Source organism: Triturus cristatus, chromosome 3_1 (genome assembly GCF_964204655.1).
Source record: "Triturus cristatus chromosome 3_1, aTriCri1.1, whole genome shotgun sequence".
NCBI lineage: Eukaryota > Metazoa > Chordata > Amphibia > Caudata > Salamandridae > Triturus > Triturus cristatus.
Window position 1 is genome coordinate 661,460,508 of NC_140583.1, and position 72,089 is coordinate 661,532,596.

Sequence of the window (72,089 nt, forward strand, 5' to 3'; positions counted from 1 at the left end):
TTTCATCAGGACCTCAAAGCTACTGCAAGGAAAAAACAACAACGTGACAAAGGATATAGGGCACCCTCAGCTTGATTGTAGAGTGCAAATCTCCTCAAAAGTACAAACAACACCTGGATAACAAAAGAAAGGGAGACAGTGTAAAAATTGTATTGGAACTCATATGCTCAGTCATGACTAATATGAAAATTATAAACTTGAAGCATGGTCCAACTCACCCGTACAAACTGGGTGGTAGGAGGACCTCCACCTGGCAACCGCTCAGGAAGGAACACCGCTCTAAAAGAAAAAATGTAAGGCTGCTGAGGGGACTTACATAACAAGAGCAAGTGTGGAAAAAGTGGGAAGATCTGCTGAAAAACAAGGGAGAACTGCCAGAGGCAGAGTCTGCACAAGGAACTGACCTCGGGAAGGTCATCGTGAAAATTAAAACGTGGCTAAATGCAGGGCAGATAGACAGAATGAGTGGAATAATGCAAGTCCGTTCAGTGGCGAACCAAAGTGGAGGTAAAAAAGGCACCGCTCGAGGGTAGACGCTTTCAGAATCAGGCGATCAAGTGAAACCCAGCGAGCGAAAAAAGCCTACCTATCCGTCGGGGAACCGGGCTGGAATGAGCCTGCAGCCGGAGGTCCCGTGTGGTTGGACGGGGCCGAAAGAAAAAAGAAACTGCCGGCGGATGGATGGCCAATCGCGCGGCAGGTACTGTGTGCATGCAATGGTGGGAGCCAATGCGAAGCGCTGTCTCAACCGGCTGGCGGTAACCAGGGAGATGGGAATGACAGGGCAAGGATGACGCTGTCAAAATCTCGCTGGCTCGAGCGTCATGATGAGTCAGGGGGATGACGCGGGAGCATGAAAGAATGCGGAAGCCGCCGTCAGACTAGAAGGAAGGCTGTCAAGGCACATGTTGCTCTTGAATGTGCGAAGCATCATGGAGAGTTAGGGCAGATGTGTAAAACACCTAATTCCACGAGGGTGGTGGAGGTCCGGGGGTGGCCCGGTAAGAGAACAAAATATACAAGTGTATATAGACAACGGCCAGAGGTGATAGGGCCAATGTGTACAGCGGGTAGGCATGGCAGTGATGTGGTGCGGGCTGAATCAAAAGTGCCCATCACAAAAATGTGACACATGACTCAATAGGGACAGGCTGAGTGTGTTCATAACGATAGCCAAGGGATATCGTCGTTCAGACCCCGAACATGTGTTTGTAGTTTATACACCCACCTCTGTTCCCGTTTGAAAAGAAAAGCGGAGCTGTCTGTAAGGTGTGGTGGTATGTGGGGTTTGTCTATGACAGTCCAATGTAAGTCATCGGGAGCATGTTTAACCTCCAAAAAGTGGTTTGTAAGTTTGGTGGAGGAGCGGCCACACCGTATCGTGCTCTTGTGTTCCAAGATACGGGTTTTGATGCGGCGGGTGGTCATGCCAATATATCTCAGCTCACAAGGGCAGGTGATCAAATAAATCAGATGAGAGCTATTGCAGTTCGTGTGGCTCCTCAGAGTCCAAGGTCGGCCAGTGCCAATGTCAATTTCCTTGGTCACGGAGGTAAGACTGCATGCAGCACAAGAACCGCAGGGGTAATGGCCCACAACTGGAGGCAGACCCCACAGGGTGGGTTGGGTGCATCTCTGGTTGGTACGTGGGCGGGTATGTACCAATTGGTCCCTGATATTGCTGCTGCGTTTAAACGCAAAGAGGGGTTTAGGTAGAACACCCTCACCTATATTGAGAATCTTCCAATTGGTTAGAATGATTTTCTTCAATTTATTGGAAAATTGGCAATAGGTGTGAACACAAGTGAGTCTGTTTCCGGATGACTTCGGAATCTTGGATTCTAACAGAGCCTCTCGGTTATTGTTAGCTGCTCGTTTGGAAGCCATGCGGATAAGATGTTTAGGATAGTCTCTGGCCTTTAATTGTTTGGAGAGATTGTTGGCGTGTTCCTTGTATTTGTAAATAGAGGAACAGTTTCGTTTTAGGCGCAGGAATTGGCCAAAGGGCAGATTATCACGCAGAGCTCGTGGGTGAAAGCTATCATATTTTAAAAGAGCATTCACTGCCATGGGTTTTCTGTATAGCTCAGTGCCCAAACGCCCTTCTGTGGGGGTGAGAGGCTCTGTTAGAATCCAAGATTCCGAAGTCATCCGGAAACAGACTCACTTGTGTTCACACCTATTGCCAATTTTCCAATAAATTGAAGAAAATCATTCTAACCAATTGGAAGATTCTCAATATAGGTGAGGGTGTTCTACCTAAACCCCTCTTTGCGTTTAAACGCAGCAGCAATATCAGGGACCAATTGGTACATACCCGCCCACGTACCAACCAGAGATGCACCCAACCCACCCTGTGGGGTCTGCCTCCAGTTGTGGGCCATTACCCCTGCGGTTCTTGTGCTGCATGCAGTCTTACCTCCGTGACCAAGGAAATTGACATTGGCACTGGCCGACCTTGGACTCTGAGGAGCCACACGAACTGCAATAGCTCTCATCTGATTTATTTGATCACCTGCCCTTGTGAGCTGAGATATATTGGCATGACCACCCGCCGCATCAAAACCCGTATCTTGGAACACAAGAGCACGATACGGTGTGGCCGCTCCTCCACCAAACTTACAAACCACTTTTTGGAGGTTAAACATGCTCCCGATGACTTACATTGGACTGTCATAGACAAACCCCACATACCACCACACCTTACAGACAGCTCCGCTTTTCTTTTCAAACGGGAACAGAGGTGGGTGTATAAACTACAAACACATGTTCGGGGTCTGAACGACGATATCCCTTGGCTATCGTTATGAACACACTCAGCCTGTCCCTATTGAGTCATGTGTCACATTTTTGTGATGGGCACTTTTGATTCAGCCCGCACCACATCACTGCCATGCCTACCCGCTGTACACATTGGCCCTATCACCTCTGGCCGTTGTCTATATACACTTGTATATTTTGTTCTCTTACCGGGCCACCCCCGGACCTCCACCACCCTCGTGGAATTAGGTGTTTTACACATCTGCCCTAACTCTCCATGATGCTTCGCACATTCAAGAGCAACATGTGCCTTGACAGCCTTCCTTCTAGTCTGACGGCGGCTTCCGCATTCTTTCATGCTCCCGCGTCATCCCCCTGACTCATCATGACGCTCGAGCCAGCGAGATTTTGACAGCGTCATCCTTGCCCTGTCATTCCCATCTCCCTGGTTACCGCCAGCCGGTTGAGACAGCGCTTCGCATTGGCTCCCACCATTGCATGCACACAGTACCTGCCGCGCGATTGGCCATCCATCCGCCGGCAGTTTCTTTTTTCTTTCGGCCCCGTCCAACCACACGGGACCTCCGGCTGCAGGCTCATTCCAGCCCGGTTCCCCGACGGATAGGTAGGCTTTTTTCGCTCGCTGGGTTTCACTTGATCGCCTGATTCTGAAAGCGTCTACCCTCGAGCGGTGCCTTTTTTACCTCCACTTTGGTTCGCCACTGAACGGACTTGCATTATTCCACTCATTCTGTCTATCTGCCCTGCATTTAGCCACGTTTTAATTTTCACGATGACCTTCCCGAGGTCAGTTCCTTGTGCAGACTCTGCCTCTGGCAGTTCTCCCTTGTTTTTCAGCAGATCTTCCCACTTTTTCCACACTTGCTCTTGTTATGTAAGTCCCCTCAGCAGCCTTACATTTTTTCTTTTAGAGCGGTGTTCCTTCCTGAGCGGTTGCCAGGTGGAGGTCCTCCTACCACCCAGTTTGTACGGGTGAGTTGGACCATGCTTCAAGTTTATAATTTTCATATTAGTCATGACTGAGCATATGAGTTCCAATACAATTTTTACACTGTCTCCCTTTCTTTTGTTATCCAGGTGTTGTTTGTACTTTTGAGGAGATTTGCACTCTACAATCAAGCTGAGGGTGCCCTATATCCTTTGTCACGTTGTTGTTTTTTCCTTGCAGTAGCTTTGAGGTCCTGATGAAAGCCTAGCCTAGATAGGCGCTATGGCTGAAACATGTCGACCACATTCCCTCACGTTGCCTCATTGATCAAACCAGATTAGTGTTGCCCCTACTCTTTTTTAATCTAATATCGGTACGGCATTGTTTCACAGAAGTCCTCTGGCCGTCCCGTCATTAGTTTTAATACACTTCCCTTGTTTTTTCACTACTATCAGCACTGCGATCCCCACTCACTTCAGGCTCATTTGTGGATTTATTCCTCTTTCCTAGTGCATAATACCCATAGAACAAAGCACTCACGTCTCATACAAGGGCGCTGCCGCCCCTTGAGATCTTGAGATTTTCTTTGGGATGAAAATCCCATGTGATGGGGTTAGTTACCCACGGTGATTGGATGACCATGGTCTTGGAGCTTTCTCCACTACGTACATTAGGTTTTACCTCCTCACCATACACACCACCTTTCTCTCTTTACTATTAGACCCCAGGGTTTCTTTTGTGTTATATGTACTTGTATGGGGGAATTAATCCTGTGCGGTCTCTAAACTTGCTCCCTCGGACCCTCCGGTGCCCAACCGTTTTGTATTAGGTCAAATGAAAAAGTACCCTTGACGGAGCAAGCGTCGAAGTCTCGATGCGTCGATTCCAATACACGCAGACGGGCCGATGGGCCATCGTCGAGCCTCACAGCCTGGTCCTTCAATGCCATTAAACCCCTTACGATGCAGGCACTGCGTCATCGTCGAGTCGCCAGAGATGTCCTCGAAGGGGTGATGCATCGTGGTCGAGCCTCGCAGGGATGTCTTTGGATCGGCGTTGCGTCGGTGTCGAACCGTGCAGTCGGGACCCCCATCTCATCAAGCCACGCAGGGATGTTCTCGGATCATCATTGTGTTGGTGTCGGAGGGCACTGCATCAGTCCCGATCACCACAAACTCATTACTGTGTCACTTTTTCAGGGAAATAGCTGCAGAACCCACTTCCAAGGCCCAGGACTGGATTGGCACCTCTTGGCAGGGCAGGACTCAGAGTAGAAAGAGCCCAGCAGCTGAAGTAGAGTTAAAGGAAGTCTTTGATGGCCCTGAGACTTCAAAGCAGGAGGCATGGAAAAAAGCCCTTGGAGAAATTTGGGTTCAAGGATGTAGAGGGTATGTCCATTCCTTCTCACTCCCAGGCAAGAATCAGCAGGCAGCAGACCAACACAGCAAAGCAGGTAGCAAAGTGGCAGTTCCTCCTACAGCACAATAATCAGCAGGCACCAGACCAACACAGCAAAGTAGTTATAAAAGTGTCAGTATCTCCCGCAGCACAGCAGCTCTTCTTCCTGGCAGAATGTTCTTGGTTCCCACAGTGTTCTCATTTCATGGTGTCAGAGGTCCAGTACTTATATCTAATTTTTCCTTTGAAGTAGGGAGACTTCAAAGAGGTGCTTTGAAGTGCACAAAGCCCTGCCTTTCCTGCCCTCGCCCCAGACTCACTACAGGGAGGTATGGAACCCTTTGTGTGAGGACAGGCACAGCCCTATCCAGGTGCAAGTGTCAGCTCCTCCCTCTCATTCTGCCTCAGGATGACTAATCAACATGCAGATGGTGGCACAGTCACACCTACTGTGCCTTTGTGTGTGGGTGTCTAGAGGGAATGCATCTGTCAACAATCCCAGACGTGTATTCCATGGACATGCAGAAGGCACCAAATTGTATAAGTAAGAAAATGCCAACCTTCTAATGGTGGCATTATCAGAACTGTCATTTAAAAACCAAATGCACTATAAGTTATGTTTTTATATAGGGAGTCCAGAGACACCAAATTTGATTTTCCCATCTTGTCCAAATGGCAAACTACACTTATGAAATGACAGTCCACGTGTTCACCTTTGGGAGAAATAGGCCTAGCAATAGTGAAAAAACTAATTTAAGAGTAGTTCACTACCCAGACATGTAAAACTCAAAGTACATGTCCAACATTTTTAATAAATGGCACCCTGCCCTTGGGGCTGCCTAGGGCCTACCACAGAGGTGACTTAAATATATAAAAAAGGAACGTTTGAGCCTGGCAAGAGGGTCAACTTGTCTCGTCGAAATGGCAGTTTAAATTGCACACAAAGGTTCTGCAGTGGCAGGCCTGAGTCGTGTTTAAAGTGCTGCTTAAGTGGGTGGCAAAATCAGTGCTGCAGGCCTACGAGTAACATTTATTGTAGTAGCCCTGGGCACTTTACTAGGAGATTACAAGTAAATTAAATATACCAATTGTAGATAAGCCAATGTTTACACATTTTCAGGAGAGAGCACACACACTTTAGCACTGGTTGGCAGTGGTAAAGTGCCCAGAGTCTTAAAGCCAGCAAAAATGAATTCAGCAAAAAGGGGAGGAGGAAGGCAAAAGGCTTGTGGGTGACCCTGCAGAAAGGGCCATTTCCAACACAGGTCCATCTGGGGCAAAGTGAAGAGGAAACTTTGCTCCCCACTACAGCAAAAAATGGTGAATGGAATTCCACCAAGCAAAGCTTGAAATTAGAACTTTGTGTGAGGCAGGTTTCAAAGTGTTAAATTATAGAGGTATCTTAACTATTAATTCATCATCCTCTGATGAATTCATGAATCTGTAAAGACTCCAAAATTCAATTTAAAAAATAAAAGTACATTATTGGATGAGGAAGCTTTAGCACCTGGCATCTGTTGCGGATTTGTAACTCTGACGCTAAATCTGCACACTGATTGGCTGTTACAGGAAAAATGTTGTTGTGGCTGCCATTGCCCAATATGGTTCTCCAAGCAACACATTAAGAAAATGTAGAAATAAGAATAGGTAAATAAATAAATAAGAACAACAAGAGAGCGAGGAAAAGAAAAGAAAAACTTGTCCTCTTCCCCAGAACAATATGATCAAACAAAATGGACAAGTTTCATGCCTCAAAGCAGACTTTTTCGCTGAGATTGTTGAAAACAACGTGAAAGGAAGGAGAGCACAACTGCTGTATAAGAAACCCCTCACCCACCTACCTAGTAGGTGGCATGCTTCATCATCGGGGCCCAACTGGATTGTCTAGCACAATCCAGTTGTGCTACAACGCCTGAGATACAGCGGAGCAGGGTTATGAGCAGTGAGTGAAGTGCTATATGTGAAGTGATTAAGAGTTAAAAAAGTCTCTGGGAAATGCCCTATGAAAAAACTTTAATTAAAAGGGTCCCAGGACTAATGTAAAAAAAGGTAGGGGGGATATAAAAAGGAATGTTATTTTCCTTGTATCCCTAGAAACTAAGGTCAACTAGTTTCAGCCTTCAACATAGTTCTAGAGGCTTTCGTCAGGACCAGCCAAAATTGAAGAAAAAATAATTTTGGTGAATGGCCGTAAAAATAATATATAGGCCAAGTGTAAGTATCAGCACACACCCTAAAGTGTGCTGTGAGTGTTGTGATGAGGTACTCACAGTAACTCCGTTTTTGGTTACCTGCAAATGAAGAATTAATTTAGAAATGTGGAACAGTTGTGAATCATGCATATATACTAGATGCATGCTCCTTACGACTAGAAGACTAGTGATTTTGAACTAGACTGATTTGGTGAGAGTGCATGGACACTAAAGAGGCTTGCGTGGCTACAATGTGCCCCACGAGATCCGTGCGTGAGCAATTGTTGTAATATTGGGGCACATGGTGCACATATTCGTTATCCATTATTTGCGTGCCTATAGCGCGGTAATACACACATTGTACTGATAGAGTGTTGACTGTGCAAGTATTGAAGATACTAGTAGCTGATATGCTAGAATATTCATGTGCACGTGCAGAATAAAATGAGCTGATTATATGGTGGTATATATCAACATAATGTCCGCTGGGTGTGCCGTTCAGCAGACCGACATTCGTGTTTAAAATTGAAAGACAAACAACAAATAAATGACACACAACATAAAATACAGTCTCACTTGAGTGGAGAGGTAGTTAATCCTCTGGATTTAGAACGCCGTGTGGTTCTCCGCTTGCCTTTAGTGGAGAAGAAATGGCAAGGAGAGCGTAAGAGCGCGAACGCGCTTTACAGAAAAAACAAGGGGGTTGAGGGTCTAGACCGGGCAATGGTAGACCCATAGGTACTCACAGTTTGAAAGGGAGACCAGGTCCGAAATACCTAGGGCGGCGATCGGTTCCGCTTGTTCAGCGTCGATACTTGGGAGGGGCGTGGTTAAGAAGGCCGGCAAGCAGGAAGTTCCGTGCTGCCGCTGAGAAGACTAGAACGTCTACAATGTGACTGGAAATAAAAGAAATACTCTGTGTTCCGTGGACGGGGTACTGAGTCGAAGTGACTCGACTGAAGTCTCTGGGCAGGAAAATATAAATTATTAGAATATATAGGAAAGAAACAGGAGTGCACAGTGAAGAGCTCCTAAATATTTAAATAGGAGAAATCCTCCGAGGCCAGCTATGCTAATGAAAAATAGGAGAGAGTAAAAAAATTTGGGTCACAGGCTACCGCTTAGGGCTATGTGTTGAGTAGCGGTATAGAATATGCCTATGTGTGAAAATAAATAATTAAAATATTTAGGAAAGAAACAGGAGTGCACAGTGAAGAGCTCCTAGATATTTAAATAGGAGAAATCCTCCAAGGCCGGCTATGCCAATGATAAATAGGAGAGAGTAACAGATAGGGTCACAGGCTACCGCTTAGGGCTATGTGTTGAGTAGCGGTATAAAATATGCCTATGTGTGAAAGGGCGGGTAAAAAGGAAAGGATAGGAAAGCTGGTTACCGTTTAGGGTTGTGTGATAAGTTTTAAGGGATAAGCTAATGGTAGCAGTGAAGGGGTCTGTACAATACAGAGATTAGCGTTTGCACAAGACTGGACAGAATGATTGTTTTTAGACTATAGAGCGATAGAAGGCAGGGGTACGATGTCATCAGTGTCGATGTATGCTGTTCCAGGGTACATTATCGTTGAGTCCTGTAATGTGGGTTGAGAGTCTGTAAACCCAGCGTTGTTCTTTTTCGAAAAGACGTTCATGGATGTCGGTTGGACTGGGGTCTAGTTGTTCAATGACTACCCATGACATGTCATTGGTGGTATGTCCCTTGGCCAGGTAATGTTCAGTGAGTTTAGTGGTGCTGCGTTTGCAGCGGATGTTACTGCGATGCTCGCAGATTCTAGTTTTGACCTTTCTGGTGGTCATACCGACATACCGCAAATTACAAGGGCATGTGATGAGGTAGACAACATTTGCCGAATTACAGTTGGTATGTTTCTTGATTATCCACACTTTGTCCTGTTCAAGATCGAGTGTTTTTGTGGCTTCGGTGAGATGACAAATGCTACAGTTGCCACATGGGTGATGGCCCGTTACTTCTGGAAGACCCCATGCATTCAAAACTGTGCTAGGCATATTCAGTGTCTTTTTTGGCCTGGTCGGTACTAGGCTGTCTCTGAGATTATGGGACCTCTTGTATGAAAATAGGGGTTTTTCCCATTGTAGTTTGCCTGAGGTTACAATTTTCCAATTGTTTTGTATCAATTTAGCTACTTGATTAGAGATGGTGTTAAAGGTGGTTACACATGTGAGTGGTATGGTAGTTGACAAATTCATCTTGGGTTCCAGAAGACCTTCACGGTTTTGGTTTCGGGCTCTTTTTTGTGCTTTGTGGATAACTTTGTTTGGGTATCCACGGTTTTGAAGTTTTGTAGTTAAATCTTCTGATTGTTTTTTGAAATCTTGCAGATCACTACAGTTACGGCGCAATCTGAGGTATTGGCCGAATGGCAGATTGTCCCTAAGCGGCCTAGGGTGGAAACTCTGGAAATGCAGAAGAGAATTTTTCGCTGTTGGTTTAAAGTGAGTTTTAGTCATCAGTATTCCATCTTTTGCTTCAATTTCCAGGTCTAGAAAGGTGATTTTGGTTTTGCTTGTAGTGTGGGTAAATCGTAGGTTTGGATCTAGTGTGTTAATCCAATTCAAGAATTCATTTAGTCTCTGGTTATTGCTTGTCCAAATTAAGAGTACATCGTCGATGTATCTTTTATAGAAGGTGATGTCTTTATTGTAGATTGATTGAGGGTTGAGGATATATAGTTCTTCAAAACTGGACACGTACAACCCCGCTACACTAGGAGCGAAGGTGCTCCCCATAGAAGTTCCGTACTGTTGTAGGAAGATGGTACCTTCATATTCGAAAAAATTATCTTTGAGGGCTATTTCCGCACATTCCATTATGAATGATTTTGGGGTGTTATGCTCCCAGAGAGTTTTGTCAAGGGAGGTGCGGAGAACCTCTAGGGTGTCATCTTGGGGTAGGCTGGTATAAAGGCTCTCAATGTCTAGACTTACAAGGATGGAAGTAGTAGGGTTGAATTCCAGGTTGTTAATTTGGCTCAGTAAGTCTTTAGTATCTTTTAAGTACGCAGGAGTCGACTGTACTAGAGGCTGTAGATAGAAATCGCAGAAGCGAGACAGGGGTTCAAGCAATGAGCCTATTCCAGAGACAATGGGTCTGCCCGGGGGTGGTGTTTTGTTTTTATGTATTTTTGGGATGGTGTAGAAGTAGGGAATGGTTTTACCACCTGAGGTGAGGAATAATGCCTCTTGTTTGCTAATGTAGCCATTAGATTCTGCTTCATGAACCATGATGTCAATTTTGGTCTTGATTCTGTTAGTAGGATCTTCATTCAGTATTTTGTAATTCTTTGGATCATCTAGGAGGCGTGTGCATTCTAGATGGTAGGCATTCCGATTTTGAATAACTATCCCCCCTCCTTTATCAGCTGGTTTGATGATAATGTCTCTGTTGTTTTTGAGACTCCGGATGGCATTGAACTGTTCAGTTGTGGTGTTGTTGAATCCTTTGTTTTCTTGAGTATTTTCAATGCCTTTGTATATTGCTTGTTCGAATGCGATGAGTTCGGCTGGTGTAGTATGAGGAGGAGGAACGAATGTTGATTTCAATTTAAGGGTGGTGTCACCTTTTGCTTCTTGTTGTGATTCCTTGTTCGGTGAGTTTTCAAAAAAAGCTTTAAGTTTAAGCTTACGAAAGAATTCTGATAACTCACAGTGTAATTTGAATTTATCAAGTCTCGCTGTGGGTGAAAATCCAAGGCCTCTATTGAGGACCTGTTCCTCCGCTTTAGTGAGAGTATGGTTTGAAAGATTGGTTATTAGGCTCTGCTTGTGCTGGGCTGGGGTTCCTTCGTTCTGCTGCGTGTGTTGGCACTTGGGTTCTGATTGTCTTCCCAATGTACTTGGTTTCCTCGTTGGCGTCTTCCGCGTCCCCTCTGGCCTGATCCTAAAAAAGGAAACCGCTGGTTGGGGTTGCCAAATTGGGGGTGGGGTTGTTGAAATTGTGGGTTCCAGCCATAGAACATTGGTTGGGTCATGGGAGGAAAAGGAGCCGGGTAGTTGGGTACCATTCCTGGGTGCATGTTAGGCCATGGTTGTTGCCAATGTGTGTTTCTTCCTCTGCCTCTTCCCCGTTGTCTGTTTGTGTAGTAACTTTTCTCTGATCCTGAGCTCTCATTACTGCCACCACTATGTATTGAGGAACCTTCTTCTGAAGACATAGAGTGGCTGGATCTTGTAGGGGTTTTGTAGTCTGCGTCCGAATACGGGTATGTTTTGACGTATGAGAATTTTTTTAAGTCTTTTTGAAATTGTTGGATCTTGGATTGTGTTAGCTCTTCTTTATAATCTGCTATCTCCTTATTGACCTCCTCTAGTCTTTTCTTGTATGATGTTAACGTGGTTTTGAAGTGTTGTTCAGTTGCCTGGATTTCTATGAGTATCGCATCTGAAAGTCTTTTAGCTGTTTGGATGATCAGAATGATCCAGTCTCTTGTGCAGTGCCATGCAATTTGTGCCCAGTCTCTACGGAATGCTGCATCGTCTAGGAAGATGCGTGGCGCATTAGTTACTATTAGACCTTTTGGGGCTGTGTTGGAACGTAAATATTCAGTTAGTATTACCCCGTGTAGTATTGTTCTAATGCGTGTTCTTTTTTTCTCAGAGAGATTTTCCCAATCTGCGCTCTGGGAAATTGTTTGTGCCACATTGAAATCAGCCAATAAAGGAGTAGCTGCTAAGATGTTGTTGACATCCTCGTCAGTGAACGTGAGTCCTGCATTTTCTGCCATGGTGTGTCAGAAGTTGTAGCTTGTGCTTATCAAATGAATAGGAACAAAGTTAAAATGTTTTTGGCTCTCACAGCTGTGCGCTGTAATGACAAATAAGAACAACAAGAGAGCGAGGAAAAGAAAAGAAAAACTTGTCCTCTTCCCCAGAACAATATGATCAAACAAAATGGACAAGTTTCATGCCTCAAAGCAGACTTTTTCGCTGAGATTGTTGAAAACAACGTGAAAGGAAGGAGAGCACAACTGCTGTATAAGAAACCCCTCACCCACCTACCTAGTAGGTGGCATGCTTCATCATCGGGGCCCAACTGGATTGTCTAGCACAATCCAGTTGTGCTACAACGCCTGAGATACAGCGGAGCAGGGTTATGAGCAGTGAGTGAAGTGCTATATGTGAAGTGATTAAGAGTTAAAAAAGTCTCTGGGAAATGCCCTATGAAAAAACTTTAATTAAAAGGGTCCCAGGACTAATGTAAAAAAAGGTAGGGGGGATATAAAAAGGAATGTTATTTTCCTTGTATCCCTAGAAACTAAGGTCAACTAGTTTCAGCCTTCAACATAGTTCTAGAGGCTTTCGTCAGGACCAGCCAAAATTGAAGAAAAAATAATTTTGGTGAATGGCCGTAAAAATAATATATAGGCCAAGTGTAAGTATCAGCACACACCCTAAAGTGTGCTGTGAGTGTTGTGATGAGGTACTCACAGTAACTCCGTTTTTGGTTACCTGCAAATGAAGAATTAATTTAGAAATGTGGAACAGTTGTGAATCATGCATATATACTAGATGCATGCTCCTTACGACTAGAAGACTAGTGATTTTGAACTAGACTGATTTGGTGAGAGTGCATGGACACTAAAGAGGCTTGCGTGGCTACAATGTGCCCCACGAGATCCGTGCGTGAGCAATTGTTGTAATATTGGGGCACATGGTGCACATATTCGTTATCCATTATTTGCGTGCCTATAGCGCGGTAATACACACATTGTACTGATAGAGTGTTGACTGTGCAAGTATTGAAGATACTAGTAGCTGATATGCTAGAATATTCATGTGCACGTGCAGAATAAAATGAGCTGATTATATGGTGGTATATATCAACATAATGTCCGCTGGGTGTGCCGTTCAGCAGACCGACATTCGTGTTTAAAATTGAAAGACAAACAACAAATAAATGACACACAACATAAAATACAGTCTCACTTGAGTGGAGAGGTAGTTAATCCTCTGGATTTAGAACGCCGTGTGGTTCTCCGCTTGCCTTTAGTGGAGAAGAAATGGCAAGGAGAGCGTAAGAGCGCGAACGCGCTTTACAGAAAAAACAAGGGGGTTGAGGGTCTAGACCGGGCAATGGTAGACCCATAGGTACTCACAGTTTGAAAGGGAGACCAGGTCCGAAATACCTAGGGCGGCGATCGGTTCCGCTTGTTCAGCGTCGATACTTGGGAGGGGCGTGGTTAAGAAGGCCGGCAAGCAGGAAGTTCCGTGCTGCCGCTGAGAAGACTAGAACGTCTACAATGTGACTGGAAATAAAAGAAATACTCTGTGTTCCGTGGACGGGGTACTGAGTCGAAGTGACTCGACTGAAGTCTCTGGGCAGGAAAATATAAATTATTAGAATATATAGGAAAGAAACAGGAGTGCACAGTGAAGAGCTCCTAAATATTTAAATAGGAGAAATCCTCCGAGGCCAGCTATGCTAATGAAAAATAGGAGAGAGTAAAAAAATTTGGGTCACAGGCTACCGCTTAGGGCTATGTGTTGAGTAGCGGTATAGAATATGCCTATGTGTGAAAATAAATAATTAAAATATTTAGGAAAGAAACAGGAGTGCACAGTGAAGAGCTCCTAGATATTTAAATAGGAGAAATCCTCCAAGGCCGGCTATGCCAATGATAAATAGGAGAGAGTAACAGATAGGGTCACAGGCTACCGCTTAGGGCTATGTGTTGAGTAGCGGTATAAAATATGCCTATGTGTGAAAGGGCGGGTAAAAAGGAAAGGATAGGAAAGCTGGTTACCGTTTAGGGTTGTGTGATAAGTTTTAAGGGATAAGCTAATGGTAGCAGTGAAGGGGTCTGTACAATACAGAGATTAGCGTTTGCACAAGACTGGACAGAATGATTGTTTTTAGACTATAGAGCGATAGAAGGCAGGGGTACGATGTCATCAGTGTCGATGTATGCTGTTCCAGGGTACATTATCGTTGAGTCCTGTAATGTGGGTTGAGAGTCTGTAAACCCAGCGTTGTTCTTTTTCGAAAAGACGTTCATGGATGTCGGTTGGACTGGGGTCTAGTTGTTCAATGACTACCCATGACATGTCATTGGTGGTATGTCCCTTGGCCAGGTAATGTTCAGTGAGTTTAGTGGTGCTGCGTTTGCAGCGGATGTTACTGCGATGCTCGCAGATTCTAGTTTTGACCTTTCTGGTGGTCATACCGACATACCGCAAATTACAAGGGCATGTGATGAGGTAGACAACATTTGCCGAATTACAGTTGGTATGTTTCTTGATTATCCACACTTTGTCCTGTTCAAGATCGAGTGTTTTTGTGGCTTCGGTGAGATGACAAATGCTACAGTTGCCACATGGGTGATGGCCCGTTACTTCTGGAAGACCCCATGCATTCAAAACTGTGCTAGGCATATTCAGTGTCTTTTTTGGCCTGGTCGGTACTAGGCTGTCTCTGAGATTATGGGACCTCTTGTATGAAAATAGGGGTTTTTCCCATTGTAGTTTGCCTGAGGTTACAATTTTCCAATTGTTTTGTATCAATTTAGCTACTTGATTAGAGATGGTGTTAAAGGTGGTTACACATGTGAGTGGTATGGTAGTTGACAAATTCATCTTGGGTTCCAGAAGACCTTCACGGTTTTGGTTTCGGGCTCTTTTTTGTGCTTTGTGGATAACTTTGTTTGGGTATCCACGGTTTTGAAGTTTTGTAGTTAAATCTTCTGATTGTTTTTTGAAATCTTGCAGATCACTACAGTTACGGCGCAATCTGAGGTATTGGCCGAATGGCAGATTGTCCCTAAGCGGCCTAGGGTGGAAACTCTGGAAATGCAGAAGAGAATTTTTCGCTGTTGGTTTAAAGTGAGTTTTAGTCATCAGTATTCCATCTTTTGCTTCAATTTCCAGGTCTAGAAAGGTGATTTTGGTTTTGCTTGTAGTGTGGGTAAATCGTAGGTTTGGATCTAGTGTGTTAATCCAATTCAAGAATTCATTTAGTCTCTGGTTATTGCTTGTCCAAATTAAGAGTACATCGTCGATGTATCTTTTATAGAAGGTGATGTCTTTATTGTAGATTGATTGAGGGTTGAGGATATATAGTTCTTCAAAACTGGACACGTACAACCCCGCTACACTAGGAGCGAAGGTGCTCCCCATAGAAGTTCCGTACTGTTGTAGGAAGATGGTACCTTCATATTCGAAAAAATTATCTTTGAGGGCTATTTCCGCACATTCCATTATGAATGATTTTGGGGTGTTATGCTCCCAGAGAGTTTTGTCAAGGGAGGTGCGGAGAACCTCTAGGGTGTCATCTTGGGGTAGGCTGGTATAAAGGCTCTCAATGTCTAGACTTACAAGGATGGAAGTAGTAGGGTTGAATTCCAGGTTGTTAATTTGGCTCAGTAAGTCTTTAGTATCTTTTAAGTACGCAGGAGTCGACTGTACTAGAGGCTGTAGATAGAAATCGCAGAAGCGAGACAGGGGTTCAAGCAATGAGCCTATTCCAGAGACAATGGGTCTGCCCGGGGGTGGTGTTTTGTTTTTATGTATTTTTGGGATGGTGTAGAAGTAGGGAATGGTTTTACCACCTGAGGTGAGGAATAATGCCTCTTGTTTGCTAATGTAGCCATTAGATTCTGCTTCATGAACCATGATGTCAATTTTGGTCTTGATTCTGTTAGTAGGATCTTCATTCAGTATTTTGTAATTCTTTGGATCATCTAGGAGGCGTGTGCATTCTAGATGGTAGGCATTCCGATTTTGAATAACTATCCCCCCTCCTTTATCAGCTGGTTTGATGATAATGTCTCTGTTGTTTTTGAGACTCCGGATGGCATTGAACTGTTCAGTTGTGGTGTTGTTGAATCCTTTGTTTTCTTGAGTATTTTCAATGCCTTTGTATATTGCTTGTTCGAATGCGATGAGTTCGGCTGGTGTAGTATGAGGAGGAGGAACGAATGTTGATTTCAATTTAAGGGTGGTGTCACCTTTTGCTTCTTGTTGTGATTCCTTGTTCGGTGAGTTTTCAAAAAAAGCTTTAAGTTTAAGCTTACGAAAGAATTCTGATAACTCACAGTGTAATTTGAATTTATCAAGTCTCGCTGTGGGTGAAAATCCAAGGCCTCTATTGAGGACCTGTTCCTCCGCTTTAGTGAGAGTATGGTTTGAAAGATTGGTTATTAGGCTCTGCTTGTGCTGGGCTGGGGTTCCTTCGTTCTGCTGCGTGTGTTGGCACTTGGGTTCTGATTGTCTTCCCAATGTACTTGGTTTCCTCGTTGGCGTCTTCCGCGTCCCCTCTGGCCTGATCCTAAAAAAGGAAACCGCTGGTTGGGGTTGCCAAATTGGGGGTGGGGTTGTTGAAATTGTGGGTTCCAGCCATAGAACATTGGTTGGGTCATGGGAGGAAAAGGAGCCGGGTAGTTGGGTACCATTCCTGGGTGCATGTTAGGCCATGGTTGTTGCCAATGTGTGTTTCTTCCTCTGCCTCTTCCCCGTTGTCTGTTTGTGTAGTAACTTTTCTCTGATCCTGAGCTCTCATTACTGCCACCACTATGTATTGAGGAACCTTCTTCTGAAGACATAGAGTGGCTGGATCTTGTAGGGGTTTTGTAGTCTGCGTCCGAATACGGGTATGTTTTGACGTATGAGAATTTTTTTAAGTCTTTTTGAAATTGTTGGATCTTGGATTGTGTTAGCTCTTCTTTATAATCTGCTATCTCCTTATTGACCTCCTCTAGTCTTTTCTTGTATGATGTTAACGTGGTTTTGAAGTGTTGTTCAGTTGCCTGGATTTCTATGAGTATCGCATCTGAAAGTCTTTTAGCTGTTTGGATGATCAGAATGATCCAGTCTCTTGTGCAGTGCCATGCAATTTGTGCCCAGTCTCTACGGAATGCTGCATCGTCTAGGAAGATGCGTGGCGCATTAGTTACTATTAGACCTTTTGGGGCTGTGTTGGAACGTAAATATTCAGTTAGTATTACCCCGTGTAGTATTGTTCTAATGCGTGTTCTTTTTTTCTCAGAGAGATTTTCCCAATCTGCGCTCTGGGAAATTGTTTGTGCCACATTGAAATCAGCCAATAAAGGAGTAGCTGCTAAGATGTTGTTGACATCCTCGTCAGTGAACGTGAGTCCTGCATTTTCTGCCATGGTGTGTCAGAAGTTGTAGCTTGTGCTTATCAAATGAATAGGAACAAAGTTAAAATGTTTTTGGCTCTCACAGCTGTGCGCTGTAATGACAAATAAGAACAACAAGAGAGCGAGGAAAAGAAAAGAAAAACTTGTCCTCTTCCCCAGAACAATATGATCAAACAAAATGGACAAGTTTCATGCCTCAAAGCAGACTTTTTCGCTGAGATTGTTGAAAACAACGTGAAAGGAAGGAGAGCACAACTGCTGTATAAGAAACCCCTCACCCACCTACCTAGTAGGTGGCATGCTTCATCATCGGGGCCCAACTGGATTGTCTAGCACAATCCAGTGGTGCTACAACGCCTGAGATACAGCGGAGCAGGGTTATGAGCAGTGAGTGAAGTGCTATATGTGAAGTGATTAAGAGTTAAAAAAGTCTCTGGGAAATGCCCTATGAAAAAACTTTAATTAAAAGGGTCCCAGGACTAATGTAAAAAAAGGTAGGGGGGATATAAAAAGGAATGTTATTTTCCTTGTATCCCTAGAAACTAAGGTCAACTAGTTTCAGCCTTCAACATAGTTCTAGAGGCTTTCGTCAGGACCAGCCAAAATTGAAGAAAAAATAATTTTGGTGAATGGCCGTAAAAATAATATATAGGCCAAGTGTAAGTATCAGCACACACCCTAAAGTGTGCTGTGAGTGTTGTGATGAGGTACTCACAGTAACTCCGTTTTTGGTTACCTGCAAATGAAGAATTAATTTAGAAATGTGGAACAGTTGTGAATCATGCATATATACTAGATGCATGCTCCTTACGACTAGAAGACTAGTGATTTTGAACTAGACTGATTTGGTGAGAGTGCATGGACACTAAAGAGGCTTGCGTGGCTACAATGTGCCCCACGAGATCCGTGCGTGAGCAATTGTTGTAATATTGGGGCACATGGTGCACATATTCGTTATCCATTATTTGCGTGCCTATAGCGCGGTAATACACACATTGTACTGATAGAGTGTTGACTGTGCAAGTATTGAAGATACTAGTAGCTGATATGCTAGAATATTCATGTGCACGTGCAGAATAAAATGAGCTGATTATATGGTGGTATATATCAACATAATGTCCGCTGGGTGTGCCGTTCAGCAGACCGACATTCGTGTTTAAAATTGAAAGACAAACAACAAATAAATGACACACAACATAAAATACAGTCTCACTTGAGTGGAGAGGTAGTTAATCCTCTGGATTTAGAACGCCGTGTGGTTCTCCGCTTGCCTTTAGTGGAGAAGAAATGGCAAGGAGAGCGTAAGAGCGCGAACGCGCTTTACAGAAAAAACAAGGGGGTTGAGGGTCTAGACCGGGCAATGGTAGACCCATAGGTACTCACAGTTTGAAAGGGAGACCAGGTCCGAAATACCTAGGGCGGCGATCGGTTCCGCTTGTTCAGCGTCGATACTTGGGAGGGGCGTGGTTAAGAAGGCCGGCAAGCAGGAAGTTCCGTGCTGCCGCTGAGAAGACTAGAACGTCTACAATGTGACTGGAAATAAAAGAAATACTCTGTGTTCCGTGGACGGGGTACTGAGTCGAAGTGACTCGACTGAAGTCTCTGGGCAGGAAAATATAAATTATTAGAATATATAGGAAAGAAACAGGAGTGCACAGTGAAGAGCTCCTAAATATTTAAATAGGAGAAATCCTCCGAGGCCAGCTATGCTAATGAAAAATAGGAGAGAGTAAAAAAATTTGGGTCACAGGCTACCGCTTAGGGCTATGTGTTGAGTAGCGGTATAGAATATGCCTATGTGTGAAAATAAATAATTAAAATATTTAGGAAAGAAACAGGAGTGCACAGTGAAGAGCTCCTAGATATTTAAATAGGAGAAATCCTCCAAGGCCGGCTATGCCAATGATAAATAGGAGAGAGTAACAGATAGGGTCACAGGCTACCGCTTAGGGCTATGTGTTGAGTAGCGGTATAAAATATGCCTATGTGTGAAAGGGCGGGTAAAAAGGAAAGGATAGGAAAGCTGGTTACCGTTTAGGGTTGTGTGATAAGTTTTAAGGGATAAGCTAATGGTAGCAGTGAAGGGGTCTGTACAATACAGAGATTAGCGTTTGCACAAGACTGGACAGAATGATTGTTTTTAGACTATAGAGCGATAGAAGGCAGGGGTACGATGTCATCAGTGTCGATGTATGCTGTTCCAGGGTACATTATCGTTGAGTCCTGTAATGTGGGTTGAGAGTCTGTAAACCCAGCGTTGTTCTTTTTCGAAAAGACGTTCATGGATGTCGGTTGGACTGGGGTCTAGTTGTTCAATGACTACCCATGACATGTCATTGGTGGTATGTCCCTTGGCCAGGTAATGTTCAGTGAGTTTAGTGGTGCTGCGTTTGCAGCGGATGTTACTGCGATGCTCGCAGATTCTAGTTTTGACCTTTCTGGTGGTCATACCGACATACCGCAAATTACAAGGGCATGTGATGAGGTAGACAACATTTGCCGAATTACAGTTGGTATGTTTCTTGATTATCCACACTTTGTCCTGTTCAAGATCGAGTGTTTTTGTGGCTTCGGTGAGATGACAAATGCTACAGTTGCCACATGGGTGATGGCCCGTTACTTCTGGAAGACCCCATGCATTCAAAACTGTGCTAGGCATATTCAGTGTCTTTTTTGGCCTGGTCGGTACTAGGCTGTCTCTGAGATTATGGGACCTCTTGTATGAAAATAGGGGTTTTTCCCATTGTAGTTTGCCTGAGGTTACAATTTTCCAATTGTTTTGTATCAATTTAGCTACTTGATTAGAGATGGTGTTAAAGGTGGTTACACATGTGAGTGGTATGGTAGTTGACAAATTCATCTTGGGTTCCAGAAGACCTTCACGGTTTTGGTTTCGGGCTCTTTTTTGTGCTTTGTGGATAACTTTGTTTGGGTATCCACGGTTTTGAAGTTTTGTAGTTAAATCTTCTGATTGTTTTTTGAAATCTTGCAGATCACTACAGTTACGGCGCAATCTGAGGTATTGGCGCTCTTACGCTCTCCTTGCCATTTCTTCTCCACTAAAGGCAAGCGGAGAACCACACGGCGTTCTAAATCCAGAGGATTAACTACCTCTCCACTCAAGTGAGACTGTATTTTATGTTGTGTGTCATTTATTTGTTGTTTGTCTTTCAATTTTAAACACGAATGTCGGTCTGCTGAACGGCACACCCAGCGGACATTATGTTGATATATACCACCATATAATCAGCTCATTTTATTCTGCACGTGCACATGAATATTCTAGCATATCAGCTACTAGTATCTTCAATACTTGCACAGTCAACACTCTATCAGTACAATGTGTGTATTACCGCGCTATAGGCACGCAAATAATGGATAACGAATATGTGCACCATGTGCCCCAATATTACAACAATTGCTCACGCACGGATCTCGTGGGGCACATTGTAGCCACGCAAGCCTCTTTAGTGTCCATGCACTCTCACCAAATCAGTCTAGTTCAAAATCACTAGTCTTCTAGTCGTAAGGAGCATGCATCTAGTATATATGCATGATTCACAACTGTTCCACATTTCTAAATTAATTCTTCATTTGCAGGTAACCAAAAACGGAGTTACTGTGAGTACCTCATCACAACACTCACAGCACACTTTAGGGTGTGTGCTGATACTTACACTTGGCCTATATATTATTTTTACGGCCATTCACCAAAATTATTTTTTCTTCAATTTTGGCTGGTCCTGACGAAAGCCTCTAGAACTATGTTGAAGGCTGAAACTAGTTGACCTTAGTTTCTAGGGATACAAGGAAAATAACATTCCTTTTTATATCCCCCCTACCTTTTTTTACATTAGTCCTGGGACCCTTTTAATTAAAGTTTTTTCATAGGGCATTTCCCAGAGACTTTTTTAACTCTTAATCACTTCACATATAGCACTTCACTCACTGCTCATAACCCTGCTCCGCTGTATCTCAGGCGTTGTAGCACAACTGGATTGTGCTAGACAATCCAGTTGGGCCCCGATGATGAAGCATGCCACCTACTAGGTAGGTGGGTGAGGGGTTTCTTATACAGCAGTTGTGCTCTCCTTCCTTTCACGTTGTTTTCAACAATCTCAGCGAAAAAGTCTGCTTTGAGGCATGAAACTTGTCCATTTTGTTTGATCATATTGTTCTGGGGAAGAGGACAAGTTTTTCTTTTCTTTTCCTCGCTCTCTTGTTGTTCTTATTTGTCATTACAGCGCACAGCTGTGAGAGCCAAAAACATTTTAACTTTGTTCCTATTCATTTGATAAGCACAAGCTACAACTTCTGACACACCATGGCAGAAAATGCAGGACTCACGTTCACTGACGAGGATGTCAACAACATCTTAGCAGCTACTCCTTTATTGGCTGATTTCAATGTGGCACAAACAATTTCCCAGAGCGCAGATTGGGAAAATCTCTCTGAGAAAAAAAGAACACGCATTAGAACAATACTACACGGGGTAATACTAACTGAATATTTACGTTCCAACACAGCCCCAAAAGGTCTAATAGTAACTAATGCGCCACGCATCTTCCTAGACGATGCAGCATTCCGTAGAGACTGGGCACAAATTGCATGGCACTGCACAAGAGACTGGATCATTCTGATCATCCAAACAGCTAAAAGACTTTCAGATGCGATACTCATAGAAATCCAGGCAACTGAACAACACTTCAAAACCACGTTAACATCATACAAGAAAAGACTAGAGGAGGTCAATAAGGAGATAGCAGATTATAAAGAAGAGCTAACACAATCCAAGATCCAACAATTTCAAAAAGACTTAAAAAAATTCTCATACGTCAAAACATACCCGTATTCGGACGCAGACTACAAAACCCCTACAAGATCCAGCCACTCTATGTCTTCAGAAGAAGGTTCCTCAATACATAGTGGTGGCAGTAATGAGAGCTCAGGATCAGAGAAAAGTTACTACACAAACAGACAACGGGGAAGAGGCAGAGGAAGAAACACACATTGGCAACAACCATGGCCTAACATGCACCCAGGAATGGTACCCAACTACCCGGCTCCTTTTCCTCCCATGACCCAACCAATGTTCTATGGCTGGAACCCACAATTTCAACAACCCCACCCCCAATTTGGCAACCCCAACCAGCGGTTTCCTTTTTTAGGATCAGGCCAGAGGGGACGCGGAAGACGCCAACGAGGAAACCAAGTACATTGGGAAGACAATCAGAACCCAAGTGCCAACACACGCAGCAGAACGAAGGAACCCCAGCCCAGCACAAGCAGAGCCTAATAACCAATCTTTCAAACCATACTCTCACTAAAGCGGAGGAACAGGTCCTCAATAGAGGCCTTGGATTTTCACCCACAGCGAGACTTGATAAATTCAAATTACACTGTGAGTTATCAGAATTCTTTCGTAAGCTTAAACTTAAAGCTTTTTTTGAAAACTCACCGAACAAGGAATCACAACAAGAAGCAAAAGGTGACACCACCCTTAAATTGAAATCAACATTCGTTCCTCCTCCTCATACTACACCAGCCGAACTCATCGCATTCGAACAAGCAATATACAAAGGCATTGAAAATACTCAAGAAAACAAAGGATTCAACAACACCACAACTGAACAGTTCAATGCCATCCGGAGTCTCAAAAACAACAGAGACATTATCATCAAACCAGCTGATAAAGGAGGGGGGATAGTTATTCAAAATCGGAATGCCTACCATCTAGAATGCACACGCCTCCTAGATGATCCAAAGAATTACAAAATACTGAATGAAGATCCTACTAACAGAATCAAGACCAAAATTGACATCATGGTTCATGAAGCAGAATCTAATGGCTACATTAGCAAACAAGAGGCATTATTCCTCACCTCAGGTGGTAAAACCATTCCCTACTTCTACACCATCCCAAAAATACATAAAAACAAAACACCACCCCCGGGCAGACCCATTGTCTCTGGAATAGGCTCATTGCTTGAACCCCTGTCTCGCTTCTGCGATTTCTATCTACAGCCTCTAGTACAGTCGACTCCTGCGTACTTAAAAGATACTAAAGACTTACTGAGCCAAATTAACAACCTGGAATTCAACCCTACTACTTCCATCCTTGTAAGTCTAGACATTGAGAGCCTTTATACCAGCCTACCCCAAGATGACACCCTAGAGGTTCTCCGCACCTCCCTTGACAAAACTCTCTGGGAGCATAACACCCCAAAATCATTCATAATGGAATGTGCGGAAATAGCCCTCAAAGATAATTTTTTCGAATATGAAGGTACCATCTTCCTACAACAGTACGGAACTTCTATGGGGAGCACCTTCGCTCCTAGTGTAGCGGGGTTGTACGTGTCCAGTTTTGAAGAACTATATATCCTCAACCCTCAATCAATCTACAATAAAGACATCACCTTCTATAAAAGATACATCGACGATGTACTCTTAATTTGGACAAGCAATAACCAGAGACTAAATGAATTCTTGAATTGGATTAACACACTAGATCCAAACCTACGATTTACCCACACTACAAGCAAAACCAAAATCACCTTTCTAGACCTGGAAATTGAAGCAAAAGATGGAATACTGATGACTAAAACTCACTTTAAACCAACAGCGAAAAATTCTCTTCTGCATTTCCAGAGTTTCCACCCTAGGCCGCTTAGGGACAATCTGCCATTCAGCCAATACCTCAGATTGCGCCGTAACTGTAGTGATCTGCAAGATTTCAAAAAACAATCAGAAGATTTAACTACAAAACTTCAAAACCGTGGATACCCAAACAAAGTTATCCACAAAGCACAAAAAAGAGCCCGAAACCAAAACCGTGAAGGTCTTCTGGAACCCAAGATGAATTTGTCAACTACCATACCACTCACATGTGTAACCACCTTTAACACCATCTCTAATCAAGTAGCTAAATTGATACAAAACAATTGGAAAATTGTAACCTCAGGCAAACTACAATGGGAAAAACCCCTATTTTCATACAAGAGGTCCCATAATCTCAGAGACAGCCTAGTACCGACCAGGCCAAAAAAGACACTGAATATGCCTAGCACAGTTTTGAATGCATGGGGTCTTCCAGAAGTAACGGGCCATCACCCATGTGGCAACTGTAGCATTTGTCATCTCACCGAAGCCACAAAAACACTCGATCTTGAACAGGACAAAGTGTGGATAATCAAGAAACATACCAACTGTAATTCGGCAAATGTTGTCTACCTCATCACATGCCCTTGTAATTTGCGGTATGTCGGTATGACCACCAGAAAGGTCAAAACTAGAATCTGCGAGCATCGCAGTAACATCCGCTGCAAACGCAGCACCACTAAACTCACTGAACATTACCTGGCCAAGGGACATACCACCAATGACATGTCATGGGTAGTCATTGAACAACTAGACCCCAGTCCAACCGACATCCATGAACGTCTTTTCGAAAAAGAACAACGCTGGGTTTACAGACTCTCAACCCACATTACAGGACTCAACGATAATGTACCCTGGAACAGCATACATCGACACTGATGACATCGTACCCCTGCCTTCTATCGCTCTATAGTCTAAAAACAATCATTCTGTCCAGTCTTGTGCAAACGCTAATCTCTGTATTGTACAGACCCCTTCACTGCTACCATTAGCTTATCCCTTAAAACTTATCACACAACCCTAAACGGTAACCAGCTTTCCTATCCTTTCCTTTTTACCCGCCCTTTCACACATAGGCATATTTTATACCGCTACTCAACACATAGCCCTAAGCGGTAGCCTGTGACCCTATCTGTTACTCTCTCCTATTTATCATTGGCATAGCCGGCCTTGGAGGATTTCTCCTATTTAAATATCTAGGAGCTCTTCACTGTGCACTCCTGTTTCTTTCCTAAATATTTTAATTATTTATTTTCACACATAGGCATATTCTATACCGCTACTCAACACATAGCCCTAAGCGGTAGCCTGTGACCCAAATTTTTTTACTCTCTCCTATTTTTCATTAGCATAGCTGGCCTCGGAGGATTTCTCCTATTTAAATATTTAGGAGCTCTTCACTGTGCACTCCTGTTTCTTTCCTATATATTCTAATAATTTATATTTTCCTGCCCAGAGACTTCAGTCGAGTCACTTCGACTCAGTACCCCGTCCACGGAACACAGAGTATTTCTTTTATTTCCAGTCACATTGTAGACGTTCTAGTCTTCTCAGCGGCAGCACGGAACTTCCTGCTTGCCGGCCTTCTTAACCACGCCCCTCCCAAGTATCGACGCTGAACAAGCGGAACCGATCGCCGCCCTAGGTATTTCGGACCTGGTCTCCCTTTCAAACTGTGAGTACCTATGGGTCTACCATTGCCCGGTCTAGACCCTCAACCCCCTTGTTTTTTCTGTAAAGCGCGTTCGCGCTCTTACGCTCTCCTTGCCATTTCTTCTCCACTAAAGGCAAGCGGAGAACCACACGGCGTTCTAAATCCAGAGGATTAACTACCTCTCCACTCAAGTGAGACTGTATTTTATGTTGTGTGTCATTTATTTGTTGTTTGTCTTTCAATTTTAAACACGAATGTCGGTCTGCTGAACGGCACACCCAGCGGACATTATGTTGATATATACCACCATATAATCAGCTCATTTTATTCTGCACGTGCACATGAATATTCTAGCATATCAGCTACTAGTATCTTCAATACTTGCACAGTCAACACTCTATCAGTACAATGTGTGTATTACCGCGCTATAGGCACGCAAATAATGGATAACGAATATGTGCACCATGTGCCCCAATATTACAACAATTGCTCACGCACGGATCTCGTGGGGCACATTGTAGCCACGCAAGCCTCTTTAGTGTCCATGCACTCTCACCAAATCAGTCTAGTTCAAAATCACTAGTCTTCTAGTCGTAAGGAGCATGCATCTAGTATATATGCATGATTCACAACTGTTCCACATTTCTAAATTAATTCTTCATTTGCAGGTAACCAAAAACGGAGTTACTGTGAGTACCTCATCACAACACTCACAGCACACTTTAGGGTGTGTGCTGATACTTACACTTGGCCTATATATTATTTTTACGGCCATTCACCAAAATTATTTTTTCTTCAATTTTGGCTGGTCCTGACGAAAGCCTCTAGAACTATGTTGAAGGCTGAAACTAGTTGACCTTAGTTTCTAGGGATACAAGGAAAATAACATTCCTTTTTATATCCCCCCTACCTTTTTTTACATTAGTCCTGGGACCCTTTTAATTAAAGTTTTTTCATAGGGCATTTCCCAGAGACTTTTTTAACTCTTAATCACTTCACATATAGCACTTCACTCACTGCTCATAACCCTGCTCCGCTGTATCTCAGGCGTTGTAGCACAACTGGATTGTGCTAGACAATCCAGTTGGGCCCCGATGATGAAGCATGCCACCTACTAGGTAGGTGGGTGAGGGGTTTCTTATACAGCAGTTGTGCTCTCCTTCCTTTCACGTTGTTTTCAACAATCTCAGCGAAAAAGTCTGCTTTGAGGCATGAAACTTGTCCATTTTGTTTGATCATATTGTTCTGGGGAAGAGGACAAGTTTTTCTTTTCTTTTCCTCGCTCTCTTGTTGTTCTTATTTGTCATTACAGCGCACAGCTGTGAGAGCCAAAAACATTTTAACTTTGTTCCTATTCATTTGATAAGCACAAGCTACAACTTCTGACACACCATGGCAGAAAATGCAGGACTCACGTTCACTGACGAGGATGTCAACAACATCTTAGCAGCTACTCCTTTATTGGCTGATTTCAATGTGGCACAAACAATTTCCCAGAGCGCAGATTGGGAAAATCTCTCTGAGAAAAAAAGAACACGCATTAGAACAATACTACACGGGGTAATACTAACTGAATATTTACGTTCCAACACAGCCCCAAAAGGTCTAATAGTAACTAATGCGCCACGCATCTTCCTAGACGATGCAGCATTCCGTAGAGACTGGGCACAAATTGCATGGCACTGCACAAGAGACTGGATCATTCTGATCATCCAAACAGCTAAAAGACTTTCAGATGCGATACTCATAGAAATCCAGGCAACTGAACAACACTTCAAAACCACGTTAACATCATACAAGAAAAGACTAGAGGAGGTCAATAAGGAGATAGCAGATTATAAAGAAGAGCTAACACAATCCAAGATCCAACAATTTCAAAAAGACTTAAAAAAATTCTCATACGTCAAAACATACCCGTATTCGGACGCAGACTACAAAACCCCTACAAGATCCAGCCACTCTATGTCTTCAGAAGAAGGTTCCTCAATACATAGTGGTGGCAGTAATGAGAGCTCAGGATCAGAGAAAAGTTACTACACAAACAGACAACGGGGAAGAGGCAGAGGAAGAAACACACATTGGCAACAACCATGGCCTAACATGCACCCAGGAATGGTACCCAACTACCCGGCTCCTTTTCCTCCCATGACCCAACCAATGTTCTATGGCTGGAACCCACAATTTCAACAACCCCACCCCCAATTTGGCAACCCCAACCAGCGGTTTCCTTTTTTAGGATCAGGCCAGAGGGGACGCGGAAGACGCCAACGAGGAAACCAAGTACATTGGGAAGACAATCAGAACCCAAGTGCCAACACACGCAGCAGAACGAAGGAACCCCAGCCCAGCACAAGCAGAGCCTAATAACCAATCTTTCAAACCATACTCTCACTAAAGCGGAGGAACAGGTCCTCAATAGAGGCCTTGGATTTTCACCCACAGCGAGACTTGATAAATTCAAATTACACTGTGAGTTATCAGAATTCTTTCGTAAGCTTAAACTTAAAGCTTTTTTTGAAAACTCACCGAACAAGGAATCACAACAAGAAGCAAAAGGTGACACCACCCTTAAATTGAAATCAACATTCGTTCCTCCTCCTCATACTACACCAGCCGAACTCATCGCATTCGAACAAGCAATATACAAAGGCATTGAAAATACTCAAGAAAACAAAGGATTCAACAACACCACAACTGAACAGTTCAATGCCATCCGGAGTCTCAAAAACAACAGAGACATTATCATCAAACCAGCTGATAAAGGAGGGGGGATAGTTATTCAAAATCGGAATGCCTACCATCTAGAATGCACACGCCTCCTAGATGATCCAAAGAATTACAAAATACTGAATGAAGATCCTACTAACAGAATCAAGACCAAAATTGACATCATGGTTCATGAAGCAGAATCTAATGGCTACATTAGCAAACAAGAGGCATTATTCCTCACCTCAGGTGGTAAAACCATTCCCTACTTCTACACCATCCCAAAAATACATAAAAACAAAACACCACCCCCGGGCAGACCCATTGTCTCTGGAATAGGCTCATTGCTTGAACCCCTGTCTCGCTTCTGCGATTTCTATCTACAGCCTCTAGTACAGTCGACTCCTGCGTACTTAAAAGATACTAAAGACTTACTGAGCCAAATTAACAACCTGGAATTCAACCCTACTACTTCCATCCTTGTAAGTCTAGACATTGAGAGCCTTTATACCAGCCTACCCCAAGATGACACCCTAGAGGTTCTCCGCACCTCCCTTGACAAAACTCTCTGGGAGCATAACACCCCAAAATCATTCATAATGGAATGTGCGGAAATAGCCCTCAAAGATAATTTTTTCGAATATGAAGGTACCATCTTCCTACAACAGTACGGAACTTCTATGGGGAGCACCTTCGCTCCTAGTGTAGCGGGGTTGTACGTGTCCAGTTTTGAAGAACTATATATCCTCAACCCTCAATCAATCTACAATAAAGACATCACCTTCTATAAAAGATACATCGACGATGTACTCTTAATTTGGACAAGCAATAACCAGAGACTAAATGAATTCTTGAATTGGATTAACACACTAGATCCAAACCTACGATTTACCCACACTACAAGCAAAACCAAAATCACCTTTCTAGACCTGGAAATTGAAGCAAAAGATGGAATACTGATGACTAAAACTCACTTTAAACCAACAGCGAAAAATTCTCTTCTGCATTTCCAGAGTTTCCACCCTAGGCCGCTTAGGGACAATCTGCCATTCGGCCAATACCTCAGATTGCGCCGTAACTGTAGTGATCTGCAAGATTTCAAAAAACAATCAGAAGATTTAACTACAAAACTTCAAAACCGTGGATACCCAAACAAAGTTATCCACAAAGCACAAAAAAGAGCCCGAAACCAAAACCGTGAAGGTCTTCTGGAACCCAAGATGAATTTGTCAACTACCATACCACTCACATGTGTAACCACCTTTAACACCATCTCTAATCAAGTAGCTAAATTGATACAAAACAATTGGAAAATTGTAACCTCAGGCAAACTACAATGGGAAAAACCCCTATTTTCATACAAGAGGTCCCATAATCTCAGAGACAGCCTAGTACCGACCAGGCCAAAAAAGACACTGAATATGCCTAGCACAGTTTTGAATGCATGGGGTCTTCCAGAAGTAACGGGCCATCACCCATGTGGCAACTGTAGCATTTGTCATCTCACCGAAGCCACAAAAACACTCGATCTTGAACAGGACAAAGTGTGGATAATCAAGAAACATACCAACTGTAATTCGGCAAATGTTGTCTACCTCATCACATGCCCTTGTAATTTGCGGTATGTCGGTATGACCACCAGAAAGGTCAAAACTAGAATCTGCGAGCATCGCAGTAACATCCGCTGCAAACGCAGCACCACTAAACTCACTGAACATTACCTGGCCAAGGGACATACCACCAATGACATGTCATGGGTAGTCATTGAACAACTAGACCCCAGTCCAACCGACATCCATGAACGTCTTTTCGAAAAAGAACAACGCTGGGTTTACAGACTCTCAACCCACATTACAGGACTCAACGATAATGTACCCTGGAACAGCATACATCGACACTGATGACATCGTACCCCTGCCTTCTATCGCTCTATAGTCTAAAAACAATCATTCTGTCCAGTCTTGTGCAAACGCTAATCTCTGTATTGTACAGACCCCTTCACTGCTACCATTAGCTTATCCCTTAAAACTTATCACACAACCCTAAACGGTAACCAGCTTTCCTATCCTTTCCTTTTTACCCGCCCTTTCACACATAGGCATATTTTATACCGCTACTCAACACATAGCCCTAAGCGGTAGCCTGTGACCCTATCTGTTACTCTCTCCTATTTATCATTGGCATAGCCGGCCTTGGAGGATTTCTCCTATTTAAATATCTAGGAGCTCTTCACTGTGCACTCCTGTTTCTTTCCTAAATATTTTAATTATTTATTTTCACACATAGGCATATTCTATACCGCTACTCAACACATAGCCCTAAGCGGTAGCCTGTGACCCAAATTTTTTTACTCTCTCCTATTTTTCATTAGCATAGCTGGCCTCGGAGGATTTCTCCTATTTAAATATTTAGGAGCTCTTCACTGTGCACTCCTGTTTCTTTCCTATATATTCTAATAATTTATATTTTCCTGCCCAGAGACTTCAGTCGAGTCACTTCGACTCAGTACCCCGTCCACGGAACACAGAGTATTTCTTTTATTTCCAGTCACATTGTAGACGTTCTAGTCTTCTCAGCGGCAGCACGGAACTTCCTGCTTGCCGGCCTTCTTAACCACGCCCCTCCCAAGTATCGACGCTGAACAAGCGGAACCGATCGCCGCCCTAGGTATTTCGGACCTGGTCTCCCTTTCAAACTGTGAGTACCTATGGGTCTACCATTGCCCGGTCTAGACCCTCAACCCCCTTGTTTTTTCTGTAAAGCGCGTTCGCGCTCTTACGCTCTCCTTGCCATTTCTTCTCCACTAAAGGCAAGCGGAGAACCACACGGCGTTCTAAATCCAGAGGATTAACTACCTCTCCACTCAAGTGAGACTGTATTTTATGTTGTGTGTCATTTATTTGTTGTTTGTCTTTCAATTTTAAACACGAATGTCGGTCTGCTGAACGGCACACCCAGCGGACATTATGTTGATATATACCACCATATAATCAGCTCATTTTATTCTGCACGTGCACATGAATATTCTAGCATATCAGCTACTAGTATCTTCAATACTTGCACAGTCAACACTCTATCAGTACAATGTGTGTATTACCGCGCTATAGGCACGCAAATAATGGATAACGAATATGTGCACCATGTGCCCCAATATTACAACAATTGCTCACGCACGGATCTCGTGGGGCACATTGTAGCCACGCAAGCCTCTTTAGTGTCCATGCACTCTCACCAAATCAGTCTAGTTCAAAATCACTAGTCTTCTAGTCGTAAGGAGCATGCATCTAGTATATATGCATGATTCACAACTGTTCCACATTTCTAAATTAATTCTTCATTTGCAGGTAACCAAAAACGGAGTTACTGTGAGTACCTCATCACAACACTCACAGCACACTTTAGGGTGTGTGCTGATACTTACACTTGGCCTATATATTATTTTTACGGCCATTCACCAAAATTATTTTTTCTTCAATTTTGGCTGGTCCTGACGAAAGCCTCTAGAACTATGTTGAAGGCTGAAACTAGTTGACCTTAGTTTCTAGGGATACAAGGAAAATAACATTCCTTTTTATATCCCCCCTACCTTTTTTTACATTAGTCCTGGGACCCTTTTAATTAAAGTTTTTTCATAGGGCATTTCCCAGAGACTTTTTTAACTCTTAATCACTTCACATATAGCACTTCACTCACTGCTCATAACCCTGCTCCGCTGTATCTCAGGCGTTGTAGCACAACTGGATTGTGCTAGACAATCCAGTTGGGCCCCGATGATGAAGCATGCCACCTACTAGGTAGGTGGGTGAGGGGTTTCTTATACAGCAGTTGTGCTCTCCTTCCTTTCACGTTGTTTTCAACAATCTCAGCGAAAAAGTCTGCTTTGAGGCATGAAACTTGTCCATTTTGTTTGATCATATTGTTCTGGGGAAGAGGACAAGTTTTTCTTTTCTTTTCCTCGCTCTCTTGTTGTTCTTATTTGTCATTACAGCGCACAGCTGTGAGAGCCAAAAACATTTTAACTTTGTTCCTATTCATTTGATAAGCACAAGCTACAACTTCTGACACACCATGGCAGAAAATGCAGGACTCACGTTCACTGACGAGGATGTCAACAACATCGTAGCAGCTACTCCTTTATTGGCTGATTTCAATGTGGCACAAACAATTTCCCAGAGCGCAGATTGGGAAAATCTCTCTGAGAAAAAAAGAACACGCATTAGAACAATACTACACGGGGTAATACTAACTGAATATTTACGTTCCAACACAGCCCCAAAAGGTCTAATAGTAACTAATGCGCCACGCATCTTCCTAGACGATGCAGCATTCCGTAGAGACTGGGCACAAATTGCATGGCACTGCACAAGAGACTGGATCATTCTGATCATCCAAACAGCTAAAAGACTTTCAGATGCGATACTCATAGAAATCCAGGCAACTGAACAACACTTCAAAACCACGTTAACATCATACAAGAAAAGACTAGAGGAGGTCAATAAGGAGATAGCAGATTATAAAGAAGAGCTAACACAATCCAAGATCCAACAATTTCAAAAAGACTTAAAAAAATTCTCATACGTCAAAACATACCCGTATTCGGACGCAGACTACAAAACCCCTACAAGATCCAGCCACTCTATGTCTTCAGAAGAAGGTTCCTCAATACATAGTGGTGGCAGTAATGAGAGCTCAGGATCAGAGAAAAGTTACTACACAAACAGACAACGGGGAAGAGGCAGAGGAAGAAACACACATTGGCAACAACCATGGCCTAACATGCACCCAGGAATGGTACCCAACTACCCGGCTCCTTTTCCTCCCATGACCCAACCAATGTTCTATGGCTGGAACCCACAATTTCAACAACCCCACCCCCAATTTGGCAACCCCAACCAGCGGTTTCCTTTTTTAGGATCAGGCCAGAGGGGACGCGGAAGACGCCAACGAGGAAACCAAGTACATTGGGAAGACAATCAGAACCCAAGTGCCAACACACGCAGCAGAACGAAGGAACCCCAGCCCAGCACAAGCAGAGCCTAATAACCAATCTTTCAAACCATACTCTCACTAAAGCGGAGGAACAGGTCCTCAATAGAGGCCTTGGATTTTCACCCACAGCGAGACTTGATAAATTCAAATTACACTGTGAGTTATCAGAATTCTTTCGTAAGCTTAAACTTAAAGCTTTTTTTGAAAACTCACCGAACAAGGAATCACAACAAGAAGCAAAAGGTGACACCACCCTTAAATTGAAATCAACATTCGTTCCTCCTCCTCATACTACACCAGCCGAACTCATCGCATTCGAACAAGCAATATACAAAGGCATTGAAAATACTCAAGAAAACAAAGGATTCAACAACACCACAACTGAACAGTTCAATGCCATCCGGAGTCTCAAAAACAACAGAGACATTATCATCAAACCAGCTGATAAAGGAGGGGGGATAGTTATTCAAAATCGGAATGCCTACCATCTAGAATGCACACGCCTCCTAGATGATCCAAAGAATTACAAAATACTGAATGAAGATCCTACTAACAGAATCAAGACCAAAATTGACATCATGGTTCATGAAGCAGAATCTAATGGCTACATTAGCAAACAAGAGGCATTATTCCTCACCTCAGGTGGTAAAACCATTCCCTACTTCTACACCATCCCAAAAATACATAAAAACAAAACACCACCCCCGGGCAGACCCATTGTCTCTGGAATAGGCTCATTGCTTGAACCCCTGTCTCGCTTCTGCGATTTCTATCTACAGCCTCTAGTACAGTCGACTCCTGCGTACTTAAAAGATACTAAAGACTTACTGAGCCAAATTAACAACCTGGAATTCAACCCTACTACTTCCATCCTTGTAAGTCTAGACATTGAGAGCCTTTATACCAGCCTACCCCAAGATGACACCCTAGAGGTTCTCCGCACCTCCCTTGACAAAACTCTCTGGGAGCATAACACCCCAAAATCATTCATAATGGAATGTGCGGAAATAGCCCTCAAAGATAATTTTTTCGAATATGAAGGTACCATCTTCCTACAACAGTACGGAACTTCTATGGGGAGCACCTTCGCTCCTAGTGTAGCGGGGTTGTACGTGTCCAGTTTTGAAGAACTATATATCCTCAACCCTCAATCAATCTACAATAAAGACATCACCTTCTATAAAAGATACATCGACGATGTACTCTTAATTTGGACAAGCAATAACCAGAGACTAAATGAATTCTTGAATTGGATTAACACACTAGATCCAAACCTACGATTTACCCACACTACAAGCAAAACCAAAATCACCTTTCTAGACCTGGAAATTGAAGCAAAAGATGGAATACTGATGACTAAAACTCACTTTAAACCAACAGCGAAAAATTCTCTTCTGCATTTCCAGAGTTTCCACCCTAGGCCGCTTAGGGACAATCTGCCATTCGGCCAATACCTCAGATTGCGCCGTAACTGTAGTGATCTGCAAGATTTCAAAAAACAATCAGAAGATTTAACTACAAAACTTCAAAACCGTGGATACCCAAACAAAGTTATCCACAAAGCACAAAAAAGAGCCCGAAACCAAAACCGTGAAGGTCTTCTGGAACCCAAGATGAATTTGTCAACTACCATACCACTCACATGTGTAACCACCTTTAACACCATCTCTAATCAAGTAGCTAAATTGATACAAAACAATTGGAAAATTGTAACCTCAGGCAAACTACAATGGGAAAAACCCCTATTTTCATACAAGAGGTCCCATAATCTCAGAGACAGCCTAGTACCGACCAGGCCAAAAAAGACACTGAATATGCCTAGCACAGTTTTGAATGCATGGGGTCTTCCAGAAGTAACGGGCCATCACCCATGTGGCAACTGTAGCATTTGTCATCTCACCGAAGCCACAAAAACACTCGATCTTGAACAGGACAAAGTGTGGATAATCAAGAAACATACCAACTGTAATTCGGCAAATGTTGTCTACCTCATCACATGCCCTTGTAATTTGCGGTATGTCGGTATGACCACCAGAAAGGTCAAAACTAGAATCTGCGAGCATCGCAGTAACATCCGCTGCAAACGCAGCACCACTAAACTCACTGAACATTACCTGGCCAAGGGACATACCACCAATGACATGTCATGGGTAGTCATTGAACAACTAGACCCCAGTCCAACCGACATCCATGAACGTCTTTTCGAAAAAGAACAACGCTGGGTTTACAGACTCTCAACCCACATTACAGGACTCAACGATAATGTACCCTGGAACAGCATACATCGACACTGATGACATCGTACCCCTGCCTTCTATCGCTCTATAGTCTAAAAACAATCATTCTGTCCAGTCTTGTGCAAACGCTAATCTCTGTATTGTACAGACCCCTTCACTGCTACCATTAGCTTATCCCTTAAAACTTATCACACAACCCTAAACGGTAACCAGCTTTCCTATCCTTTCCTTTTTACCCGCCCTTTCACACATAGGCATATTTTATACCGCTACTCAACACATAGCCCTAAGCGGTAGCCTGTGACCCTATCTGTTACTCTCTCCTATTTATCATTGGCATAGCCGGCCTTGGAGGATTTCTCCTATTTAAATATCTAGGAGCTCTTCACTGTGCACTCCTGTTTCTTTCCTAAATATTTTAATTATTTATTTTCACACATAGGCATATTCTATACCGCTACTCAACACATAGCCCTAAGCGGTAGCCTGTGACCCAAATTTTTTTACTCTCTCCTATTTTTCATTAGCATAGCTGGCCTCGGAGGATTTCTCCTATTTAAATATTTAGGAGCTCTTCACTGTGCACTCCTGTTTCTTTCCTATATATTCTAATAATTTATATTTTCCTGCCCAGAGACTTCAGTCGAGTCACTTCGACTCAGTACCCCGTCCACGGAACACAGAGTATTTCTTTTATTTCCAGTCACATTGTAGACGTTCTAGTCTTCTCAGCGGCAGCACGGAACTTCCTGCTTGCCGGCCTTCTTAACCACGCCCCTCCCAAGTATCGACGCTGAACAAGCGGAACCGATCGCCGCCCTAGGTATTTCGGACCTGGTCTCCCTTTCAAACTGTGAGTACCTATGGGTCTACCATTGCCCGGTCTAGACCCTCAACCCCCTTGTTTTTTCTGTAAAGCGCGTTCGCGCTCTTACGCTCTCCTTGCCATTTCTTCTCCACTAAAGGCAAGCGGAGAACCACACGGCGTTCTAAATCCAGAGGATTAACTACCTCTCCACTCAAGTGAGACTGTATTTTATGTTGTGTGTCATTTATTTGTTGTTTGTCTTTCAATTTTAAACACGAATGTCGGTCTGCTGAACGGCACACCCAGCGGACATTATGTTGATATATACCACCATATAATCAGCTCATTTTATTCTGCACGTGCACATGAATATTCTAGCATATCAGCTACTAGTATCTTCAATACTTGCACAGTCAACACTCTATCAGTACAATGTGTGTATTACCGCGCTATAGGCACGCAAATAATGGATAACGAATATGTGCACCATGTGCCCCAATATTACAACAATTGCTCACGCACGGATCTCGTGGGGCACATTGTAGCCACGCAAGCCTCTTTAGTGTCCATGCACTCTCACCAAATCAGTCTAGTTCAAAATCACTAGTCTTCTAGTCGTAAGGAGCATGCATCTAGTATATATGCATGATTCACAACTGTTCCACATTTCTAAATTAATTCTTCATTTGCAGGTAACCAAAAACGGAGTTACTGTGAGTACCTCATCACAACACTCACAGCACACTTTAGGGTGTGTGCTGATACTTACACTTGGCCTATATATTATTTTTACGGCCATTCACCAAAATTATTTTTTCTTCAATTTTGGCTGGTCCTGACGAAAGCCTCTAGAACTATGTTGAAGGCTGAAACTAGTTGACCTTAGTTTCTAGGGATACAAGGAAAATAACATTCCTTTTTATATCCCCCCTACCTTTTTTTACATTAGTCCTGGGACCCTTTTAATTAAAGTTTTTTCATAGGGCATTTCCCAGAGACTTTTTTAACTCTTAATCACTTCACATATAGCACTTCACTCACTGCTCATAACCCTGCTCCGCTGTATCTCAGGCGTTGTAGCACAACTGGATTGTGCTAGACAATCCAGTTGGGCCCCGATGATGAAGCATGCCACCTACTAGGTAGGTGGGTGAGGGGTTTCTTATACAGCAGTTGTGCTCTCCTTCCTTTCACGTTGTTTTCAACAATCTCAGCGAAAAAGTCTGCTTTGAGGCATGAAACTTGTCCATCGAAATAAGAATAGGGCCAGAAAAGGGCAGGGGAGCATACCATGGTGCATTCCCAGAGTAACCACCACTGGAATTGAAAAGTTAGTTACATTAAGTAAATTTTGTTTTAAGATTTACAGAGCCTGTCCACCTCTGCAGATCCCTGAACCTCCCATGACTCTGTAGATCCATATAGGCATCACAAGATTCGCAAATCCTGAAAACGCTTTAAAAAATCAAGGTGGAGCATCTCAGCAGCACACAGTCAAATTCCATGCACAGGGAAGGTTTTCCTGCAGACGGGCATCGTGTTCAGGACTTCTAGCTAACCCTCACTGCACATGGCCTAAAGACCATGCACAGTGACGACATGATGGCCCGCAAATGGTTGGACACAGGTCTTCACCATAGGCAAGGACCTGCTGCCCATTCCTACTGAGCATGGGCAGCAGGTCCTTGGCCAAAGGCTTTTATAGAAGGTAGAGGTAGTATAAAGCAAAGAAAACAGGGATTCACTGGAGATAAAAGTTAAAAAGAAGTTCTGGTTATCTTTGGGCATGTCCCCTTAAGGCATATTTTTAGAAAAACTATGAAATTGATTTAAAAACCCAAGTTAAAGTGCATTTTTGGTTATGAAATAAAAGTGAAACCCCCCTTACATTCCCACGGTATGGTTAGCTCCTGCAACCATAGGTCGCATACCTGGCATGTAAATCTTAACATGTACACCCCAGGAACTTTGTTCTTCATTATAACAAAAACTGCTGAACAGCTTTACACCAAACTTTGCATGAAAGCAGAACTCTACTCGGAATATTGCATTTGCTTGGTTTGGTGCAAAGCTGTTCAGTAGTTTTTGAGGTATTAGTATCTAAAAAGGTGGCCTTTGAATAATTAAATGAAAGAGATTTCTTTAGAGTTGGAAATATGGTTATTTGATTTGCCTATAAATTTAGCAGTATTTGATGGATTTTCATGATATTAGGAAGCAGCGTATCTTGTTCAGCTCATTCTTGGTGTTTTTACTTTTTTGCAGATTCGTCAAGGTGGGGCAAGTTTAAAAGAATGGAGAGTAAGGTAGGGGCTAAAAAAGAGTTAATTTGCTAATAACTGTGGTATTATTTGATGAATTCACATGAAATTTGGCAAACATTAAACATGTTTAGTTTTACGTGGGTATGGCAAATTTCATACAGGTTCCTAAAGGAACAAGGTTAAAGGAGAGGGGCAAAACATATTCATGTGCTAATACCTTTGGTGCTGTTTAAAGCACATGCATGTAATTTTGCAGGTTTTTAGTAAAGCCAGGTTCCATGTAGATAAAAAAAACATCGGAGAGGAAATTTAAGCAGAGAGTCAGAAAATCATTCGTTTCCTAACAAGTTTGGTGCAGTTTCACTGGTCTACACGGCACTTGGTAAACATTTAGCATTTTTAGCTTGCTCCAGATATTGAGTTTTATGGAAATGTAACTAGTGGAAGCACAGTTAAAGTGGGGGTGAAGTGTTAATTTGTGGATAATCTAGTGACTGTTTAATGAATTTGTATAGAAGGTTGCAGGCTCTTAGCCCACTGCTGGCATTTTGTATTTAAATGAGATCTGACAATAAGGGGAAAAGTAAAAGGAGGGAAGTGAGGGGGGTTGGCTAATAACTATGATTTTATTGAATTGATGTGCATGAAAGTTCGCATGGTTAACACACTTCTTATATGTTGAGTTTGTGAGCTATTACAGATCTATCAACAGGGTACTGGGTGTTAAAACAAGTTTTAATTTACTAACAACTTTGGCACTTTTTGACACAATTTGACAGAAATGTAAATGATTCGTTTTCTGTTGGTATATTAATTTAACACCAGTGCTGAGTTCCCAGATTTTGTGCAGAATTAAAAATGAGGGGATAAAGTCAAAAGGGGGTGGTGGGTCAAACAGCTTTGATTTGCTAATAGCTTTGGCACCATTTGAATGATTTGATTTGCATGGAAGTGGAGATATCAGAATTTGGTTTAACTTGCAAACTGAATGTGCAGCTGGCATTTGACCCATGAATGGTGTGTTGCCTCTGGCAAACCGCTGTTGCACATGTGCTGCAGTGGTTAGCCTCAAGGTGGGTTTATGCCAGGCCTCGCCTGTGGCCAGACCCTGCAGTCTTTCTGGTGCACACAGCTGAAGGTAAAGCAGAATGAGTGATAGGCTGCAACATTATACAGAGCAATCATCGGCACACCTGCCACTCACCAATCAGATATATATTATTATAACCATCAGTAAAACACATGCTCTGTGTTGCTCCTGCATCCCCTTTCGCTCTCTCATGCAGCTTTTAGATCTATAACTCTGTGTTCCTCCCACCTAGCTCCTTCTTTCACTCTCCTTGTTGTTAGTTACTTTCAAGGTCATCCTACTTCTTTCCCCTACCCACTCTCCATTGCTTCCCTTCTACCTGTAATCCACAGAACACACATCCACAGAAGCATAACAAGAAGTTGATCATTTTCCTACCAATCTGCCAAATCATGCAACGACCTCCCCCAACACATCAGGACCCCCTCCTCACCTCTTGAATTCTGCAAGAAGCTGAAGACCTGGCTATTCAAGTAGTCTTCTTACAGGACCATCAAGACTGCCTGTATTCAAGCCCAGTTTCTCACCACATGACTACACTCACCTACTAAGCGCTTGGATAACCTCACGGGTGACAAGCAGCACTCTATAAATTCACCTTACATTACATTACTCCTGTGGTTGTTTGGGCACCAGAAGAAAGTTTGAAAACTTTTGAAAACTTTTTCTCTAGAGCCACAAAGGGACGCTCCGGAACAAGAATCCGACTGGCAGTTCTATAGCATCTGATTGACTTTCAGCTTCATCTTGCTCAAGGATCCCTGCACCTATGGAAAAGTTCCATTCGGCATTAGGACTTAGAAAATGTTCAGCAAGAAATCTCCAAAGCTCCAAAACACTTGACATCAAATCATTATCCAGTTTACTGTAGGCAGCAAATGGCAGCTGCCGGGCTGTACAGAAAATTTAAACATACATTTCTTATTAAGAACCACAAGTGGTGGGGGAGCAACATCATCTCCTAATGTTACCACTTAGACAAACTTAAAACAATGTATGACCAGCATGGCCAACGGGATAAAAGAAAATTGCCTCAAGTTTAATATCGACAAAACTGAAGTGCTGATCTTTGAGAATAAGAGCTGACCTTGGGTCTCCACCCGGTGGCCCACCAATCTTGGACCCACACTTACCCCAACCAACCACACTAGGGACCTATGACTCATCCTAGGCGCTAACCTCACAATGAAGTCCTAGGTCAATGTCCTCACCTCCTCATGCTTCCACGTCCTCTGCATGTTACATAAACATTTTCAAGTGGCTCTTACTGGACACCAGACATACCACCATGCAGGTCCTACTCACAAGCAGATTGGACTATAGCAATGCACTCTATGATGATGATGTTGATTCCGTGGGAGCTGATGATGTTTGCCAGAGAAGTCATGTGCCTGAGTGCTGATACCTGTGTGACTCTGCAGAAGAGGTCCTTGGGTTCTGATGTGAACGGTGAGAGCCTGACTCGTGTTCTTCAGTCGAGAAAGGAAGCTATCCTTTTGAGTGGTAGTTGTTGTATTGCTGCTTTGTGTAGACTCATGATGACTGTGTGGTGGGAGACGGTGTCAAAAGTGGCAGAGAGGCTGAGAAGGATGAGGCGGCAGTCTGTCCACAGTCAAGGAGGGAGTGTATGCCATCTGTGACAGCGATGAGAGATGTTTCGGTGCAGTAGCTGTTTCAGAATCCTGATTGTAAGTCGCCCAGGAGTTTGTGGAGTTCTAGGTTGTCCCAGAGTTGTCTGTTGATGGTCTTCTCAATGACTTTGGCTGGGAAGGAGATCAGTGAGATGGGTTGGCTGAGGATTTTTGGAGGAGGGCGGTGATTTTGGCGTGTCTCCAGCTATCTGGGAAGGTGGCTGTTTTGGGGGAGGTGTTGATGATGGAAATGAGTGCAGCGCTGATCGAGGCTCTTCCCAAACTTTAGATATGGTGGGGATAAGGGTCTGTGGAAGAATCTGAGTGGACTGTCTTTATTATTGCTGCAGAGTCCTCGATGAATAGAGGGTAATGTAGCCACTTGCAATGTGCACGACATGTCATCATGCAGTTTTTTCATTTCCTTTGCCGATGTTGCACAGCATTACTAAAAAGCATAGATAAAGCCAATAGACCAGTGCTTCCCAAATTTTTAGACCCACTTTTTATTATGAGAAACTATTGCAATCCTTCTAGTTTTAATGGCCATGAGGAGGGCAATATTTGTATTGTAACTAAAGCATCATGTGGCAGTGCACTCTCATTTACACACAACACTTTGTTTTATTAAAATGCTCACAAAATTTGCACAGACATAGAGTTTTACTGATAAACCACACTGAACACAATGATAATGAGTGGAGAACATATTTCAGTGAATATTTATCATTTTTGCATTACCAAGCAAAGTGTCCTAACTGCTGAATGTGTACAGTACATTACAGATATATACATTTTGGTGTTGTTAGAAATTGGATTACTGGTTGAGGGGGGTGAAGCCCTACTCAAGTAGCAACCACAATCTCTATCAGAGTGAAACACAAGCAAACCTCAAATTAGCCTGTGCTGAACCCTCTGATAGATTGTCATAAAACAGTCAGGCTTAACTTGGAGACAAAGTGACAATTATTTATGCAGCACTTCAAACACTAATAAAGTGAATACACAACACAATAAAAATGCCACAGCAATTTAGAAAAATAGAGTAAAATGTAATAAATAATTTGAGAGCAAAATGACAAAACTCCAATCAAAACCAGAGATACGCAATTTTAAAGATTTTAGGAAAGTAAAGCACCTGAATGCACAAAGCACTCTCATGGTTTACTGGTGGTGCAAGACCAGGTGAAAGTCACAAGTTCAGGCCAACCGCGATAGAACGCAGGCCAAGTACCTGGTCTTGGTTAGTTCCTCTGAGAGAGTTACCTTCAGAGTCCGGCATGAAGAGTTCTGTTCATGGTGTAAAGGGCCACGAGGAGCAGGGAGAGTGTAATGGAGAGTCGTAGATGTAGTGTGTAGAGCAGGCTGGGCATTGCAGATGGCCGTCTCTCTAGTGCGAAGATCCTGTCGGGCATCGCAGACTTTCATTGCTTGAACTTCACATTGGCAGTCACCGCGAGCTCTCGATGCTGTAGCTCAAAGTGCAGATCTTGCGCTGCCGACCATTGTTGACAGTTGCAGTGGTGCAAAAAACGTCACGTTTGTGGGTGGCACAGGCAGCAAGAACATGGCACAAACAGAACTGTTCGCAAAGAGCAAAACACTTCAGGATTTCTCCTTTTCTTTAGAGAGGAGTTCAATTGATGCCACACCAAGGGTCCAGAACCTGAGAAGCACCTCTTGGGGATCAGGAACTCCAGCAGATGCCAGCAGGGATCAGGCAGGTACAGTTGCAGGTCCAGGCAGCAGGTCAGCTGGGCAGTCGCAGGGAGTCGCTGGAGCTTGTTGTAATGTCCCTGTAGCTCAAAACAGGAGGTCAGTCAGCTGACCCTTGGAGTCACTTCAGCCTGGGATGAAGGGTCTAGGTCCAGGCTTCATTCTCAGCTAGCAGGAGAGCAGGTAGAGAAGCAGTAGGGCAGCAGAGTAGCAGCCCTTCTGGCAGAAAAGCAGCACAGCAGTCCATCTTCTGTAGTATCCACAGGTCCAGGAGAATACTGAAGATTTTGTTCTGAGGGTCTAATATTTATACCTGGTGCCCATTTTGAAGTAGGAGAAGGTTCTTGAGGTTTCCCTTTGAATTCCTTGAAGTTTCCGGCCTCCCCTGTACTGGCTGTAAGCTGGCTGCATGAACATGCATGAAGACAGCCCACCGCCTATTCAATTGCAAGTAGGGCTGTGCCCAGCCCCTTCCCCTCTCCTGTCACTTGATGACTCTTGCAGGCACACCTAATACCTCTATTGTGTGGCTATCTGGGAGGAGTCCAACTGCCAACTACACCCAGTCATGCGAAACAAGAACAGGCTGCAGGCACCAAATAGGGCAGGAAAATGCCACCTTTATAAAAGTGGCATTTTCAAAATTGTAACCTAACGTCCAACTTTACCATTAAAGAGGATTTTTTATTACAATTTCTCAGATACTGACCATGAAAGGTTTACCTGTTCCAATCAAAATGTAGCACTTATTAAAGGTTATAAGGAAATCCAACATTATCCAATGGGAGAGGTAGCCTTTGCAGTAATTAAAAAAAATAATTTGGGAGTTTTTTACTACCAGGACATGAAAAACTTAGAAATACCTGTCCAACTTTTAAAACACACTACACCATGCCCTATGGGTTGTTTAGGACATACTCTAGGAGTGACATATGTATTGAAAAAGAATGATTGTGCCTGGCAAAAGGTTTATTTTGCCAGGGCGACATGTCAGTTTAAAACTGCTCACCCTGTCTGTAATGGCAGGCATAAGACATGTTTAAAAGAGCTACTTAGGTGTGTGGCACAGTGTGTGGCAGTGCTGCAGGCCCACTAGTAGCATTTTAATTTACAGGCCCTGAATACATGTTGTACCACCTTACTAGGGACTTGCGCGTAAATTAAATGTGCCAATTGAGAGTAAGCCAATGTCACTATGTATAAAGGAGAAAGCACAAGCACTTTAGCACTGGTTAGCAGTGGTGAAGTGCACAGAGTCCTAAAAGCCAGCAAAAATATGTTCCAACACAGGAGCAATAAGACAAAACGTTTGGGGATGACCCTGCCGACAAGGTCAAGTCCAACAGTTGTGTTTTACAAAAAATGACATTTTACAGCCTTCCCTTTCACACTTTCTGTACCCCAGCAAGATTATCAAATAATTCACTTTACTTATATTTCTCTGACTGCAAAGTGAGAGGAGTTTGTAAACACCAATATCAGTGATAAAAAAATAAGCAGTAATTTGTAAGCAAGCATAACCCCAAATTTGACCTGTCTTTGAAGCACAGCAAAGGTGACAAGTTAAAAGGCGTCCTTATTTATTGTTTGGACTTTCACGACCCACCAATCGTCAGCCTATAGTCTTTGCCATTGTTTGTTTTATATGGGAGGATGGAACATGTCCCTGAATCAGCATGTTGCATCCCGCTATACAACCACAGCATTACACATCGAAGCAGCATGTTCTGGTGTCAGGTAGGTAAAACCAAACTTCATTCTGACTGCAAAATGCAAATTGATATATATGACAGATGAGAACTGCAGGGTTCAGTTAGTCTCCCCATTTGCCTAGTATGTCATAGACTAATTAGCCGCCACCTCTGTCTTTGTACTTATGTGAAAATATGCCCAGATACTTAACTAAACAAATATTGGTGGCAGGCGGGGTTATTGTTCTGCTTGTTGTAACCTCATAATTAATACCTCTTTGCTCTGACACTGCAATTATGTAACCACACACACATTATAGAGGAAAATTATATTTTAGACCTTTAGTCCAAGGGAATGCTTTTTTTTGCTTGTGTAAAGAACTTTCGTTGATGACTGGTGCAAACTGCATGATGGAGTGAAATACTATTAGGTGAACGGTTTTTGTAGTGATGCATACGAAATCCCCATCATACTGTTGTTCTCTGACAGAGGAAAAAACAGGCACAAATATTTACGCCAAACGTTTTATTTTTGTAGTTTTAAATAGCATGACCTCAGCTCAGGAGCATTGGATTGCATTACGTGAGCACCAGTTTGCACTACACAAGGTATGATTCAAAATTTTTTGGAACACAGGGAGATTACGTGATTTGCCCTGAATCACATAATGTTGAGGTGATGCCAGACCCGACCCTGGTTTCCCAGATCCAAAGTCAGCAGCTCTGGCTGTTAGGCCATATCTCATCCTCTTGACAGAAAGATAAATTGGCAGGAAGGTAAATGTTTCATCAGAATAGATCATGTTTGTGATTTGCTGCAAATCCATTCAGTAGTTTCAGATATTTCCAATTAACAAAATCGACAATCTAGGAATGAAAGGATTAATCAGCTTGGCAAGGCACTATAACAAAGCTTGAGTAAAACAAAGCTTAAGTTATGACCAGTTTGTATAGTCCTGCTATCGCCCAGGACCTTGAGAGACTTTTTAGAATAGAAAGACTGTCAACACAGCTATCACGAGATATCATCTACAGGAGCCTTATCTGTACAAGCATCGCGTCTACAATATAAGCATGATGATGAAAGAACAGGGTCTTAAGCCATTGCAGTGACATGGTGACAGATATCCTCTCAGCTAGTGGTGGCTGCTGAGGCATTAAAGTGGTGGGGCAGAGCAGGGAAGGCACCGCAGGGGAAAGCAGCACGGGGAAAAGAATTTAAAAAATGCTTACCAGCCATCTGCTTCTGGCCTCTTTTCCTCGGCTCCCACCATACCACATGCTCCCCTATGCCAGTCTAGATGCTGGTTTCATGCAAGTATTACCCAGCAGAAGAGCGGCACCGTGATTGGTGTGAGCACCCTAGTTAGGCATTCACTAAGGAACTACGACCATATGCTTGCTCTGCACCCAGCTGTACAGCACAGCTCGGGTGGAGAGATCAAAGTGAGCATGACTGTTTGGCCGACCTTAGACGGCTGGCTAAACTGTCCTGCGCACTAGAAGCAGTGCCACCACTCCTCCTCCTTCCTGCAGCTGGGTTGTGTCAAAATGGACAGCCCCATCCTGCCCTCGACTCGGCCACAGGAAGTGAGCGAGGAAAGATAAAATGATAATAACACTCGTTATTATCATTTTATTTTTCATTTTTCACTGCTGAAAAGCAGTGGGGCAACGATCCTCCACCATAGCAGAGAAGGGAAACAAGCAGACCTCATTGCCCCACCAGCAGTGCGCCACAAGGCACGTTTGCAGAGTGGTGTAAAAAGGGGCATGGCCTCGGACCACATCTCTGCAATCCAGCTGGGTGGCGCTTACTGGAGGTACCTGGTGGGCTGGTTGGCCCCCAGGGACCCTCAGTATTCAAGGGGACTTAATTACCTAACTTTTTTCTTTTCTCTTTTTTCTTATTTTATGGGAGGGGGCTGTGTGGCCCCCCTTCCCTGGGCCACCTTTGTCCCCAGGGACCCCATCACCTGGCCTGGCCTTACCATTGGGTACCGTGGGGGGAGCCCCAATGCCCCCACTGTCCCGCCGGCTCCCCGCCTCCTGCGGGAGCCGGCATTGCTTTTGCACACGGGGAGCTGCTGACATGCAGCTCTCCTTGTGCCGTGCACGAGCTTCACTGTGATTGGCTGCCAACACTCCAAACCAGGAAGTGTTGGCAGCCATCTTGTGGCTCAGTAGAAGCGAGTCGCTGGAAAACAAAGAGAAACAAAGGTAGAAAACTAGAGAAGGGGGCAGGGTAGAAACACCCTTACCGCCTAGGCCTGCTCAGGGAGTCCCAGAAGTACGCCCAGGGCCCCAAAAAAATGTTAACAAAAAAAAATCGGCGCAATTCGCGCTGGGGTCGCGGGTTCCCGTGTTTTATCTTAACGATACCTCGGGGAGGGCTAGGACCCGGGGGCATTTCTTAAAAAATAATAGCGGGGGCTCACTGGGGCTGCGGGGGCCCACTGGGGTCCCTGCATTCTCGGGGCTTCACTCATGTTTGGAGGGGGGTTGCGCGGCCCCCCTCCTGGAGCCCTCATCTGCTTATAACTTTGGCTTCATTTGACGATTCTTTACGAAATTTTCCCATAAGTTGTTCTTTTTTTATCAGTTTAGGGGTGATTGGTCGTGGGGGGGCTGAGAAAAAAGGGGGATGGGTGAAAACGTGTTTTCTCAATGCATTTTTCATAGGAAACTTTAGAAAAGGCTACAGATCAAACTGCTGAACGGAATTACGCCAAATTTGGCAGGGAGAAAGGTCTTGGTCCAAAAAGCGCGGTTTTGTAGAAATGGTGTAAATCCGTTAAGTAGTTTTTGAGATATTAAAGGAAAAACATATATATATATCTGGTTGGTGCCTAACTCCCGAGCACGAACTTGCCTCTGATTGGCTGCTAACACTTCAAAGCAGGAAGTGTCCTCTGATTGGCTCCTAACACTTCAAACCAGGAACTGTTAACAGCCATCTTGTGCCTCGCATCAAGTAAAAATATAAAAGAAAGGTTCCAGGGGCAATTTAATATAGCGGAGCTGTGTAATGATGATTTGGATGCAGTGAAGGTTTAAGATTTATTAACAATAAAGTAGAAACAGGTGAGCAACAGGCAGCACGACTTCCACTCCAGGTCACCAGTAGGACGATAACACTTTCATGCTCCCTGTGCCCAACATCACCACTTCGCAGCTATGCCTTTAGAAGCCAGTCCGTTGGCTCGCAGCTGTCTACCTTTGTGAGCTAGTACGCTGCTGTGCCTCTACCTCTGTGAGCTACTACGCTGCTGTTCCTTTGGGAACGAACGGCTCGTAGTTCTGCCTCTGTGAGTCGAGCTGACAGGCCGCAGTTGTCCCTCTGCGAGCCTGGGTACGAACTGTTCATAAGTCACACTATATGAGCATTGAAAAGCCAATTTGTGATTCAGTCCATCAGCTGGCATCTGTCCGAGGCATTTCTGAAAACATACCAGAGTTCTTTCTGTGAGAGATACCCCTTTCACGCTGTGTCTCCCCACATTAGCAGGTAACGCACCCTCTTCCCACATCACCAGCATACCCCCAACAACCTTCTTGGGCCCGGAAGTGTCCCTCTACAAACTATTAATAAAAAGATGCTTGTGAGGTTGGAGAAATAAGAATCTTAGTCATGTATAGATTTACACATAAAACATTTTATTAAAACAAAACAACAACAAATAAAACTATGTACAGCCATGGCGTGTCATCGCTAGTCCACTTGTGATTCACAGCCTGCAAGACAAAAAGAAAGATAAGATGGGGCGTCATGCGTCCAGCAAAGGAGATAGAGAGAGAGAGAGAAAGAGTGAGAGAGAGAGGAAGACAGAGAAAGAGAGAAAGAGAGAGAGAGAGGAAGACAGAGAAAGAGAGAAAGAGTGAGATACAAGGAAGAGGGAAAGAGAGAATCAGTGTGAGAGAGAGGAAGAGAGAGAGAAAGAATGAGGGAGAGGAAGAGAGAGAGAGAGAAAGAGTGAGAGAGAGGAAGCCAGACAAAGAGAGAAAGAGTGAGACAGAGAGGAAGACAACAAGAGAAACAGTGTGAGAGAAAGGAAGAGAGAGAGATAAAGAGAGAAACAGTGTGAGATCGAGGAAGAGAGAGATAAAAAGAGAGAGAGAAAGTGAGAGAGGGAGAGAGAGAAAGAGTGAGAGAGAAGAAGAGAGAAAGAAAGAATGAGAGAGAGTGGAAGAGACAGAGAAAGAGAGCAAGTGTGAGAGAGAAAGGAAGAGATGGAGAGGGAGTGTTGACACCGGAGAAAATCTTCACAGCTCACCTTTGATCAGGAAGATAGCATAGATTTAGTTATTACAGAGTACATATAACTGCACACGTATAATTCTCTGTTTCAAGGAAGAGAGAAAGAGAGAAACAGTGTGAGAGAGGAAGAGAGAGAGAGAGAGAGAGAAAGAGTGAGAGTGAAGAAGAGAGAGAGAGAGAAAGTGAGAGCGGAAGAGAGAAAGAGTGAGAGAGAGGAAGACAGACAAAGAGAGAAAGAGTGAGAGAGAGAGGCAGAGAAAGATTGAGAGAAAAAGAGAGAAAGAGTGAGATACAAGGAAGATAGAAAGAGAGAAACAGTTTGAGAAAGAGGAAGAGAGAGAGATAAAGAGTGAGAGAGAGAGAAAGAGTGAGAGAGAGGAAGAGAGAAAGAAAGAATGAGAGAGCGAGGAAGAGACAGAGAAAGAGAGAAAGTGTGAGAGAGAGAAAGGAAGAGATGGAGAGGAAGTGTTGACACTGGAGAAAATCTTCACAGCTCAACTTTGTGCCACTGGTGTGCCTCCAACCACGTGCCGGGAGATAGTGCAGCCCTCAAGTTTAGTGATCTGAAAGATAGTATAGAATTAGTAATTGCAGAGTGCATACAACTGCACACTCGTAATTCTCTGTTTCGCTAATGCACAATGAGGCTGGTGCACCCCATCCACTCCCACATCTCGGAGGTGTCTGTGCACTCTTGTGCACCCAGACCGCTGCACACTATCCACTCCTACCGCCCAGAGGTGACTGCCCGCTGCTGCGGAAAGAAGTCTTTCTGCTCACCTTCCGCAACCGGTGTGTGTGTAAGAGGGTCCACCATGTGCCGAAGCAACTTTGTCATGCGTTCAGGATGGCCACGCAACATCGCAGATTTTTCACATGTTCAGCTTTGGAGGTGTTGGGGGGGGGGTGAAAGTCGATTCGTGATTGACAGCCTGTTAGATAAAAAGCAAGATAAGATTGTGCCTCATATGTCCATCAAAGGAGAGAGGAAGAGAGAGAGAAAGAAAGAAAGAAAGAAAGAAAGAAAGAGCAGAAGACAGAGAGAAAGAGAGAAACAGTGAGAGTGAGTGAAAGGTAGAGAGAAAAAGAAAGAAAGTGAGAAGAAGACAGAGAGAAAGAGTGAGAAAGACGAAGAGAGAGAGAAAGAGTGTGAGAAAGAGGAACAGAGGAAGAGTGAGAGAGAGAGAAACAGAGAGAGAGGAAGAGAGAGAGAGAGAAAGAGACAAACAGTGTAAGAGGAAGAGGGAGATAGAAAGAGTGTGAGGGAGAGAAAGGAAGAGATGAGGAGGGACACTGAGTGTCCACACTGTGTACAAAACCATCACAGCTTACATTTACGCCACCGCTCTGTCTCCAACCACGTGCTGCGACCTAGTGGAACTCTCAAGCTCCCACCCCTGAAAGATAGCACAGAATTAGTAATGACAGAGCAGGGTTGGATTAGGATTTAAATTTGTCCCGGGCACGCTAAAAAAAAGTGGCCCACATTTGCATATTGCCTTTCCTCAAAACACAGCTTCGGAAAAATATTATTTAAAAAAGGGGGGGTGGGGGAGATACAAAAAAATGCACGGATTCGTTTACACTGGTGACTTAAAAACAAGTGAGTCCACTTCTGCTCAGGCCCCCTGCCCTGCTAGGTATGCATACATTAATGGGCGGCCCTGCAAGAGAAAGAAAGTGACACCTGTGCCTGTTGCTAAACGTAAGGTAATGACACCCATCTGCCTTCAGAAAGGCCATTCAGACACCCACTGGGCCGCTGGCTGTATCCAAACAACAGCGACACTGCCCAAATCTGCCCCCCAGACTGCTCCATAAAGCAGCCCACAGTTGGAACTCGGCCCCGGCCCTTCGGCATTGCACCAGTGCCCGCGTTACCAATCCGGCGCTGTGGCAGAGTATATGTGTTAGATGGCGACCTCAGAGGAGCCTGGAAGGGGTTCTGACTACCCTGAGACCCACCCTCGAAGTATCGTAGCCGGGCACTGGCGGGAGACTCCCCAGGGGGAAGAATCTCGTATCTAGGATCGTACTTCTGGCACCACACGACACAGAGTGACCACACAGGGTATTCTTAGAAATCAATCTTTATCAAGTAGGCTATCACTGCAAATATGTACACGGTGAGCACGGGCTCAATGAGTCTCGGAAGGGGTAGGGGGTAGCGGGACAGTCTCTGGTAAAGGTTCAAGGCAGGGACGTATCCGGCGCACAGCTCACAATCCTCGAGCTGGGGGATACGTTGTTGTAGTCGGGGTCCGGCGGGACCGTGAGAGTCTGTTGGAGCCGCGAGTCACTCAGCGGGCTCAGGTACAGGTTCGGAGGTCTTACGAGCTTCACGGAGCCGCGAGTCACTCAGCAGGCTCAGGCACAAGTTCGGAGGTCTTACGATCTTCAGGGAGCCGCGAGTCACTCAGCAGGCTCAGGTACAAGTTCGGAGGTCTTACGATCTTCAGGGAGCCGCGAGTCACTCAGCAGGCTCAGGTACAAGTTCGGAGGTCTTACGATCTTCAGGGAGCCGCGAGTCACTCAGCAGGGCTCAGGAGGGTCCAAGTTTCAGGAGCCGCGACCATGTCGGCAGGCTCTTGTTGTTCCAGCGTCGAATCTGCCGGACAGACCCAGAGCACCCCTTGTTATAGGTCGACCCCTCTTTGATGTCCGGAGTCTGTGCAGGCAGGGGTCTTGTCACCTGGGGGTCGCTTGTCGGGATTTCCTGCTATTGTCTTTTGATCCTTTCAGGGCCGGGTCGGGAGGAGTCCCAGACACCCAGCAGGCACGGAGCCAGCCCTCAGGGAGGCCGGAGGGCCGATCGAAACCCATCGTCCCAGGGGAGTTCAGAGGTGCGATAGAAACTGCTCCTCCCTCTCTCATCCCCTGGAAGCGTGATGTCCTCCAGCCGGAGTGGCGCCTCTAGGCCCGGGTCGCGCTGGGGCCGGGCGGCCATCTTGGTGCATGAAGTGGGCACGCGGGCCCGGGGTGGCTGAAAGGGGAGAGGCCATGGACGGGAATGTCCGGGTCGGTGCGTGTGTCCTGGTGGGGAGGGCCGGCTGGGCCGTGTGCTTGGGGCTGCAGGTACCAGGTTTCGGTGGTGCGGGGGCACGTCGGGCCATTCTACGAGGCCGGGTCCAACAATATGCGAGTGCGTACACCTAAATCGCTCTGCCATCTTTCTACATTCAGGCTGCTATACCCCATCCACTCCCGCCACCCAGAGGTATCTGCCCGAAGCTGCGCACCAAGGCCTCACTAGTCACCTTTTTGCGGTCATGGCACCCTCCACATCATGCAGCTCCGTTCTGCAAGCTAATAGTTCTCACATTTGGTACTGAGTCTTGATATCGCCATGGCAGAGGACATACTAGTGCACCTATCATCATCGCAGGTTGTACACCCGTTCAGTGCTTGCGGTGCTACTAACTCAGTGAGAAGTGAGGCCACGCACGTGGTGGTAGGCCCTCGCTGTTGGGCTCAGGCCTACACTGTGGTGCAGCAGAGCACACAAAACATTAAGTGTCCGGACCACCGGGACGGGCCATCACTGTGGCGGTGTGACTGTGCCGGCCACAGTGCATGCGTTGCGAGCAACTCTAAAATGGCGTAAAGCACGTGCGCCCAGTCTTTTTTATTAGAAGGGTCACGTATCCTGTGATGCCTGTGCTGAATGGGTGTGGTGTGGGTGTAAACCAGCCGTCAGGGAGTGGCTGTGGCAATGCGGGTGTCCGTGTTTGAGTGCTACTGTCACCCGGGTTGCAAAAGCCAAAGTGTCACTCTGTGAGCCAAGTACAACAATATGGCCAACATGAAAGGTACGGGGAATTACTGATTCTATATCCATCCATAGTTCCACACAAGAAAGATGGTGGATATGAGACATCTGTGTGGATATGAATGTTTATTGCACATTCAGTGGAGTGTTGCAGCTGTAGCAATACAGGGCCATGGAAAATTGAAGTTTCAGTTTTTGGCACATGGAGGGCAGCCAATTAGAGACAAGCTCGTTGTCGGAGTTAGGCTGCGCTAACATATGTACTTATACAATCACTGCGACAATCCTCACGCACTTATAAATTCACTATACACTCTGCTTGCAGTACTCTAATGATGCAATCTCTACGTACATACTTGTACAATGACCGAGACAAAGTTATATCACTTAAGTTTTCCCCCACTGTCAAAGGTAAGATGGTTGCATATGCTGTCCAGAGCACTATGTAATGTGGTAGGTCCTAGGGGCAGCATGTTGCATACATAATGAACACACAGACACAGATAGATAGTGGAACTGGGTACGGGCACGTGCGCGCGACTCCTTTTTATTACCAGGGTCACATGTCCAGTGATGTCTGTGGTGGATGCGTGTGGGGTGATTGTAAGCCAACCCTCCGGGAATGGTTGGTGCTGGCAACAAGTACAACAGTAATCATTGGATCAGACACAGAGATTCAATCATAAAGGGTCAATGATTTGTGCTGCACTAAGGTACGGGTACCAGATATGAAATCATACAGAAAAGATTCTATCATAAAGGGTTCCTGACTTGTGATGCACTGAGGTAGGACAGCAGATGTACGCAAAATATTATATCTTAAAGGGTGCATGAGTTGTGCTGCAGTGAGATAGGGGCATCAGAAGCATTTAACGTCTGCGCAGCCAGCGATAATGCGTGGTGCGGGCGAGCCACAGAATCGCAACTCGATGTGAGTTGTGAGCCCTGCTATCGCTAGTGTACATCGAAGGCAGTAGTCAGCACAGACATCGAGGAATGTTTTTAGTCACTTCCTCTTGACAAAGTTCGAGGACATAGAGTACAATTCTCTCTAATAAATAAAATCATGTTTCAATTTAAATTGTGAGCTCTGCTGACCACAGTGTAGGTGTATGGAACAAAAGATGAAACATTTATGGAATACACAGAGGAAATCTTGGTTGTTCTGAGTACAGTTGTAAAGTACGGTATTCTAAAGCTAGAATCTAAACTGGTCGTTCATCATATCAACTACCTTTTTCAGTAGGGAAGAGCTTTGGAAAACAACAAGCTTCCAAACTTGTTTCCCACAAACTCATGGGAGTTCGTTTTGCTTTTTTCATCTGGAACAATTCAATAGTATATCCTATCAGTTCTTTTGAATGTAGAGGATGTATAGTATAATGTTTATAAATTTCTTCTTTTCTTGAATTGTCCACTTGAAAAATGTGTTTCATCTTCTAAAGTCATTTCTTCTCCTTCTACATTTAGAATTTTCTAGTAAATATTGTTTTGCACCAGATATAATGTAGCCTTTTGGACTTTCGTGACATGTACTAACTCTTGCCATATTTTCTGACTCTTTGTGGGTACACCATTAACAAGAATGACTACAGGTTCAGTATCGTCTCTTTCTACACTAACAGTTTCAAAAATGTTCTTAAAATCTAAAGGTAAATACACAACTCCTCCTTTTAAACCTCTTTATAGATCTGTTGAAGGCAGCTTACCTGTTTTAGGCTGCATACGAATTATAGCCTGAAAAGGGTGCACAAATTGTATAAGGATGGCCTTATCTGTAATTTTAGGAGGTATAGCAACTAATTCTAAGTCATTATGGACAGCTATAGCTGGCATTTTGTTTTGTTCTAATTTATTGTAACAATATTTACAAATACATTGTACAGTACGTAACATAAAACGAGCTTCCACAAACAGACAAGCAGGAAATTCTTTCTATTTATCATTGTTATCCTTTTCACTTTTTAAAAACACATCTACATTCCTAGTTTGAATTTTATAATGAGTACGTCGAGAACAAATACAAACATAGTTGGGATTTTCAGCAGAAACTACTTTAAACTTTGTTATTTCTTTTTCAAACTTCACATCAGTATTATCTTCCATCTCTTCTTCAACACGTACACTTATCAAACTCTTATTTTCTGTACACTTCTCTTGACTAGCAAAGAAACGTAACTCTATATTATCACAAGCTTGTTTTATATCATTTATATTAAAACTCGATTTCATGCCACAGCAAGACCTAGACTTATCCAGATGATTCCTCTTGACTTTGAGTATAAACTTGCAGATGTCTATCGATCCGAACATTCGTAGGATCCAATTTTTCGATGTGAAAACATCTTCAAGCTGAAGCTGTACAATTTATTGCTAAGTGTCTTCTCCTGTGAAATCTCTTCCCATATTTCTTTCAATTCTGTCTTCTCAGACTTGGTAATAGATGACGTGACATAGCGAGAAACAGCAATTGAGTTATCTGCAACATATTGTATGTCCATATTTGCATTCCCCATCTTCAAAATCACCGGATTGTAATCATTAATGTACTTCGATTCTTCTGTTCTTTTTATATTATAAGTATTTTTGGGTGATTTGCGAGTGATAGTATGCCTCACTGCTGACATAAAACCGTTCACTCTTCCTTGCGATGACTTATGGTGCACTGAGTTAGTAGTACCTTTGGCGCTCAGCGTGTACGTACCCTGCTATAATGCGTGGTCCGGGAGGGCCGCACTCGGACCAATGTCTTTTGTCTATTGAATTCTGCCTCAATGAGGCCACGTGGCGATGACTTATGGTGCACTGAGTTAGTAGTACCTTTGGCGCTCAGCGTGTACATACACTGCGATGATGCGTGGTCCGGGGGGCCGCACTCGGACCAATGTCTTTTGTCTATTGAATTCTGCCTCAATAAGGGCACGTGGCGATGACTTATGGTGCACTGAGTTAGTAGTACCTTTGGCGCTCAGCGTGTACGTATCCTGCAATGATGCGTGGCCTGGGGGGCCGCACTCGGACCAATGTCTTTTGAATTCTGCCTTAATAAGGCCACGTGGCAATGACTTGTGGTGACTGAGTTAGTGGCACCTGAAGCACTCAGCGCGTGCGCACCCTGCGATGATGCGTGGTCCGAGAGGGCCGTACTGGGAGAAATGTATCTTGCGTACTGGACTGCGTCATCTGCAATTGCTACTCCATCTGAATTGTGATGCCTGCTGTCCGCAGTGCAGATCGAAGGCAGCAGTCTGTACAGACATAAGTCTGCGGTGCTGTGCCGAGGAGACCTGCGGTCATGGCGGCAGCCACGTGTCAGGGTGAGGCCCGCCGCTCTGACAGACTCATTGGTCTTCACAGTTTACAAGTGAACCATGCCCAGAGCCCCGGTTTATTTATTCATACTCCTACGCTGGAGTGGCGTACGTTGGACCAGCCCACTGCGCTTCTGATTCCAGGGGAGGACAACACAGCTACATGTCCGAGATCTTCCCCACTGCCTGAGGTAACATGGTTGCGTCTATTGTGCACAACACTATAAGCACCAGCAGTGTATGTACAGATTTAGAGGTTTATGATCTGTATAGTGAGGTCTGTCCAGCACATCACAGCTACACTTGGTATTGTGTGCATTATTATTATTGATGGATGAGTTGCGTCCTTCACACATATTTGCTTGCCCTATCTGCCAGCATTCAAGTATTGTATGGCTGAGGGACCATGCTGTTTTTGGAAGGTCCGCTGTCTTGTTCTGCGCTGCCTCGGTGGTAGTAGGGAGGGGGATGATCCGGGTGGGACGTCCTGAGACTGGTGGCAGTGAGTGTTGTGGCCTTCATGTGTGTTTGAGCTGCGTGATCAGTAACCCTACGACATATGTTGCGCTTCAGATGTGATTCTGGGCTGCGAATGGGGTGGGTGGAATTTGCGAAATTGACTTTCGCAAATTATCGCGAAATTGCGCAAAATCTCCGCGAGCAAGCGGAACTTTCGCGAAGATGCGGAGATTGCTTTTCCCACCCGTTCGCGATGTGTTTTTGCGTGTTCGCGGGGTAATATATCTCCAACTTGCCCATGAGGTCGCTAATGGGCGCAGCCATCTTGCTCACGATGCTTATTTCCTGTTCCGGGTCGAATTACGTGTTCGCGACCGCAAACTCTCGCGGGATAACGCGACCGGCTAGAACAATCCAACATCACGTGGCGCACGCGAACGGATAGGAAAACTCGAAGGCGAACACAGGGACCCAGTGAGTCGCGATCGTGCACGCGAGAACGCATTTTTAAAGCTCAAACAAGAGAAATACTTCCGTTTCGCAGTAGATTGCAAACGTTTTGACATTTTCGGAACGTGAAAATGTCAAAATATCGCAAATTCCACGAGTGGAACGAAATTTACCGCCCAGACCTAGCTGCGATCCCTTTCACATTGTAGGTAGTCGTCCTGGTTTACACCAGTAAAATGCAGATGTTAGATACCTACTGCAAACGAGGCTTATTCCCTGTTTTTGGATCGCACCCCAGATTTGGCTGCTCGCTGAAAATATCGGGAACTGGTGCTTTTGTGTTAATTTTTGCATGGGGACGTCTACTCTGTATATTATTCCCGTTAGTTGTTGTTCTCATTTGTGACAAAAAATTTTGGGGGGAATCTATTGCTGGAAAACTGGGGATATTGGCTGTTTTCACTAGGTTGACAATGAAGGGATAATTTAAAATCACTGAAGAAAATATAGGTTTAAAGAAGAAAATATTGGAGGAGGAGCCTAGCGCGCATCCAAGATGGTCGCGTGAGCACAGGGCTCCCCGGACCCTCTCTGCTCCTCGGAATCTATCCTGAGAATATCCTGAAGTGGCTTATGGAATCTGGGAGATAAAGACCAGCTGAGCATATATCTCTTTTCAAAACTTAAATCGGACCTGGGAATCCTGAGTTGTCGTCGTCGGAACTTTTGGGACCCACCCGACGGAGGTGACCGGGGTGAAGTTGACCCGAGGGGCCGGGCTGCAATTGAACAACAGCGGCTTCAGCGCGGTGCCAGCTGCCGATCCCTCACTTTCGGTTTCGGTTTTGCACTTCAGGAGACCGGCAGGGGGGTGCGCTCGGGGTGGCGAGGTGCTTCCTGGGCCTCTGCATGAGGTTTCCTTTCAACTGCCACTAGCGTGCCTATCGCCTCGGACCCCCTATATTGACATTTTTTGGTCTTCTTGCTGGTGCCCTTACACCTCTTGGTTGGAGGTCCCCTTGAGTGACCGTGTTCACATGGGGGGTAAAGGGGGTCCCGAGGGCCGCAAGACCAAGGCTTCCCTCCGCGGGGGACCAGTCCAGAGCAATAACATGGACCGCTACACCCAGGGCAGGGGGCCCTCTGGCGCTGCTGGCCTCCCCTCGGATACCGCGGAGGGAGGCGCGACCGTCTCTACGGAACTATCCCTACAAGACATTATGGGCGCCATTGATGGCATTAGGGAAACCATCGCGACGCAATATGAGGCCCTGGCCCGTAAGATTGACACTGTCGCGATTGATGTCACCCTGATCCGGGCCGACCTCTCCAAAACTAACGAGAGGGTCCAGGCTCTCGACACGCGGACCTCCACCCTCGGTGCGGAGGTGTTGGATCTGCGGGCCGCGCTTGGAGACATCAGGGTGGTTAACGATCATATGGCCCGGCGGCTTGAGGACTTCGAGGGACGGGCCCGACGCAACAACATTCGCGTCATAGGTGTACCGGAGTCCTCCGACGGCCGCCCGGTTGACCTCGTGGTCGAGGAACTTATCCTGAAACAGTTGTCCCCGGCTGGCCTAAGTAAGTTCTTTGCCGTGGAGCGGGCCCATCGAGTTCCGGGCGGTCGGCCACGGCCGGGGGCCCCCCCGAGGCCTATCGTGGCCAAACTGTTCTACTACAGGGACCGTGACGCTATTCTGCAGGCCTCACGGGCCCACGGCCCGGTTCGCTATGAGAACTCGACCATCAATTTTTATCCGGACTTCACGCAACTGGTCCAGAAACAACGGATGGGATTCCAGGGGGTGAAGCGTCGTCTCCGCGAGCTGGGCCTAAAATATTCGATGCTCTACCCTGCAAAACTCCGAGTGGAACATGAGGATCGGACAGCCTTTTTTGACTCTCCTGTGGCTGCAAGTGACTGGCTGGATTCTCTGCCGGACGGAGGTGGCCGTCCCGGACCCTCCGCGGGCACCGCGGGTGACGGGTCCCCTTAAGAATGACTTTTGGTCCTTGATTTTGCCGTTTTGCACTGTACAGTTGGGTCTTATTTCATTTGCATATTGTGTTTTACCAGGACCAGTGAGGGGGGCGGGCGGGGACGGGTCCCTTACCTCCTCTGGGGTCTTTTCGTAGAATGGGGTTAGAGGGGCGACAGGCACACTGCAAGTTGGGGGGGTTTTTTGGCCCGCAGGGGTGCAGGGTGGGGGGAGTTTGTCCTGGGGTGGGGTTGGGGGGGAGGAGGGGTTGTTTTGTTGTGTGTTTTTTGTTTACAGGGCGAGGTACTGATTTTTGTCCACATTTGGGAACTGTGCTGCAGGCTGGGGGACCCTTGATCTATTGGGGGGGATGGGGGGGGACGGGTTGAGGCTTATGTCATGGAACGTCAATGGGTTGGGGGACCGTATCAAGCGGGGTGTAGTACTGCAATATTTGCGTCGTTTGACTCCTGACGTGGTGTTTCTCCAGGAGACGCATCTGGTTGGCAATGTTTGTCATGCAATGAACAGGGGGTATACCGCCTCGTGGCCCATTCTGGTTTCACAACTGGTTCCAGGGGGGTGGGCATTCTCCTGCGAACCTCACTTCCGGTGGAGATCACTAAGATAGTCTCGGATGACAGAGGGCGCTATGTGTGCTTGATTGGGAGGTGGGAGGGGCAGCCCCTTGCCCTGGTTTCAGTTTACGTCCCCCCGGGCCTCCAGAACTCCACCTTCACTGACTTGGGTCGAATGCTGCTTGACCTTCCGGACAGCCTCCTGCTTATGGGCGGGGACTTTAATTCTGTGGTTTCGGGGGAACTGGATCGTCACCCACCAAGGACCCTCCCCGCTGCCCAGGCATGGCTGGGTGGGATGCTGGATACCTTCGGCCTGGTGGATAGTTGGAGATTAATGCATCCGACCCAGTGTCAATTCACCTTTCACTCGGGGGCGCATGGGAGTCTCTCTAGGTTAGACTACTTCCTGATGCCCGCGGCGCAGACTGGTCGGATTCGAGAGGTCAGGCACCTGGCGCGGGGTATCTCCGACCATTCTCCGCTGTGGCTTCTTTTTGACACCGGGCCGCGGTCTGCAGGGCGGATCGCTCCCATTAACCCATGGTACCTGCGAGACCCTACGACTCGTGACAGCCTGGTTAAGGCTATGGACCAATACTTCCTGGATAACGAGGGGTCGGTGTCGTCTGCAATGTCCCTGTGGGAAGCCTTTAAAACCGTGATCCGCGGACACGCCCTTTCCCAGATAGTGGTGGCTAAGAGGGTCAAGAGTGAGGCAGTGGTGAGGCTGGAGACTGACATCTTGGGGCTGGAGTCGGCCTTGGAGGCGAATGTCACTCCGGACGGGCTCCATGCCCTCAGCCTGAAACAGTTTGAGTATAGGTCCCTGGTCACTGACGCGGCCAAAACTATGTATAGGGAGCAGCAGGGTCGACTGTACGATGCCGGGGACAAGGCGGGAAGGTTGATCGCGTGGCTGGACAGAAAGGAGAGAGTGAATCGTGTGGTCCCGGAGTTGTGTGCTGCGGATGGTGTGTGTGTGACGGAGCCTGACGAGATTGTGGAATGTTTTGCCGACCACCTCCGGGCTGTGTACTCCCCAGTGACTGACAGGGATGAGGACGACTCTCGCCTTCTTCTGAGGGATATCGCCTTGCCCGGCTTGTCCGTCGAGGACCGTGAGCGGCTGGACGCCCCCTTGTCGGCGGATGAAATAGCGACCGCGATCCGCTCCCTTCGCTCGGGCAAGGCTATGGGTCCCAACGGTCTGCCCATTGAGCTATATAAATTGCGCCCTGACAAGCTTGCGCCCTTCCTCAGTCGCATGTTCCGTGAGTCTCTGGCGGCGGGTTCCCTCCCGGCCGACCAGCGTTTGGCCACGATAGTCGTTATCCCCAAGGAGGGCAAGCCGCGAGACCGCTGTACTTCTTACCGGCCTATTTCACTGCTAAATGCGGAGCCTAAGATCTTGGCGAAAGTCCTTGCCACTCGTCTGTTGAGCGTCGTGTGCGATCTTATTCATCCGGACCAATGCGGATTCATCCCGCATCGTAACACCGCTCTTAACTTGCGGCGTCTTCACGGCGCCCTTGCCAGGGCGGAGCTCCTCTCCGAACCGGCCGTGCTGGTTTCTCTTGACGCCACGATGGCTTTTGACACCATCGAGTGGCCATTCCTCTGGGCTGTCTTGGCTAAATTTGGCTTTGGGGAAGGATTTATTGGCTGGGTGAAGCTTCTTTACACGGGACCCATGGCTCAGGTGGTGGTGAATGGGCGGGTCTCTCGGCCCTTTGCCCTCGGCAGGGGCACGAGGCAGGGATGCCCGTTGTCCCCTTTGCTCTTTGCTCTCGCCCTGGAGCCACTCGCTGCTTGGCTCCGCTGGGAGCCCTCGCTTAGGGGGATCCGGTGGGCCCCGGGCTTTGAAGATCGGGTTTCGCTGTATGCGGACGATATTCTCCTGTATCTCACCTCACCGCGGCAGTCGCTCAACGTCCTCTTTGACGTTCTGACTTCCTTTGGGAATAATTCGGGTCTCACGATCAATTGGTCTAAATCCTGCGTCTATCCGATCTCCGGTGGTCCTCCTCTCCTGCCGCCTCGGCTTCCGATCCAAGTATCTCTGAGCGGCTTTAAGTACCTGGGGATATACGTTTCGCTGGACCCGGTGGCTCGCTATGAGCAGAATCTCCTTCGTCCGCTTCGGCGATTGCGAGAGGACACGGCCCGGTGGTGCAGGCTGCCCCTGTCCCCGCTGGGTCGGGCCGCGCTGTTCAAAATGATGTCCCTTCCCAGGTTCCTCTATGCACTCCAGAATTCCTTCGACGTCATCCCAGTGGCCTACTTTCGGGAGGTAGAGAGCCTGCAGAGGAGACTGGTGTGGGACGGGCGGGCGCGCATTGCTCTGGCTAAGCTTACTCTACCCTGGTACGACGGGGGCATCGCGCTTCCCGACATTCGCAGGTATTATTGGGCCGCGCAGCTTTCGGCCATCAACCATGCCACGTATGCGCCTGGCCTGAATCCGGCGTATGAGATGGACAAGTTCCTGCTTCCCGGCGGGGACTATAACAGGGCGCTTTACTCCCGCTCGGCTGGCCGGACCCTTACGGGTCCTACTAAGATTGCGGTGAGGACTTGGAGGGCTGCCACTGCGGCCACGGGCTGGAGTGAGCGACTGACATGTGCTACTCCTTTGTTTGCCTCCGATCGCCTGGGGAGCCTCTGGACTACGAAGGGGTTTGACCAGTGGGACACGATTGGTATCAGCAAAGTGGGAGACCTGTGGCATAAGGGCGCGGTTAAGACTTTCGCGGCTCTTCAGGCCGAATATGAGCTTACGGACAGGGAGTTCTTCCGCTATGCCCAGGTTCGACACGCCCTGCTCTCGGTCTTTGGAGAGGGGACCAAGATCCCGGTTTCCTCGCCCCTCGAGGACCGCATACTTGACGGACATGTCCCTGACAGTACTATTTCTTTAATTTATAAGAAACTGATTAATCATCGGGCTGACCTCTTGGTGCGCCTTCGGGAGGCTTGGACGGCGGATGGGGTGGAATTGGACGACGAGGACTGGCAGTCTGCACTGTCGTCCCCCAAGGAGGTCGCCATTCCAGCCCGTCTCCGGTTGGTACAGCTTAAGATTCTTCACCGGGTGTATGTGACGGGTCCTCGCTTGGTCTCGATGGGGTATTCCGACGATGGGCTCTGTAAGCGGGGTTGTGGGCTCAGCGCCACCTTTCTCCATATCCTGTGGGAGTGCCGCGAGGTGGCGGACTACTGGCGCCGGGTACATACGGTTATGGGACAGGTCACTGGGGTTGTGCAACTGCCGGAGGTGCGTCGCTGTGTCCTGAATGTGTGGGAGCCCAATGATTATAGCGCGGCTCAGACTCGGTGGGCGGCCCTGGGGAACATGATTGCCAAGAGAGATATAGCGCAGCTTTGGGGTGCCCAGCGGCCGCCCACCGTGTCAGTATGGAAGGAGAATATGGACTGGTGTATGTTTAGGGAGAAGACTGTGTATGTTGCCCGTGGTAAGCCGGGGGCATGGGGCAGAATCTGGGGGCAATGGAATGCATATCGCGGGGGTATCTGTACGCCCCCCCTGGTGGACACCGATATCGCCGTGTCCCCCTGACCCTTGACGGTTCCGGGCATCTTTTGGAATGACTACATATGGACGTTCATTTCCCTTGGCCCCCCCCCCGTCCCCAGCCTCCCGGTACTCCTTCCTTTCGCGTGCTGCTTAATGGTCTGAACTGGAGTTCCCCGGAGGAAGCCTGACCTGCACTGTTTGTCTTTATGCCTCGCCTTTTGTTTTTCTTTTAGTTTTTTTTTTTTTTTTGTGTTTGTTGGATTTAAGTCTCCTGTTCCTTTAGAACTATCCGGAGTCACTACGGGGCCGAACCCCGGGAACCGACTGCAGCTTTGATAAATGTATATTTCATTCTGTCCTTAGCGGCCGGCCCTGGTGGTTGTAGGCCCGTGCTTGTAATCGAATTATTGCTCAATAAAAACCTTTAAAAAAAAAAAAAAAAAAAAAAAAAAAAAAAGAAGAAAATATTTAGAAATTAGCATTTAAAAAACCTTTGAAATTCACTGGAAAAAACATAGGTTTCAGGTACGTTTTAGTTACAAATTAGCATTTAATAAACCTTTGAAATTCACTGAAAAAACCATAGGTTTCAGGGACGTTATAGTTAGTTGGACATTTCACTCAAAACCATAGAAATTCCGCCGTTATAGTTAGTTGAGCTTACTATAACTCGCGCCCCCGCAATGCACTGCTGATGACGTCACATATTACATCATTCATAACATGGTCAGTGGCATCACTGATGACATCACTGATGACATCACTGAACAGTCTCAGTGCAAATCCGTGTGATCTTGGAGATTTTCCCCGCAGAAAGACACTGTGGCTCGCTCGATTATGCAGGATGCAGCAGCGGTCCATCCACGCAGGACAGGCTCGGAATATCTCTGTGCAGGCTGAATTAAATTATTCGTACAGGAGGACAGGTTTAGAGCATCTCTGAGCAAAGCATATGAAGTATTTGTGCAGAAGGATATGTTCCGAGTACTTTAGTGCAGGTGAGGCGAAGTATCGTCGTAGGACAGGCACAGGGCACCTCTGTGCAGGCTGCGCGCCGTAGCATACGCAGCAGCACAAGTACAGGCCACCTCTGTGCAGGGTGCACATTGGGATCCACGCAGGGCAGGTAAAGGGCACCTCTGTACAGGCTGCGCCCCGTGGTCCATGCAGGGCAGGTGCAGGGCACCTCTGTGCAGGCTGCGTGCCATGGTCTACGCAGGGAAGGTACAGGCCTCCTCTGTGCAGACTCAACGCCGTGGTCCACGCAGCAGGACAGGCTGGGGTACCTTTGTGCAGGCTGCACGTAGTGTCCACGTAGAAGTCAGATCATACACATGTGCAGGCATGGAGCAGGTCATAGCAGAGGACAGGCTAGTAGCGGTGTGCAGTCTGGGATCGGTATCCGCTCAGTGTCCACAAAGGACAGGCGCCACGCACCTGTGTCTAACTCAGCCTGGGAGTCTGGTCCACACAGGGCAGGCGTAGCACCCACAGGTCATGGCCACGGAGGTGCTGTGGAAGGAGCGTCTGTGAGGCAGGTGCACCCCCACCCGTGCCCTGCTGAGGTACGTGGGCACCTCTCACCCGTCTGAGGGAGCGCGCACTTTTCACAGGGGGATTCTCAAGAGGAGGGCGGGGACTGAGAGAGGCTTTCACTCACACAGAAATTGGGGGAGGTCCGTGTATTATTATTATTAAGGGCCCCGACCAACCTCCCTCTAACACCTGTTCCCATCTGACGAGAATATCCCTATGTGCAGCACGGTGTGTACCACGGTGTGAGTGAGTACCAGGGCGGCACAGGTGCAATGCGCCCCGCTACAGGCACACGTTTATATTTACACATTTAACTGCAGAAGCACACCCAACACTATGTCTACATCAGGGATGGGTACGAACTGAATGTTAACAATGTAACCAATTAATGGATGGGACTGACCCCCAACAACAAGCAACACCTTTTGATTGTTTTATTATCTGAATTTATGTAGCGTATGCTACCTGACTTTTAGCGCTGCGAATTACTGTCACCAAAAATCAATGCTCCCAGTTCCATCGACTTCAACAAGATGACAGGCTGAGCCGCCCCTGTTAGCTTTCAAACCTGTGACCTGCAGGCTAAACACGTCTCTCTTGGGCTCCAGTATTAGAATTTTTTTCCAAATCTACTCTTCAGTGGTGGTCAGACTCACTCGCTGTACTCACTATGCACACCTGGGGGGCTGGTCTGACAAAATTTGTCAGGGCTGGTTTGGGTTCCCAGTCCGTCCCTTATTGTGAGACGGGAGGAGACATGTGATCTTTTACTCAATCCGAAAACGTAATCTTGTTATGAAATTTTGAATGATCTGCAACTTCTTAATCAGATAGCAAGATGTTACACTGGTCAAGCCTTGACATAAAACACAGCTGTACGGTGGTTTTCCTGTATGCGGGAGGGAGTAAAACGCAAGACCTTAATTCCTTTAGTTACACTAAACACTGTGAAACCAGCTTATTTACATGTTCATTAATGCTCAGTTTGGTGTTGAATATTGCTCCCAGATTATGAGCTCTGGTTACTAGCAATGGAGAAGACCACGATAACTGAGTCAACAGGCATCAGACCAGGTGGAAGTAAAGGTACTGATGAGTGAAATTTTGGTGTTATTGGAATTCTCCTGAAGAGAGTTGATCCAGGTGACAGTGGTTCCAAGGCAGTCCCTTAAATGAATGTATGACGTTACATCGCCTACACTCACAAAGCGGTAGTTTACATTGTGTTCGTTACAACGCAAGTCGTTAAAACGACTTGCGCTAGAGGCGCTGGACTTAGGAATAGTATGATTTACTATTCCAACTCCAATGTGTGAAACAGTAGGGAAGGTGTTGGAATAGTCAATCATACTATTCCTTAGTGTAGAGTGCCATTCAGCGCTGTGGCACGGCACTTGATTGCGGGAGGTCGGGACACTTGCGGGCTTCCAGAAATGGGATCTGATAGGTATAACCTGCCTGGGAGAGGTATGGAAGGAGAGCACTCATCCTCCTTCCGGGACCTGCAACAAACATTCTCATTACCCTCCACACAATTCTTCGGGTACCTCCAACTGCGACACGCCCTAGCCTTCCACATTCCTAACCACACCGCAATTTCCGAGTTTAGCCCGCTGGAGGCCAAGCTTCTCATGGGGAATTTGAGGAAGGGGGAATATCCCAAATTTACCAATCCCTGATAAACAATATCCCATTCACACTAAAACCTCTCAGGGCCAGATGGGACCAATGGATACGCCCTCTGGAGGAGGAGGACTGGAGGGATGCTTTGATGGCCCCTAGGAGGCTCACTACATCAGCCAGGCACCGTCTCATCCAAATCATCTATCGTCACTGCGCATATCTTACCCCAGTGCGGTTCCGCAAAGCAGGATTCCTCCCAACCCCACAATGTCTGCGCTGTGGGACGGAGCCAGACGATTTTTATCATATGGTCGGGTCCTGCGCCATCCTCTCTAAATACTGGGCATCAATTGTATCTGAACTGAGTGGCATACTGGGGTGGGAGGTCCCTCTTCATCCTCTTGCCCTTCTCCTGGGGGTGATGGAGGGGATGGATGGCTCCCGTACTGATAAATTGTTCCTTTGAACAGTCATTTTGATAGCCAAAAGAGACATTGCAGCGGCCTGGAAGGACTTGACATCTCCCTCTATTGCAAAATGGCATAGGGGTGTGGATTGTTGCGCCATCCAAGACAAAGCTGTATACAAAGCAAGAGGGTGTCCAGCTAAGCATGAGCGTGTGTGGGGCAAATGAACATGACCGCTGGGTTGATTATCCACAACATTGCAGGGCTCGTCTTCCAAATGACCAGATGGGGGGAACACCTGTAAATGTATTGTTATATCTTATATGTCACAGTGATGCAGTGTTCACTTTGTTGTCCAAAATACCAATAAAATTGGTTATATAAAAAAGATATGGAAGAGCTTCTCCCTGTCATTATGGAATTACCCAAGTGAAACCCTACAAGTAACCTGTGTAACTCTTAAGTACTAACCTTTTTTTTCTTTGTCATGCAAACTTGTGGGAGACACAATCACAGAAGCTTTTTCCAACACGACTAAAACGCTGTCATGTCTTGAATACTTCATTTGTGATTCAAGCCAAGGCAGTCCTTGGGGAGAGGTGAAGTGAATAAGAAACAAGCATTTGCATAGCCAATAGGTCTTCCCTTTGGGCCCTTATAAGTGTTTAGCCATGCAACAGTAATGTTGGTGCGCCAAGGATATAGTGCTGCTTAACTTAATACTTAAAAGTTCCCAAAAGCGAGACCTATTGGCTATGCCAATGCTTGTTCCTATGGGCATGTCTTAGTTTCACCTCTTCTACTGATCCATGTGTGGCTCTGCATCCTGAAACTGTTACATAGAGGGAAAATGCGATATTGTATAGTACAATATCAAATGAAATTGTGATTATGCAGTAATAAACTGCACTGGAAAATGAAATCCGAAATTTCTCTTACATACTACACTGCTTTCATACTTCAGACTTCACTTATGGAATCTGCATACAAGTCTGTTATATATCGCAGTTTATACGCACTAAGGTACCACGTACAAGTGAGACGGTAAATTTTGATTCATGCACAAACTTGTGTTTGCACATATTAATTGCAATGATGAGTACTGGTATAAACATTGCATCACTTGCAATTTCCTGCTAGTAAAATTGGCAGATCAAACCTCACAAAATTTCCCAGGGTTACCAATGTGCGTTAACTTGTGAAATCCTTCTTTTTGTACGTTATTCCAACTTTCCCAGACGAATTCTTTCCATAGTATGTTTTTACCACACCTGGTAATTAGAGCACCAACACCCAGGAAATACAGCACCTCATTGTATCATTCCCAGAGGATGTGGCCTAACGGCTGACCTCGAAGCTGGAGAACGGGTAGAAGTCTCGGCAGGGACGCTCAACATCCTGTGATTCTGGACAAATCACATAATCTCCCAGTGCATACCAACAATGAATGTGTCCTTCTGTAATTCAACTGGTGTTCCTGTAAAGCGCTTTGATACCTTCAGGTCGAGTTCGCGCTATATAAAACTCTAAAAAAATATATATGGATATCGCAATATGATGCAATTATTAGTCTCAATAGTGGGAATATATTTGTGAAGAAATTGCAGGACCCCTGACACAGTGTTACATGCTGCTGTAACTTTAAGCCACAGCTAAGGTGTAGTCATCAGACAATACGTCACTGATTCCAATGAGTGGCGAGTCAGACATAAGCGGCAAGGGACAGGAAGTGACAGGCAATTAGTGAGGCCGGCAAAAGCAATCAGGATAAGAAACCGGCACATGATGCTAGAGGTGTTCTTCAGAGTGTGAGGGGAAGGCATACAGGTGAAGAGAACACAAACACGAGACACATCTTTAGGAGAAAACAGACATGAAAACGGCAGTTAGAGTACGGAAGGAACGGGCAGCCAACAAAGATCCTCATAGAGACAGACAAGCACTGGCGGCGCCAATAGGTCAAAGGGTCTCTTCATTGAATGATGAGTTAGTCTGCCTGATATTGAGCATGGGCAAGTTGGTGAGAGCAGGAATGGTTTAATGGGTGGATGAATGGATGCATGAGTGCATGGCTGACCGAATGTATAATGACGTGTAAACCTTCCAATGCAAGTATGCGAACCCACTTACGCAGAGGGTTTTTTATATTATTTTCGTTGCCCTTACGGTGCCCCTGAATGTAGGCAGACTTAGAATTACCTATTCAAGTGGAATAAAACTTCTCAAATAAATACAAATTGGGAGAAGGCGCACAGTTTTAAAAGGCACACTTTATTCAACACCTTTTATCTCTTATATCTCCAGATTTCAAACCAGAACTATCGGGGCCATCTCTCCTTACATTCTGCCCAATGCAAATATTGCTGTGCTACGCAGATGTTTTGTCAGAGGTCATGTTAGCATGGAATTGGGGCCCTATAAACCATGTCCTGGACTTGAGAGAACCCGAGGCTCTCTAGTTCCAGTCGGTAAGCTAGATCCGACCACCTGCCATTAAAAAAATCTTTTTTATTGGTATTAATTTCACAATGAGATACACGATAAACACAGGAGATACGCACCTTTGGGGGATATTCTCAAGAACGTGATAAACATCGCAAAATTAGCGTAACACAACTCCACATCGCAGTCTATCGCGGGAAAATAACGCCACGCTAACGTGGTATTCTCAAGCCGGTGGCACCATGCGATAGTCCCACGATAACGTGTCAAATGACCGCGTTAAAATTAACGCGACGCCGCAAAAACTGCAAAACACGAACGCGGAAAAAGTTGTGATGAGGCCAATCGCGATAAAAAAATCCGCGAAAACCATCCGGCCGGCAATTCCCACGCGTCATGCGTGAAAATGCACTATAAAAGTAGAAAACAAACATACAATAAAAGCCAAACAACAGTGAAGCACAATGGAGGCATCTGGAGCAAATACAGAGGACAACCAGAACCCCACAAGCCCCCCGGGGGACCAGCCTGGGACCTCGGGTCAGGGAAGGGCGAGGACAAGAATAGTAGGAAGAAGCGGTTCAGTCTGCAGGAAAACAGGATCCTGATAACGGAGATGATAGAACACCATCAACTACTGTACGTCACCTCCACTGTCTCACTGGGAACTAAAAATGGAATATGGCAGACCATCGTGGACAAGGTGAATGCAGTTGGAGTGCTGAAGAGGACAATGGAAGAGGTCAAGAGGCGCTGGAATGATGTGAAGCGCAAAACCAAGCAGAAACTCGCAAACAACCGTAAGGCAGCAATGCAGACTGGAGGTGGGAGTCCAGCGCCACAGGAGGACCTGGACGAGATGGAGGAAATGGTGTCCACAGTCATCAGTGGGGAGACGGTGGCAGGAGTTGGGGGACCAGACACTGCTCAACATGACCGGACACAACAGCAACAGGGTGAGTAACGGCCAGGGACTGGGGGGACAGGGAGATGGGCACAATGGCACACATGCACGAGTAAGCATAGCACATCTGCGGACAAACCATGCCCCAGACCCCCAAATCCCACCAATAATATATAAATAAATAAATAAAAAGAGACCAATGCACCAAGAGACCAATGCACCCAATTATGCAACATCCGAGCACTGCATAAGCACAGAAGCCAGAGGCACACCTCATGTAAGGGATAAGGGGCAGCCAAATCAGAGCTGCAGGGGCGATTCCCCCAAAATGCAGCACACACAAATTACATGCAGAGCACATCAACATTGACAAAGATGTGGTACAAACCGCAACACGTCCACAACAGAACAGAGGACACAACTGGTGCAGCATGTGCGTAGAAACTGGCCAATCACATTTGGCATTGCAGGGAAATGTGAGTTGACAATGTACAAGTACAAACAAACATCCATGCTGTAGTCGGAATGTTCACTGTCCCGCATCAAATAGGCAGCTACCACCAAACAGTCACAGTGTACACTGTCATGCAGTCTGGCGTCACAGGACATATGACCCTGCCAATAAAAAGGGCCTGGCACACGTGCTGGGCGCCATTTCCACTCTCCAACTCGGTGTCTCCGTGTGGTTCTCATTTATGCATGAGGACCTAGGGCCCCGCCACCTCACATTGCGCAGTGCCGGGGGTGACATGATTGCGTCCGCACCACGGGACTCAATCATAAAGAGTCCATGGCTAGCGGTGCACAGACTTGGTGGCACCGGATACACTGCGGCAGGCACAGGCACACCGCCACCGGACGGTGTCTTTCGGTGCACCTAAAGTGCTGAGCAGGTGTGCATCCTGCGATGATGCGCCGTCTGGGCGGTCCGGGCTGGTAAGGATTAGTGTGAGCATTGCTGGACCGCAGTATAGGCCTGAGCCAGCGGGCAGTGCGGGCCTACTGATACGTGGCATTACCTCACGATTCACAGAGCTAGTGGCACCTTAAGAGCTGGGCAGGTGTGCAGCCTGCGATGGGGCCTTGTGCACTGATGTGATCTCTGCCATTACGAAATCAAGACCCAGAATCAAGTGTGTGACCTGGTGGCCCACGGTATGGGGCTGCATGATGTGGAGAGTGCCTTGGTCGTGGAGCTCACACCGGCATGTGATGGGCCCTCTTACAAACACGCCGGTGGCGGAAGGTGAGAAGTGAGGCCTGGTTGCGCTGGGTGGCGGGAGGGGCTGGGGTGCAGCAGCCTGTGTGGGCAGGGGTGGGCAAGCGATGATGGCGTGTGCAACTGTATGTACTCTGCCATTCAAGTCTCTGGCAACTGTTTCAGATAAGGGCCCTTGGGGACTGCAGTGTATACCGGCACCTGGTTGGAGACACACCGGTGGCAGTAGGTGAGCAGTGGGGCCTGGGTCCGCAGTGTCAGCACTCTCTCCGTCTCTTTCTCTCTCCCTCTCTCTCTCCCTTCTCTCTCTCTTTTTTTCTCCCTCTCTTTCTCTCGCCCTCTCTCTCTCTCTCCCATTCTCTCCCTCTCTCTCTCCCTCTCTCTCCCTCTCTTTCTCTCTTTCTCTCTCCCTCTCTTTCTCTCTCTCTTTCTCCCTCTCTCTCTCTCCCTCTCTCTCCCTCCCTTTCTCTCTCTTTCTCTCTTTCTCTCTCCCTCTCTCCCTCTCTCTCTCTCTCTCCCTGTCTTGCTCTCTTTATCTTTATCTCTATCTCACTTTCGATCTCTCTCCCTGTACTTTGATGTGCGCATGACACACCTTCTTATCTAGATTTTAGTCTTGCAGGCTGTGACTTACAGAATGTCCTGAGATGACCCGCCATGGCTCTTCAGAATTGTTGTTTTGGGTTTATTCTGTAATAAACAAATTATTTGGATATTCTGAGATGAATGTATGACTCTCCT